This window comes from Leptonychotes weddellii, chromosome 3 (genome assembly GCF_054177405.1).
Source record: "Leptonychotes weddellii isolate Sample4059 chromosome 3, ASM5417740v2, whole genome shotgun sequence".
Classification (NCBI taxonomy): domain Eukaryota; kingdom Metazoa; phylum Chordata; class Mammalia; order Carnivora; family Phocidae; genus Leptonychotes; species Leptonychotes weddellii.
The window spans coordinates 40,489,140-40,554,543 of NC_138371.1; the positions used below are offsets into that span (position 1 = coordinate 40,489,140).

Here is a 65,404-nt window from a genome sequence, read left to right on the forward strand (position 1 = left end):
GTATTTTTTATAATTTCTGTGAAATTCTTAACTATCCATTGTTGTAATAGAAATTTTTAAGACTATTATAGATTCATGTGAAATCTTAACAAATAACTCAGCAAGATCCCATGTACCTTTACCCAGTTTCCACTAATGGCAACATCTCGCAAAACTATAGTTTGATATCAAAACCAGTATACAGACATTGATACAATCCACCAATCTTACTCGGATTTCCCCAGTTTTACTTGTACTTATTTGTGTATTTATTTCTACACAATTCTATCACATGTATAAGTTTGTGTGTTCACCATCACAGTTAAGATACAGAATAGTTTCTTTATAAGAATCCTTTGTGTTGTTCTTTTATAACCACTCCCACCTCACTCCTCTCATCTCTAACTCCTAGTGATCAATAATCTTTTCTTGGGGCACCTGGGTGGCTCAGTCGTTAAGTGTCTGCCTTCGGCTCAGGTCAATGATCCCAGGGTCCTGGGATCGAGCCCCACATCAGGCTCCCTGCTCGGCAGGAAGCCTGCTTCTTCCTCTCCCACTCCCTCTGCTTGTGTTCCCTCTTGCTGTGTCTCTGTCAAATAAATAAAATCTTAAAAAAAAAAAAATCTGTTCTCCATTTCTAAGATTTTGTCTTTTGAAAGAGTTCTATAAATGAAATCGAACAGTATGTAACATTTTGGGACTATTTCCCCCCACTCCCCTCAGGGTAATTCCTTGGAGATTTAACGAAGTTGTTGCATGTATCAATAATTCCTTTTTATTACTGAGTAGTATTCTATGGATATACCAAAGTTTGTTTAACCATTCTCCCACTGAAGGACATCTGGGGTGTTTCCAAAACAGTGTATAATGGGTTTATACCACTGTATTATAATTGTCCAGGTTTTATTAAAAAAAAAAAAATCCAATATACATAGTGAGGCATCTTACATAGAGCTCTTTTGAAATTTTTTAAATGGCTTTTTATGTAAAGAGTTAAGATGGTTTAGTTTAGTTAATATAGTATAGTTTAGTCATTTTTAAAATGACAAATACATGCTCATTGTAAAAGTTCAAACAATATCAAAATACATAACAAAGTACATTGATTAAAAAGTAAATGTCCACCTTTATCCCCCAGTGCTAACATCTCTCTTCTCTTCTCAGAGGTGAATAATGTTAACAGTTTAAGGTGTATATGTATTGTGGATCTGGTCAGATTTAAAAGTTTTTCAGTTGATTATTTTTCATTTGAGAGGACTCATAGTATCTGCTAGTATTTTCTTTTGTAATATTAGTATTGCTTACATTTCTTCCTTTATAATAATTTTGAAAATGAAAAAATAGGTAGCATCTTTAATTCCTGCTTTTAGTGTTTCTAACTTGAACACATTCATATATTTTAATAGGTTTTTCAGCAGTTTTCATTGTTTATATTAGATTGATAAAATTTTCTATGAAAACACTAATGTTCTTCCATTTGTATGAAAATTCATTATCAAAATACAACAATATAGTTTTAAATATGTCCTAGTTGAGTCTGACACTTTGTTTATAAACACCTTAAAAAGCAAAAAACCTTGGAATAATGAGGTAGATGAAATCTACCTATTGAATTCTGACCTATTGAATATATAAGCTTTAGAGACCATTATATAAAGTAAATATATTTTTTCCTGGAAAAGAATGACATATCTTTTAGTATTAAAACAAACAAACAAACAAGCTGTTCTTTGACTAGTATGCTAGAGACAGTTCCACTTGAATTAAATTTCACCAAGACCAATAAACTAATGTTAAACATACTCCTAACCTCTGAAGCCAGTATGTATGGTAGTGTCTGGCACAGCTGATATGGTCCTTTGGGTAGAGAACATGCTCAAGCTCCCTCCTCTTTTGCCTGGCTCTCCACATTTCCCAGGGAATAATCATTAATTTAATTAGTCATATTCCAAAGCAAACACTGGGCTATGCATGTGTGGAAAGATTGTGGGTGTGGGTCTCTCCCTCCCTTCTCTTCTATAAGGCTGGAATTGGTAGGAGGACCTGATTAGAAGTAGTTGGATTTAGGAACATAGTTTGACAACACCCCCCCTTATGTCTTATGTATTAAACTGCCTCAAACCCAAAGAGGTCAGAATTTGGGCATTTATAAGTATTGGCCAAACACAGTACTGGCCAAAGACTGGGCAAACTCCAGCATCAACTTCTAAAATTTGGTGTAGGTTGGAGTGCAAAGCTGGGCATTATTTGCAATGGAAAATAGAACAGGCATGAATTTTTGATCTAGTTTGGAATTGGAGTTAATCAATAGCCTCTTACTGATTTCAAAATAGGCATCTCTGTAGGCCTGTTATACTTTTATAAAAAATAGTAGGGAATATCAAGTGAGCAGCCACACAGAGGTGGGGATAGGGACCTTAATATCTTGACCTTAATGCCCTCTGGTTAGCCACGTGGTAGGTCTCAGTCAAGAAAACAAAAGCTGTCTGCATCAGTGTATTTCTTTTTAAAAACATAGTCTCTGCCAAAAGTTAACAAGCCTTAGTTAGTGTCCAATTATGCTAATGTATCCTCATCTCTGGAAAAAGCAAGAATCTTCTCTTTCAAAGGAAAGCATCTCTCTTCTGCTTTACCATAAGATTGGATCCTAGCAATCACTGGATTAACAGATTAGAAATAAAAGTGTGTGTGATGGGAGGCAGGGAGGGGTAAGGGAACTCTACAGCTCTTTTTTTCTTTCAGCTCACTCCACCTCTTTGCTCTTCCTGAGTTTATTCATTTATTTTAAGTGGCTGACTAAGACATATATTATACTCCAGTTTATCTGAGAACTCTAGCTCTATATTTGGAGTTTCAGATACAAGATAATCTAATAATGAGATGGATTTGGATTTTTCCACTCGCAGTTGTCTCTTATATGTATACTATTCCTCAGGAACCTTACAAGGATGGTTAGTTTACCCAAAGCAAGATTTAGGCACCTGGGTCTCTTGAGCTAATACCTAACAGCAGGTGTTCAATAAATAGTAATTATTAGTTAATGATCAAACATATAGTATGTACCAAAGATAGAAATTAATATAAGATCAGTTTGGAATGGGTTCTGCCAAGGCAAGTTGAGCTCTGACTAAATAAAAAACATACTTGCATTCTTTTTTCTTTTTCATTCTTTTTGATGCCTATAGGCAGAAGTGGCTCAGTAGTATTTTCGTGTGAAAAGAATGTGAAAAAAAATCTATGCAAATGTTACATTAAAATTCTTTTCATTTTATGAAGGGACCATTGAATATAATAAGTAATGATACCACAAATATTTCTGGGTATGTATTTTTTCAGTTCAAATGAATATAACATTATCTACTCTCTCCAATAAAGAAATTATAAATGGATTTTTAAGCTAATGAATCATGAAATATTTTTGTTGAGTTATAAGTGAACCAAATGGTCATATTTATTTTAACACCTGGAAGAAGTCAGGATGTGCACAGCTGGCTGTTAGCTTGTCACACATTCCTAAGTTTACAATTACTACTAGTGTTCTCAAAGTCCACTGACAAACAGTTGCAGGTGGCCAAGATGTTTTTGTGTAGAAACAGCTTTACTCAGCAAAATCTAATAATGTATCAATAATAGCATTTACTTTGGAAACTATCAGTATTTAAGAATGGCAATTTTCAAATATTTTCTTAAAATTATTTAAAGCATGCTTGGGACTGCTAATGATAAATTTATAAATATTGCTCAAATTTTTTAAAAAATTCAGTAAATAAAAGAACATTTAAGAATACTGTCAAAGGAAAAAAAAAGAATACTGTCAAAGAAAAAGTTAACTTGTTAAATAAAGTCTATTCGATCTATTTCTTACAGTGGAAATAGCCACATCCTTATACTATAAAGGGTTATCTATATAATTCATTTTCTAGAGCATTATTTCTACATGAAATGCAACTAGTATTCCAGAAGAGGGGAATAAATATCATTTTATAGAAGGATCATTTTCAGGTTTTTAGATGATATTCAAAAGCTAAATTTCTATATTAATTTAAATTGTTTTTTTTAATTTAAATTGTTTCATATAATTATTTTTAAATTTCCATTAAATATTGATAGGAAATATTTACAAAGTGTATAACATGTAAAGAATCACAAAAACAAATATTTACATACCATCTCTCAGTTTAAGAAAATAACATTACCATTGTAGTTCTTTGTGCCTTTTCCTGAACTCATTTCCCTCCCCTTTGCCCCTCTGAGGCAAACACTTTCCTGAATTTTGTCTATTTCATTTTCTTGCTTTTCTTTAGGTGGTACCACATAAGGTTGCCTCCCTAATCAACTATTGTTTACTTTTGAATATTCTAAACCTTATGTAAATGAAATAATACAGTAAGTATTCTTTGACACTTATTTTGTTCAACACTGTATTCCTTAGATTCATCCAAGTTATTGCAGGAAGCTGTAATTCATGCATTTTTATTGCTATATATAATTACATCATATAAAAGTACTGCACAGCATCCATTCTGTTATTGATGGACATTTGGCATGTTCCCAGTTTTTGCTATTACCTAGTGTTACTAACAACGATTTTGCACAACTCTCTTGGTTCACATATCCAAGAGTTTCTAATGTATATGTATATAGAGATATATACACACACACACATATTTATAAATGTCAAATTTATATGTAATATACACATTATTTTATCATTATATCAAATTATTCTCTAATTTGGTTTTTACCAATTCATCCTTTCACCAGCAGTAAGTATTCCAGCCATTCTATATCCTTGTAAATACTTGATATTCTCAGACTTTAAATTTAAGCCAATATGGTAAGTTTATTAGCAGTATCTATCTGTGGTTTCAATTTGCAATTCTTCAATTACCAATGAGGTTGAGAAATTTTTTAATTGCTTAACAGTCATACTGATAACCTCTTATGAAGTGCTTCTCCAAGTCTCTTGTTCATTTTCCTTTGGAGTTGCTTGTCTTTTCCTCAACTGAACAGGGAAGAGTTATTTATTCATTCTAAACATTAATCCTTTGTCAATTATATGTTGCAAATACCATTTCTCAATGGCTTGTCTTTTTACTTTTTGTGTCTTTTGATCAACAGTTCCTAATTTTAATGTAGAAATATTTAACCATCTTTTCCTTGTTCAAAACCATTTTCATGCTGTTATCACATATGAAAAAGTCTACTTCAGAAGCTAAAAACCTGTACTATAGAAATTGAAAAAATGTCATAGTTGTTCTATCATCTACTTTAAAAATTAAACAACAGATATTCATATGAAAAATTGTGATTCAGACAAAGGGCTAGTTGATTGTTTTTTCTGGGTTTGGTGGCAGTTGATATATTAACAAATTATTTGCTGATAAATCTGGAGCTACAAAAAACACACACACACAGGTTTCTAAAAAGTTTTCTATAACATCACTTAACTCAGTAAAATACTGGTAAGTATTGGTTGTAAGGGACACTTTTGTTAACACCTGAATTAATAATGGAGATGATGCCATTTATTTACCAAAAGGGATATATATGTATAAGCATAGAAAGTTCTATGTATTGGGAGTTTAGGTGGGTGAAAAGAGGGATTTGTTTTTATTTTTCACATCCAATCTTTCTGTAGTATCTGAACATTATAACATAAGCATGAATTACCTTTATAATGAAAAACATGTCTGATATTCTTCAAGCTGAATTTAAATTTATTGTAAAAATATTAAAGTAAAAATGGTATGAAATTTATGATCTTATTATAGTGTAACAGAGAGTAATTTTGTCATGTTTGTATGTAAGATTTGAGTCTTCTAACAGCTCTTAAAAGTATACTAAGAAAAATAAGTTAAAAATGCTGAAATGTTATCAGTTGAAAATATACCATTATTTTAAAGAATTTTTTGAAAGATCTCTAGATAGACTGTGGATCCTATTATTTCCAAAATATAGAGGCAGAATATATCAGCACTAGAAGTCATTTGTGAACATAACTTATATCCAAACTTAGAAAAACATAAAAATTATAATTTTTGGCAAGAAAACAAAGCAAATGGCTAACAGTGATATTCAGATATCTATCTGGTATTAAGTTAGAGCTATGTTAATTTTCTGAGTTACCTTAATTTTTAAGATACTTGCACTGGATTAAGTTTTTAAAATACCCTCAGTGAGAAAACTGAATGGGAAGAAATCAGAGAGGGAGACAAACTATGAGAGACTCTGGACTCTGAGAAACAAACTGAGGGTTACAGAAGGGAGGAGGGTGGGGGCACATGGTACCTGGGTAATGGGTATTAAGGAGGGTGCGTGCTGTGATGAGCACTGGGTGTTATACACAACTAATGAATTGTCGAACACTACATCAAAAACTAATGATGTACTGTATGTTGGCTAACTGAACATGATAAAAAAAAAATTAAAAAAAAAAAGACCCTCAGTGGATTGATTCAGCAAAGATATGAACTCTTTTAAAGCTTCTCTTCTGGGTGCCTGGTTGGCTCAGTCAGTTAAGCGTCTGCCTTTGGTTCAGGTCATGATCCCAGAAACCCAGGATCGAGTCCCATGTTAGACTCCCTGCTCTGCAGGGAGTCTGCTTCTCCCTCTGCCCCTCCCCTCACTTGTTCTCTCAATCTCTTGAGCTCTCTCTCTCAAATAAATAAGTAAAATCTTTTTTAAAAAAAATTTAAAGTTTCTCTTTCTGTTTCTGATAAATATTGTGTTCTTAAATCACATCCCAATAAGAATTTGCTAGCTGAATAAGTTAAAGAGAAAGCTTCTAGAGGCCAGAAATACGTAATTCATACACCAGTAATAAATATACCCAGAAAAGTAGAACTGCATCATCTAATTCTGATCAAGGATGCAGAGATCATTTTTGCTGATAATGTTTGAATATTAGAAAAGTCACTGATGGTCAACAGAACTGCAATATTCTAAATCAATTTATATGAGATATGCCAACAGATGTCTGCAAAAAAATAATAATTAAGTAAACTGAATTAGTCACTATGATAAAAATGATGCAAAGGTGTGTTATTTGTAACAGAGTTAAAACAATACTTATTTAATATTCAAATACAATGTAATTTAATGTTTATATATTTCTAAGGTTTCTCACATAAATACAGCAACAAACCAGGAGAGAAGTTTGGTCAAACCATGTTACCGATGTTTTAATTTGCAAAATAAAATTTGATGAAGTAGGTGTACCTCTTAGCAGCTCATACCAAGAAGGTAAGGAAAAAAGGACTTGGCAGAATATTCCTTTTGCTTCCAGAAATACCTGACCTGAACTATGTCTCTTCTCTTTCTCTTGCCTTCCCCCTAACCTTGATCCCCAACTTGATGATTTCACTACTATATCTTTACCCAACCTCTCTGTCTCAACATACATTGCTATCTTTTTCAACCATCACCTTGAATTTCTAACCCTCCAACAATGTTTTCATTTTGGTAATGCACTTGTGTGCTTCATTCATTCGTTCAACATCACAAACAATATACAAACAAAAGGTGTAGCGTAGTAGTTAAGAGCTGGACTCTGAACCCAAATGCTTGTTTGTATCTTGGTTCTGCCAGTTATTTATTAGCCATTAGACCTTTGGGAAAGTCACCTAACTTCTGTACATGTTTCCTTATCTGTAAAAATGAGGGTGTCAACAATACCTATCTCATAGGTCATTATGAGGAATGAATGAATCAATATTATGTAGAAGTCTTATAAAGTGTAGTAAGAATTATATAAATGTCAGTTGCTTTTATCAATATTATTGTTGTTATTTGAGCACTTACGTGCCAAGCATTCTATTACATATTCAGATTATATTAGTAAACTAGATAGACAAGACTCTTGGGAAAGTCTTTTCAGGTGCAAACTGTCCCCCCATTTCCCTATCTCAGAGTCATAACCAGGACAGAAAGTCTGTGGCTAGGGATGCCGTCACATTGGTAGGCACCAAAAATGTGAAGCCATCAAGAAAAGATACAATTCCTAGGACTGGCATAGATAACAAAGCCACCTGACCACTTATTTCTCATTTCTGTTGCTATTATTACATTCTTGTCCTCTGTTTTGACATTAATTCTAGCTCATGTTTTCTTCCTTTCCATCACTACAGTCTACCATTTATTTTCAAGGCAAAAGTTCTTAAAAAGATACATGCCTGTAATTATCCTATAGCTGCACATCCTAAGTAAGTGGAAATATCCTTCCTCAAAATGATCATAAAAATAACTGTAATGGGCTGGTTTTAGATATTAAAATGTTGCTCTTCCCATTGTCTATTGTTAACCTTCACTTACCCATTTCTTCTCATTTATAAATTTTGCCCTCAGGAAATAGAGCAGATAAAAAAAAGAGCTGATTTCTTGGCTTAGAATTTTAAAATAGAATCTTCATAGTATGGTTTTATTTCTAAGATCTAAGTACTCACTCAAGGAGAAATATTGTTTTGTTTCAATTCCCAATGGCATCTGACTTGGAAGATCAGAAGCTCAAGCTCTGAGGACATATCATTGACCACCTTAGCGCAGGGGAAGAAACAGGAGGCCAGCCTAAGCCCCTTTCTTGTTTTAAGCAAATGTTATATTAAAAACTAAGATAAGATGATTCTCTAACCTTAGACTTTTAGGCCTCGGAAGGGCATTTGGGGAAATATTTTGGGACAGTGAAATAAATATAAGTCATAGCTATTTGGCTTACCTACAGATGTTACTTCCTTACTGTGTGGTTTTGGCTTTCAAAGTACTTAAAGCATTTACCAAAGGATTAAAGAGTTAAATGTAAAAATGAAACCATAAAAGAACTAGCAAAAATATAAACCAATACTTAAATAATCTTGGGGTGAAAAAGATGTTTCTAAGTTTAACACTGAAAGTATACTAAAAATTTTTTTTTATCTTTTTCACTGAATAAAAATTTAAAATTCATATGACAGTAAAAATATCATAAATTAAAATTGTTGCAGTACTTTGTTATGCATATGCTATATATATGTTAACATGCTATATATGTTTTATATGGAAGAACATTTAAACTAAAAAATAAAGGCCTTAACAGAAAAAGTCAAAGAGCAATATAAGGCAATTCATAATTAAAATGACACTATAAATTTAATATATTAACTTGTAAAGACATGCTCCTCGCATGTTTCTTGGAGTGGGTTATGTGTGTGTATGTGTGTGTATAAAATAAATATGTATGTGAATACATAAAAAATAAGTAGAGCCCATAAAAGTACAGACTCATATTCATAGTGGGTATTGCTGGGGAGTAGAACTACATGTACTTTTTATTTTGTTCTCTGTATTAAAGTTTCTTTTTTGGGGGGGTGGGTGGAGTACATGTTACTGTAGCAATAAGAAAAAAACTCACTTTAAAGAATTAAATGTACAAAACTAAACTTCAAAGGAAGATAGAGATGTACAGAAAGCCCTATGTCCTCTGAGCTGTAGCAGAGACAAAATAATTCTTCTTCTGATATGAATCTCATTTTCTGAATGTGTGAAAACTAAGACTTGGTAAAAAAATATTTTGTAAATTGTGAATTAATTTCTTCCTCTATTAACTTTCAGGATTTCATTTGCTGATATACGGTGAAGTCAAGAATGCTAAGCATTTTTAATTTTCCCAACTTACAGCAATTAATATTAACAAATTGATATTTATATACTGCTACAATGTATTTACCACCATGGTAAGTTCCACTGGAGGTAAACAAGGGTACTTATTATATGTTAAATATTTAATAATCCAAGCTTTGCACCAAGTCAGTCTGGCATGACCCAACAAATAATGATGATTTGGTAAACTTCCTGAGTCAAGAATCTCAGCAACATAAACATTGTTTCAAATTTCCTTGGTAAACTTCTTAGTCAAGAATCTCAGCAACAGGGCGCCTGGGTGGCTCAGTTGGTTAAGCGACTGCCTTCGGCTCAGGTCGTGATCCTGGAGTCCCTGGATCGAGTCCCGCATCGGGCTCCCTGCTCGGCAGGGAGTCTGCTTCTCCCTCTGCCCCTCCCCCCTCTCATGTGCTCTCTCTCATTCTCTCTCTCTGAAATAAATAAAATCTTAAAATAAAATAAAATAAAATAAAAAGAATCTCAGCAACATAAACTCACTGTTTCAAATTTTCATGTAACGTGCTATCTTCAATAAAGATAATACTATTGGTCCACCATCAACAAAATATACACTTTTGAATAACGGTAAAAGATTTATTCTTCACACAAATTTGAAAACTCTGGTTAGAATCAGAAATCAACAATGAGCTAACTTAATTTATATAGGGTTAAATCTGTAATAGTCATTTAATAATGATGATGCTATACAACTAACATTTTTTGAGTGCTTAATACTTTCCAGGTACCAAGCTAAGCACTTAATCATTATCACTATTTAACTTCTTGAAAACTTTAGGCTCAGACATTATGCAACTTGCCCAAGGTCACATAGCTAATATGGGGATTCCAACCTACTGCTGTCTGGCTAGTAAGTGCCACATTGCGTCTTCATTAAATATTTTATACATTTAGCTACTAAGCAAATACTAGACTAAATGGCAATGATTTAAGCACTAGTAAAATAGTTTAAAATCATATACTTGTAAAAAATTATGTGAATATTTAATAATCCATGCTTGAAAACTATACAGAGCCAACAAAGTGCAAAAAATACAGACAATAGTCACACATCAAGCCAAAGCATATAAAAATGGATAGGATGAAACTTAAGCGATCAAACTAATCTTTTTTTCTGTTACTAGTTCTTCATATATATAGCAAAACAAAAATTCAACTGTTAGATCTAATAATTGGTGCATCGTTAAATTTGTTAACTTTGGGGAACAAAAGAAAATAATTTCTCATTCCTAGGTACTTTTGTTATGCTTGATCACTTAATCCTTAACTAATCAGAAATTTCATGAGATTAGGTATCATTCCTCCATTTTTAGAAAAAGAAAATAAACTGGGGTTCAGAAAGTCTGAACAATTCATATATAACTGATAAATGACAAAGTTATTTGCTTCAAGGTCTAAATGACCCCAAAGTTGCACTAGGCATAGGCTAATGCCAATGTAGGAAAGCACAATTAGTAATAATGAGCTGTACTTTAAAGTAATGTTTATGTGTGTTGATCACAGATTACTACACTTATATAACTAAATTAGAGATCAAGCTAGCTTTCTGGCATGAAATGCAAGACTCAGGCATGAAAACATTTGCAAAAGTGTATAAATCATTTGCCTTTTTTTTTTTTAATTCTCTACTTGAAGATTTAAGAAAGAAATAACTCCTTGATCAAAATACATGCACCCATTTTCCATGACTAAAAATCTAGTAATATAAGATAAATTCAGATTATTTCAGAATTTTGGACTGAAAAGATTTTAAAAGCTAAAAGGAAAAACAGGATGTTTAAGATAAATATCTGAAAACAGACATTTTAGCTTCTACTTTTTTGCATCACAACATTCAATACTCCAACAAAGCCAACATTTTCAGGTTGTTAAATCAAAATCCTCTCTCTTAAATACTTCTTTTAAGAAGTAGGAATTTAGAAACACATCACAGTGAACTATCTTGGAAGGTTCATAGCACCTACAATCGTTTCATATAAAATCAGAAATAGAAGCATTTTTTTTAACACTACATTTATGCTATTTTTATGCTACATATTATATTCTCACCATCCTTTAAAGTTCCTACTTCATAGAATCATAGATTTTAAAGTTATTTAAGACCACCTAGTTCAATAACTTCATTTTCATAAAGGAGGAAATTAAGATCCAGAGATATCTGACTAATTTCTCCATGACTGTTTTGTTGTGAATTAGTGCTGGAGTAGGGAATGAACCCTAGATTTCCTGATATAGAGTCCAAAACTTACTACATTACACCACCATACCACCTTCATTTCTATTTTGGATAGTGTCAAGTAGTAACTATAGCATATTTAAATCCTGGGTCCCCAAGCAAACATTTCAGAAGTCCCCACTCTTCTATTGAGGAAGTTAAACATAATCTTAAAGTGGATGAGTACTTAATATTTATTCTAAATGTATACTGGTCAGGTACAACTTCTGAATAAACAGTCTCCTGATAAAAGGGGTGCAGATTATTAGTGGCCCCACCTACAATGTAAAGTACTCTTAGAGAATACTTAAAACAGTAATGACATATTTGGATACTTGTTTACAATTTACAATGTCATTTCACATATTATCTTAGCCAAAGACTCTCAACTGTTTGTTTTTAAAAATCTATATTATTGAAATATAACTTAAATACCATAAACCAAAGCAAAACCCATTTAAAGTGTTTGGTTTGAGGTTTTTTGGTTGTAGTTTTTGACTTAAGACAACAAAGATTTAGTAGCAGTGTATGTGAATAGGTATTTGGGAGTGCTTAGTTGGATGCTTCTGGCTCCAACTCTCTTATAAAGTTGCAATTAGGTTGTCAGCCATGGTATAGAGTAACCTGAAGGTTTGAATGGGGCTGGGCATATGCTTCTATGATGACTCACTTACTTGGCTCTTGGAAATAGGTCTTAGGTCTTCTAACCACACTGACCTCTTCACTGGGCTGCTTGAATATCCTCACAATATGTCAGCTGGATTCCCCAAGTTCAATGAGTTCTGAAAAACATACACCTGCATAACCACTTATAATCAAGACACAGAACATTTCTTTCATCCAAATAGTTCTTTCAGGAACCTCACCTCACTTGTGCCCCCAGAAGAGGTGTTTTTGTTGTTGTTGTTGTTGTTTGCATTACTTCATGAAACCTGTTGCAGTCATAGACATATATCCATATACTGGGTTACCATATAAACTTATTTCTTGCTATGCAGTTCGTAACTCTGCATTAGAGGGATGAAAGACCTTCAATATGCATATGAGGAAAGGCAGAATGGAAGGTTAATCTTCCCAACAAACTTGCTCTAATGTAAGCTGCTTAGAAATGGTAACATTCTCCAGTTTTAAAATTTTTCTTCATCACTTTGTTGACCTGGAATTCCTGCTCCTGTTCAAGATGCTGTTCTAGTTTGGCTTTCTTCTGTTGCAAATGCATCAGTTTTCTGGAAAGCTCATTAGTGAGGAACTCTTCTTCCTTCTTGTAATTTACAACAAGGGTATCCTTGCAGAAAGAGAAACTTGGCTTTCTATTACTGTTGATAAGTTTGTATTTTCTAGAACTTCATGTAAATGGAATCACAGAATATAACTTTTGTGTAGGGCCTCTTTCACTCTACATGTTTTTGAGTTTCATTCCTGTTGTATGTATTGCTAGATCATTCCTTTTTATTGCTGAATAGTGTTTTGTTGCATGGAAATACCACAAAAATTATTATTAAACTTTGAATTTTACCAATAAAAGATTATTGGACTTTTGTCTTGCTATGTGAAAACCTACATAATACCCTTATTGTGCAAAGTCTAAAATATTTGCTACCTAGACCCTTAAAGAAAAAGTTTGCGGACCTCAAACTAGCTGAATGGTCATGAGCTGAGAGCTTGATAGAAATGCAGAATCATCAACAATACCCTAGAACTATTGAATTAGAAACTGGATTTTAGGGACGCCTGGGTGGCTCAGTCGGTTTAAGCGTCTGCCTTCGGCCCGGGTCATGATCCCAGGGTCCTGGGATGGAGTCCCACATCGGGCTGCTTGCTCAGCAGGGAGCCTGCTTTTCCCGCTCTCTCCCTCTGCTTGTGCTCTGTCAAATAAATAAAATCTTAAAAAAAAAAAAAAAAAGAAACTGGATTTTAGCAAGATCTCCAGATAATTCATATGTATATCAAAGTCTGAGAAGCCCTGTTTTCTTTTTCTTACAATTCTAACAAGAAACAACATATATTGTATATGTAAAAGTGTATGAGCCCGTGCATGTGTGCATGTATGCATTGATAAGCCTAGAATCATTCATATCTATGACTTTCAGAAAATTATTACTGGTATCTAAAATAAACTCATAAAAAACAAAATATGGAGGTATATGCAGGTTGAAAAGTCTTATTTTAAAATTTTTTAGATATAAACTGTTCATTATTTTACAATCTTAAGAGTATAAAATAATTTTAAAAATTCCTTGTTAGAGCAATTTCCAAAAGAACAAATGTAGCACAAATAAAAACCGTTCTGTCTTCTGTACAAGGATGTACCAGTGATTAGTAGAGATTAACAGATGATCATCTTCATGCATGTGATCAACAAGACCAAAAGGTCAACAGGGTTTTAGTTTACCATATGCTGCAAAATTCATGCTGCAAACCTACTTGGCATGTGCTTTCATTATACATCCTTCTTAATCAACAAATTAGAAGTTAGAGAACAAATCATTCACTTACATTCCTATTAACATTTGTTTAGTAAGTACAGGAATATGAAGATTTTTCTCTTCTTTATGTAAAATAGCATGATAAAGATATTTTCAAAACCAGAGAGAACTAATTTATATGTAATTATTTTAAATATGCTATAAGCAGTAAAAAATGACATTTTATTACTAAACTCAGATTTACAGTTTGTAATCATCTCATATAACCAACAGCTGTAACTTTTTGGGTTTCTTAGTTAACATTTGAAACTAAATTATATTTATGTAACTACCATTTTAGATAAAGAGTTTCATACTTTCACTGATTTAATTCTATCAAATCTAAGTTACTATTTGAGACTCAATAAAATTCTGCAAAATAAAGAAAACTTTAAATTTCTATTACATATTTATTTCATTAATGCTAGCCAGAAAATAGCAATTTCTCCTTTTCAAACAATCTTTTCCAGAATTTCTTGATTCACTTTGTATCTTTTTGCACACATGTTAGTTCTAAATATATATCTGAACTCTAAATGACTTCTGTTCATATTAATAGTCCATAACAAGCTATTAAATCTTCCTTACAACAAGCAACAATATGCCAAAACACTTGCTCTGTATTTTGGTACTTTCATGAAAAGAACCTATAATTCCCCAAAAAGTAATTATAAAACAACCATTCCTTCATTAACATATAATTGTGTTCTTCATTCATATAACAAAATTCAGCAATAATCAGAAACTGTCAAAGGAATAATTCAAAGGCCAGGAGTTTTGGGGGTTTATTTCATCTCACTTGAAAATGTATATGTATTATGCTTAAAACAAGATTATTTGGTCTCTTTAAGTCCTTCAGTTATTAACTTCAGTTAGTCCCACTTTAGAATGTGAAAGTTGTTTCCATGTTATTGTTAAAATCTTATCAGAAAACAAGTTAACACAAAAGTACATCTTTTTGTTTCTGTTTGGCACTCTACTCATATTTATCTCTCATTCTTCAGATAAAGTTGAATTTGTGATATATAAAATAAATTATATACTATAATACCTAGTTTATAAACAAGAACTTATTAATGGTAAAAAAATATAATAAAAAGAAGGGTTACATTTAAAACTGTGTGCTTCTCTGAGAAATACAAAAATAAGATGAGAAAGATTATGTAAAGAGAAATACAAGCAAAAGTATAAAAAAGGCAGCTAAAATGAAATTCTAGATTTAAATATAGGTGTTTGGAGGACACATAGATTATAATGTAATAAGCCCTGATTTTAAAAAGTCATGTTTTTCACTCTGAAAAATACCCTTTCATATTTGTAAAGTAATACATGGAGAAAAATAGAAATCATTAATGATGCATGAGTCAGAACATTAGTTTAGAGTAAAAGCCAATTACAATTATGGAATCTGCATCTGTTCATTACAACTTTGTCAGTTTTCCAGAATATGAGTCTAGGCAGTTTTTACAAATGACGTAAATGGAAATGTGTTTAGAAACGGCTAAACAATTTGTGCAACATGTAAAAAATGTGATGTTACAGCTAAAAAGGAATTCACTCTTCTTCACATTACTATTTATATAGACTCCTCTTGGTTCTATTTCTATGGACTTTTTTCTTACTCTGTACAATTTTGCCATTAAGAGACTGACTCAACATTCCATGAATGTTTAAAATTTTGACTACTTTTTCTAATAGAATATAAAACATCTCCCACCAAGGTGTATAGAATGGTTTACAAAGAATCTAAATGACTTTGAAATTTTGCATTAAATTGTCTGACGAGTGTGTGATAAATGTTTAGATGAATAATCTTCCTAAAGCCATCTGTAATACATGGGCTCAGCTTTTTGGAAAATCAATGGACTCCATAAGACATGTCATTTAGCTGAAAAGAGGCTGTGTGGATTAGTATCAAAGAAAACATATTTTAGGCATATCAAGTGGACCAAAAATGACAGCATGATACAAAAAAAAATAATAATAACAAAGGAATTATTGTAAAGAAAGTTAAGCAGAACTTTAGAGGATCAGATAAGCATTTCCTGAAGTGTGTTCTATGACACCACAGTCTCTAACAAACAGAAAATGGGTTTTATCATTAAATAAGCTTCAAAGATACTAAGTATTCTCCTTCCTCTAAGAGAGTCACAGTGTACAATAATAGTGTATGAAAGACTCTGTGAGCAAAGTGCTGGAAAAAATATCAACCTGATTTTTGTGTATGGAATTCCCATCCCTTTTTGAAAATTTCAACACACATATTTTCCCACAGAAGACAATTTGGGAATGTTTTAATAGATAATTATAGATATTTAGGCAGCAAAGTGTTAAAAGTAAAAATGGCCCACATATGCAAAACTGTTAAGTTAAAAAATTATCTGAAGGAATTTAAGATAAAAAAAAACCCAGCAGCGAGTTGAACCCTTCTTTCAGCCATTATTCATTCATTCAACAAATATTTAGAGAACACTAACTTAAGTGCAAAACATAATGCTAGGCACTGGGTATAGTTTCAACTTTCTAAGAAGTTGCTCCCACCTCACCTTCATATTTCCCCCCAAAAGACTAGGAATCTTTTTGAGTGATACTTGAATAAACTGCCAATTTCAACTCTAATGGAATGATAACCTTGTTTCACAAGGACTGATATTAGTAAAGGTATTTAACAATCAGGAAAATAACCAAATGCTAGGATATGCAAAAATAAGTGGGACTACAACAGTCTAAAAAAGCTTCTGCACAGCAAAAGAAATCATCAAAATGATGGGAGAAAATATTTTCAAATCAAATATCTGCTAAGGGGTTAATATCCAAAATATATAAAGAACTTACACAACTCAATGACAAAAAACAATCCAATTAAAAAATGGACAGAGTATCTGAACAGATATTTTTTCAAAGAAGACATACAGATGTTCACATATACATGAAAAGATGCTCAACATCATTAATCATCAGAGAAATGCATATCAAAACCACAATGAGATATCACCTCACACCTGTTAGAATGGCTATTACCAAAAAAACAAGAAATAACAAGTATTGGAGAGGATGTAGAAAAAAGAGAACCCTCTTGCACTGTTGGTGGGAATATGAATTGGTACAACCACTATGGAAAACGGTATGGAAGCTCCTCAAAAAATTAAAAATGTAACTACCATGTGATCCAACAATTCGGTATTTACCCAAAGAAAATGAAAACACTAACTTAAAAAGATATGTTCACTAACACGTTACTTATAAGAGTCAAGATACGGAAGTAACCTAAGTATCTATTGATGGATGAATGGATATGGAAATTGTGGTATATGTGCATACACACACACACACACACACACAACCAGAATATTATTCAGCCATAAAAGAGAATGAAATCTTGCCATTTGCAACAATGTAGATGGACCTGAAGGGCATTATACTAAGTGAAATAAGTCAGACAGACAAATACTATATGATCTCTCCTATATATGGAGTCCAATATGTACAGAGAACAGACTCTGCTGACTGGCAGAGTCAGGGGGTGGAGGATGGGAGAAATGGGTGAAGTGTCTTTTTTGCTTGAGTTTAAATAAACTGAATAGTAATAATAAAATTCCAGGGCGAGGGCATTTCTTTTAAACAAAAGAATCTGAAGTTACATCACTTCTGCTCACATTCCATTGGTGAAATCTTTGTGTCACATAACCATGACTTTGCCACAAGGGAGACTGGGAAATGTAGTCCCAGGCCAGGCAACCATATCTTAGCTATGGCTCTCTTGTTATGAAGGAAGGGAGAATACAATTTAGTGACTGTGCCTCCTCAATATCTATATATATCTATAAACAAAAAAGACAAATTATCTGTTCCCTCCCTACCCAATATCCAATGGTGGTACGGGAATAGGATAACCATAACGAAACTCCTATTTGGAAAAAGGAAGAATTAGAAACACTAACAGTCACTGATCCATGTCATTTGTTAAGCCCACTGAGCAGGTAATCCAAAGACTCCTACCTCTGACAGTAGATTAAATTCCTTGACTAGACTGACTACCCTAATTTTGCTGATGGGGAGAATTCCCATGACCACTATCCTCTAGGGGCCTGTCTTTGCTCTCTGGGAGGTTCTTCTTTGTCTATTATTCCCCATGATCACATATAAAGAGGAAGTTGGGGAAATATTCTTCTTGGGAGCTGTATCATTTTCATAACCTGGTTCTTGCTGCTGCAGGTTTTTCCAAACATTATCATCCTTTGTGTCACTTAGATGGTTTCTAATGTTGCACTGGTTAATGTTCAACTATCGTCTCTGGGATTTCCCCAACCATTGGCACTCACTATGTAAGTTCTGATGCTGGCACTTCTTGATCCTACCAGAATTTAAACCTCCACTAATACCAAATTTAGGCCTTGCTGCTCTGGGCTTTTTACAAATAGATTTTTTTTTTTTTTCATTTCAATGGCAAGTAATAGTATTATATTTTGAAATCTTTTTTAATGGCAACGGAACTTAACATATGTAGTATCAACAATGCATATAATGGAATGCCTGGGTGGCTTAGTCGGTTAAGCATCTGCCTTTGGCTCAGGTCATGATCCCAGGGTCCTGGGATTGAGCCCCACATTGGGCTCCTTGCTCAGCTGAGGAGAGCCTGCTTCTCCCTCTCCCCCTCCTTGTGCATGCTCTTTCTGACAAATAAGTAAATCTTAAAAGAAAAAACAACATATAACCCAACCAAACTGATGGCAATATGAATTACTTTGGCTAAATTCCGGCATGTTTCAACAATTACAAATACATCAGAACAGATGCTTGACAAACAGGGACTGTAATTCACTATCTATTGTAAGATACTCTTGATTTCCAGAATATTAAAATGGTAAAAAAAAGCGTATCTTAGAATTGATGATTTGAAGGGTATCTCCATGTTCACTGCAGCATTATTTACAATAGCTAAGACACGGAAACAACCTAAACATCCCATCAACAAATGAATGGATAAAGAAGATGTATGTGTGTGTGTGTATATATGTGTGTATATATATGTATATATATATATGACATATATATATTTAACAGAATAATATTCAGCCATAAAAAAGAGGGAAATCCTGCCATTTTTGACAACAATGAATGGAAGTTGAGGGCATCATGTTAAGTGAAATAAGTCAGAAAAAGACAAATACTGCATGATTTCATTTATATGTGGAATCTAAACAAACAAAAATCCCCAAAAACCCAAACTCAGGAGATCAGATTTGTGGTTAGCAGGGGGTGGAAGCAGGGGACGTAGGGGAATTAGATGAAGGTGGGGGTTAAAAGGTACAAACTAAGATAGATACATACAGGGAATGTACAACATTACTATAGTTGATACTGCTGCATAGTATATTTGAAAGTTGCTAAGACAATAGACTCCAAGAGTTCTCATCACAAGGAAAAAATATTTTTTCTTTTCTTTTTTTGCATCTATACAAGATGATGGATGTTAACTAAACTTTTTGGGGTAATAATTTCACAATATATAGAAGTCATTATGCTGCACACCTTAGTGCTGTATGTCAATTACATCTCAATAAAACTTAAAAAGAATTGATAAGAAAAGGAAATAATTGTTAATTATATGAAAACTCTTCTCAAAACTGAAGGGTGAATAAATCAGTGAATGTTTGCCCAAGTTAAACAGTAACAGAGCATCTTAGTGAAAACATCTTGCTCTCAATAATGGGTTTAAGATAGAAGACAATCCAAAGATGAGATACAGGCAATCATATGATGAATAATATCTGAATTTAATAGTATAATGGCAAGTCAGATATTTTAAATAGGCTAAAGATATTCAGCAGATAAAGAATGCCTAATCTATATGACTTTTATCAATACAGCAAAAACAATCCCATTTTTATTAGCTGACATACTCTATGAATATAAATCAGCCTGAAGGGCTCCCTCTCACTGGTCAAACCTGGGATAATTTGAGCATCAAATAACTAATGATGGCAATGGATTTTAACCACAGAATGAAAGAATCCATGAGTCCCTAACAATAGAAATAAATTAAAAAGAAGGGAAAGTTCTTCTTAAAATAGAATTCCAATTAGTAACTGTGATAGATTTGATAGAATTAGAAAAAAAAAATCACAATTTGTCATGAAATAAAGAGAAAGACTAAGGAATTACCTCAGAGTGGAGGAGACTAACAAAGACATGATAACTAAATGCAATAAGGGATCCTGGACCAAAGTAAGAGCAATAAGATATTTAGCAAAATTTGGAACAACTCTTTTTCTTTTGCTTTAGGCATCAGTGGAACAACTGGCACGATTAGAATCTCTAGACCATTACTGTCTAATAAAACTTTATGTGATGATTAAAATGGTCTATATCCATGCTTTCCAATACAACAGCCACTGAACTGCTAAATGCTTGAAATATTAAGTACTGTGACTGAGGAACTAAATTTCTAATTAATTTAAGTAGCCACATGTGGCTAGTGGTTGTCATATTGGACAGCACAGGTATATAGATTAGACAATGATACTATATCAATATTAATTTACTGATTTTGGTAATTGTATTGAGTCTGTCATACTGTCCTTCATTTTAGGAAATACATAGAGAAATTTTTAGAGGTTAAGGGACATTATGTGTGCAGCTTAAATACTTCAAGAAGTTTCAGAGAAACGTGAGAGAGAACTAAATCAAATGTGGTAAAATGTTAATATTTGGAGTATTTGGGTAAAGGGTATAGAATTCATTGTATTATTTTTGCAACTTTTTGTAAGTCTAACATTACTTCAAATTAAAAGTTAAAAAGAGAAAAGAATAAAATAACCGTATAAAACCAATGTTATTCTCAGAACTTATCATACATATAAAATTATTGAGTTCCTATTCATCTCTGTATTTTTCACTTATTTTTGAAATTTAAGTATTCAGCTAATTTGATTTTCATTAAAAAAAAAAACCAAACTCCTCCAACACTCTAAAACTAAATATTCACTCTCGGCCCCCAGTGTGTGTGTTTAGTTATTCTAAACTTTTATAGTTAGCAGAGAAGGAAAGAGAAGAAAGCTCAGGTTTTGGGCTGAGTATTGAATGTTAAAAGCAGCAAAGGTATTTAAAAGTTAAGGTCATTCAGAAGAGCACAAATTACATTTTGAGCATCTGAGGATGTGGAACATATATAGTCATCCCTACAGAGTAAAATGGAGAGGCCTGCAAAGAGTAAGATTTAGTGGGTTCATTCTTGGGAAGATAATCAAGAAAAAATGGCTATATGTCTCACCTATATGTGATCAATCATATGTCAATGACAAATAATGCAAAAGTTGCTAATGGAAAAATCTGGAAAATAAGCAAGAAAAGTTATCTAATTTTAAGTAAGATTTCTTTTTTCCCTACATACTACTTAATCCAGTATAATCAAGTTTTCACCATTACTTCATTAAAACTATTCTCAGCAAGATCATTTATGTACTTTTCACTAAATCCATGGTTCTTAATATCTGGATAATGTTTGATAATACAGACTATGTCTTTTTTCTTGAAACATTCTTTTCTCCTGACTTTAACGATATATATTTTCTTGATTTTCTTATCTCTCTACATCCTGCTTCCAATATCCTTTGCATGCTCCTCTTCCTTCACTGTTTTCTTAACTATTGATATTTCTCCAGATTCTGTTCTAGACCATCATCTTTTCTCATTATACACACTGTCCCTGGGTAATTTCATCCCATATTCCTGGCTTAGAAAACTATATACTGCACATTTAGGAATGAATTCAAAGAGCATCCTGTCCTAAACCATTCCAAAGGTCCATGCCCATAGATGGACTCATGAGCATATCCAGTTGAATGTCCTTCAGGAACCTATAACTCAACATATCAAAAACTAAACTTATTACCTCGGACTCCTACGGCTACTGCCTCCCCATAAACTGTTCTTCCTTCACTCCTGCTCTTTAAAAATGGCACCATCATTTATTTGCTCATGATAGACCTGGGAGTTATTTTTTATTTTTCCCTCTCCATTACTTCTACTTAAAGGATCATCAAGTTTTGTACATTCCACCATTTAGAGCAGATTCTCATTATCTGCAGTCGTTATGCTCTACTCAAAGTATAAAGTAAATGCTATTGATTTAGGATCTTTCTTTTTTATAATGTAGCATTTATAGCTCCCAGTAGTTTCTAATACTTAAGAAAATGAAAGCCAAAGCAGCAGCAAGGCCTGAACTAAACAGAGTTTTTAAGTATAAAACCTATGTCTAGTTGCGATTTTTGGCTATGATTACTTATACATGAGACAAACTGGAATCAGCTAAACTAGGAGCCTAAGATCTAATTTTTTTTTAAAAAGTCACATACAGCACTTATAAAAGTGTCTATTTAACCCCTAAAGAAAATAATGGGCTCCCAAAAATGCAACAGCAGGAAGTGGTTCTTAAGTTTCACATTCCACAAGAGAGCATATTCTTTAATGTACACTTTAAATATAGCTATAAACAAGAACCTTCTAACAGAAAAGCCAGGGATCACAGAAGACAATGGAAAAAAAGATTCCTACCAACAAACAGAACTGGGGAGAGATGAGGAGATAGGTGATGTTATACTGCATGTGGGAAGTAGTTATGGTTATTTGGGTGGTCTTTTAGTTATCTATTTAAGTGTAATAAATTACCACAAATTTAGCAACTTAAAACAATGTACATTTATTATCTCACAGTTTCTGAGGACAAGGAGTCCAAACATTGCTTAGGTGTGTCCCTTGCAAGGCTACAATCCACATGTTGGCTAGGCCTGGGTTCTCATCTGAAGGCAGCAATTCCTTAAGATTATAGTCCTGAGCATTATATACCACAGAAAACATCACAGAAAAGCTGTGGGCATACCCCCACCCCAAAGCCTGATAGATTTCCACTATGACCAGGTTATAACAAAGCAACCCTCAAACTCTGCAGAGCTGGAGTGAAAGAAGACCAATAGAGAACCAGGACTTTCATCCCCACTGGCTAATGAAAGGCCCTACTCCTGGGATGTCAGTGGAGGCCTTGTGAGGAGATGGAAATTGCACACCTACCCAGCTGTCGTGAGAAGCTCCTCTCCACAATCCCCCTTGGGAACCAGGAGAGGACAATTGGGAAACCTAACATTTCTATCTCCACATGGCAGTAATGAGGCTCCTTCTCCTGCTGGACAGGAGTCAGAGAAAACCAGCTAAAGTAATAGGTTTAAATAATATTTGGAGTCTCATACTGTAATTCTGGACAAAATAAAAATGAGGTTTTGACTGAAAGTTACTCATCATACAAAGAACCAGGAAGATCTTAAACTGAATGAAGAAGACATTCAACAGATGTCAAAGCCCAGATAACAGAGATGTTAGAATTCTCTGACAAAGATTTTGAAGTGGCCATCCCTTCTTCAGGGAGCAACTAAGAACACACTTTAAACAAATAAAAATTAGAAAACTCAGCAAAGAAATAAAAGATATAAATAACTAAATGGAAATTTTAGAAATAAAAAATAAATAACCTGACTAAAAAACTCAATGGATAGGATCAACAGCAGAATGAAGGAATCAGAGGAAATAATTAGTATACCAGAAGCTACAACAACATAAATTTCACAGTAACAGACAATGGAAAATAGGCTTAAAAAATGAACAGAACATAGTGAACCTGTGTACCTATAACAAAATATTTAACACTCATGTCATCAGAGTCCTGAAAGAAGAGGAGAAAGAGCGTGGGGCTGAAAAAGTACTCAAACAAATAAAGGCTAAAAACTCCCCAAATCTGGAAAAGACATAAATTTACAGATTCAAGAAAGTAAGCCCCCCAAGCATAAACCCAAATAAGTTTGTACCAATACGTATTATAGTCAGACTTCTGAAACTAATGACAAAGAAAAAAATTTGAAAGCAGCAAGAAACAATCTGGATGACAGATTTTTCATCAGAAACCACAGAAGCTAAAAGGAAGAGGGATAACATTTTCAAGAGCTAAAAGAAAAGAGCTGTTAACCCAGAATCCTATATCCATTAAAATTCCATCAGGAATGACAGATTAATCAAGACATTCCTTGATGAAGAAAAACTACAGAACTTGTTACCAGCAGACACAGTGTATAAAAAAGCTATAGGAAATCCTCTAAACAGAAAAGGAATAATAAAAGAAGAAAAAAATATGGGTAAATACAGTACACTTTACTTGAGTTTTCTAAATTATATTTGAAAATATAATTTAAAATTATATTTAAAGTAAAAATTATGTTAACTACTATGTCCCTAAATGTATGTAGAGCAATACTTAACGCAATTATATTATAAATGGGAAAAGATAAAAGAACATCAAGGGAAGCAAGGTTTCTACACTTGGACTGGTAAAATGACAACAGCAATAGACAATAAGGGGTGTGTGTGTGTGTATTTATATATAGTAATACCTGGAGCAACCTCTAAAAAAGCTATACAGAGATATTCAGATACACTAAAGATAAATCAAAATTCTAAAAAATGTTCAACTGACCCATAGAAAAGTGGAAAAAATAAAACAAAAATGAAAAAATACATTAAACAGAAAAAAAGAGGCAGACTTAAGTCCAATATAGTCACAATTACATTAAATGTAAATGGTCTTGCTACACTAATTAAAAGACAGAGACTGGCAGAGTGGATGAAAAACATGACCCAAGTATATGCTGTCTACAAGAAATTCAACTTCAAAAATAATAATATAATCAGGTTGAAAATAAAGGGATAGAAAAAGATGTATCATGCAAACACAGATCAAGAGAAAGCAGGTGTGGCTGTATTTAGTAGACTTCAGAAAATTACTAAATACAGACAGTAACATTATATGATGATAAAAAGTCAGTCCATTAAGAGAATATAGCAATCTGAAATGTGTACACACCAAAGAGCAGAGCTGCAATATTTGAGATAAAAACTGGTAGAACTAAAAGAGGAAATAGACAATCCACAATTACAGCTGGAGACTTCAATACCACTCTCTCAACAACTGACAGAACTAGACAGAAAATCAGGAAGGATGCAATATCTGAACAACACAGCAACAAACAGGATCTAATAAACATTTATAGAATACTCCATTCCTAACAGCACAATACACACTCTATTCAAATGCCCACAGAACATATACCAAGATAGACCATATCTTGCGCTGTAAAACAAACCTCAAAAAATTTAAAAGAATTGAAATATAATAGAGTATGTTCTCTGACCACTATGGAGTCTAACTAGAAATCAAATATCAGAAGGATAATGGGAATATTTTCAAACACCTAGAAATTTTGTCAAAGATGAAGTCTCAACATAAATTTTAAAAAATATACTGAATTGAATGAAGTAAGAATGAAACATATCAAAATATGCATGACTCAGATAAAACAGAACAAAAAATTATACCCATTAAGTATATTCATATGAAAAGTCTCTTATCAATAATCTGTTCTCACCTCAAGATCCCAGAAAAAGATCAAAATAAATCCAAAGCAAGTAGAAGGAAGGATATAATAAACATAAGAGAAAAAAAATCAAAGATATTAAAAGCTGAAAAACCTATAGAGAAAAATAAAAGAAATTACAAGTTGGCTCTTCAGAAAGATCAAGAAAACTGACCTCTCACAAAAGTGACAAAGTAAAAAACAGGCAAGACACATATTACCAATATCAAAAATGAAATACTGAGACCATAATAGACTTGCAGGCATCAAAAGGATAATAAGAAAATATTTCAAAGAACCCTGCACACATAATATGATATCTTGGATAAAATGGTGCAATGTCTCAAAAAACACAAACTACCATAACTCATCCATTATGAAACAGATAATATCCAACATAATTATAATTACCTTAGATTGAATAACCCATCATCTAAAAAAACTCCCAATGTACTAAATCTTCAGGCCCAGGAGTCTACCAAATGTTTAAAGAAGAACTGACAGAAATTCTGCAATCTTTTCCACAAAACAGAAGAGGAGGGAACACTTTGCAATTCATTTTATGAAGTTAGTAATACCCTGACTCCAAAACAAAAAACAGTATATAAAAAGAAAACTACAGACCAATACCCCTCAAAGTATAGATGCAAACATCCTTAACAAAATATTAACAAATAGAATTCATCAGTATACAAAAAGGTTTTTTCACTATGATCAATGGGGTTTATTCCAGGGATACAAGGCTGGTTCAATATTTGAAAATCAATGTATGCCTTCACTATTAACAAGATAAAGAAAAATCACATGATCATAATGATCAATGCATAAAAACATTTGACAGAATTCAACACCTCTTTCATAATTTTAAAAAACAACTCAGAAACTGAGAATAGAGGGAGCTTCTTTAACTTGACAGGGTATCTACAAAAACCTACAGCCAACATTATAGTTAATGGTAAAACTGAAGGGAGAAACTTAGAAAGAAATCCCAAGATAGGGAACCAGTAAATGGAAGTCCTCTCTAAACTACTTCTATTTAACATGATGCTGGAAGTTATAGCCAGGAGAATGGTAGAAAAAAGAAATGCACAGAAACTGAAAAGAAAGAAAACTGTTCCTATTTGCAGATAACATGATTCTCTACATAGAAAATTCCAAGGAGGGATGCCTGGGTGGCTCATTTAGTTAAGCATCTGCCTTTGGCTCAGGTCATGGTCCCAGGGTCCTGGGATGGAGTCCCATGTTGGGCTCCTTGCTCAGCGGCGAACCTGCTTCTCCCTCTGCCTGCCGCTCCCCCTGCTTGTTCTCTCTCACTCTGACAAATAAATAAATAAAATCTTTAAAAAAAGAAAGAAAATCCCAAGGAATCCATAAAACACTCCTAGAACTAATGAGTTCAGCAAGGTTGCAGGATACAAGATAAACATATACTAGCAATGACCACATAGACACAAAATGTGAAAATACAATACCGTTTATAACCATTCAAAAAAATGAATTACTTAGGTATAAATCTAACAAGACCTATAGTACTTGGATGCTGGAAAGTACAAAATAGTGATAAAAGAGATAAAAATCCTAAATAAATGGAGAAATATACTGTATTCATGGATTAGAAACTCAATATAGTTAAGATTTCAACAGTCTCCACATTGATATTCGAACTTCATTCAATTCCTATCAAAATCACAGCAAGAATTTTTGTAGATATAGGTGAGAATATTCTAAAATTTATATGAAGGATAAAGAAGCTAGAAAATCTAAAACAGGGGCGCCTGGGTGGCTCAGTTGGTTAAGCGACTGCCTTCGGCTCAGGTCATGATCCTGGAGTCCCGGGATCGAGTCCCGCATCAGGCTCCCTGCTCGGCTCTCCTCCCTCTCATGCTCTCTGTCTCTCATTCTCTCTCTCTCAAATAAATAAAATCTTTAAAAAAAAAAAAAGAAAGAAAATCTAAAACAATTTTGAAAAAAAAACAAAGTGACAGGAATAGAGCCCATTTTTAAGGCATGGCATAGATGTAGCAATCAAGACTTCATGATGTTAGTATAGGGATACACACATAGATCAATGGAACACAGATAAGAATCAAGAAACACACCTATAGAAATGTGGCTAACTGATTTTTGACTAAAGTACAAAAACAATTCAATGAAGCAAAGATAGCTCTTTCAACAATGGTACTGGACCAATTTGGTGTCCATTATCTCCCCTTGACTCCCACCAAAAAAGAATCTACCAAAGACTTAAGTGTAAAATATAAAACTTCAGTACCAATGAAAAAAACAGATTTTACATTGTTTTGGAAACAACCCAGATGTCCTTCAATGGGTGAATGGTTAAACACAGTGGCACATCCATACTATGGAATAAAACTAGTCAGCCATAAAAAATAAAAAACTACTGATACATTCAACAACTCTCTGGATGAATCTCTAGAGAGTTATGCTGAGTGGGAAAAAAAAAAAGCCATTCCCAAATGGTTACATACTGTATGATTCCATTTATATAACATTCTTAAATTACAAAACTATAGAAATGGAGAACACATTAGTTGTTGTCAGGGTTAAGGGAAAGCAGTGGGAAAGGAAGCAGATGTGGCTTTGTAAGGTTAACACAAGGGATCTCTGTAGTGCTGGAAATGTTCTGTATCTTGACTGTTTCAACATCAATGTCCTAGCTGGGATACCGCACTATATAGTTTTGCAATATGCCATCATTAAGGGGAACTGGGTAAAGGGTACATCGTCTGTAGTAGTATTACTACTTAAAATTGCATGTAAATCTTCAATTATCTTCAAAAAAGTCTTCAAAAAGATGGAAAAAAAGACTACAAAATACTTCTGCCTAAGAAATCTCTATATTATATAAAATGATAATATTGTTTATCTTATATTCTTTGTGTTGGGTAATTAATTTTGATGGAGACACAAATAAATAATTTGAATAAAACAGCAATGTTGAATATAGCATAGTGGATTAAATTTAGCAAAATATGTAATATCTTTATTCATTTAAAATGGATAACATGAAATATGACATTTCAAACTCTTGTATGCAAAAAGATATGTCTATTTTTCTCCGATATTTCAGACAACTTTCATGCAAGAACATTTTGCCCCTAAAAAACCACCTTATAATGGGCTTCTACTATATTAAGTTTCTTCTAGCAATACCTCATAACGTTGTTGATCCTAGTTAATCTTATAAGCATTCTCATCAGTGTCAGGGGAAACTACACTGAAGTAACCATCTGTTAGAGATGGAAATCTTAAAGCTCTCTACAAAAATAATTAGCTGGACACTTTTAGACTTCTAGAGCTTTTTTTAAAATAAAATGCATACGAACATCATTTGCTAGCTGTGATCTTGACCAATTTATTTAATACCTCTGAGACTCCCATTTCTTCGTATATAAAATTGCATACTTCCTACAGCAAATGACAAAATAAACTACAAGTATGGAAGTAGTAATGATATCTGGCAGTGAACAGTCATTTAATAAATTTCAATAATAACTGATACTTCTAGGTTAAGGCATAAATAATATAACATAGGTATAAATTACATCATGCTGCTCTTTAAAATCTCTGAACCAAAGAAAGTTTCCTCTTTGGGAAGGGGAACAGATTGCTGGAGTGGTCTCCATAAAGCAGCACAAATAGAGTAAAATCATAAGGGGGGATTTCAAAATCTTTTCTAGTGTAGACTATGTCACAATACCTGTGACACCTCTGATGATGCTGAAGAACACTGACACAGTTATGTGGTGAGATAACAAGAACTGAAACTCTTCATCTTTCTCTGCATGTTTTAGTTGTGTTCTTTATTTAGGCAAAAAGACTAAATGAGGTAATTGTCACTTGGGATGCACACAGTGGCTTCAAAAGAAGGACACAAAGTTCACTTTGCACATAATTTCTCTTCTATATAATGTTAGTATTAGATGCTAAAGGAAGGTAAAATGCAAAGTTGTTAAGAACAGGTGGCTTGGGGTGCGCGTGGGTGGCTCAGTCAGTTAAGAATCTGCCTTGGGTTCAGGTCATGATCTCAGAGTCCTGGGATCGAGCCCCTGGACTCTCTTCTCATCGGGGAGTCTGCTTCTCCCTCTCCCTCTGCCCTTCCCCCTGCTCGTACTCTCTCTCTCCCTCAAATAAATAAATAAATAAAATCTTAAAAAAAAATAAGAACTTGAGGGTGAAAATGCCTGGGTTTAAATTCACACTTCCCAGCTGTAGACCTTGGTCCATTTACATTCCATCTCTAAAGCTGAACTTCCTCATCTACAAAAAGGGGCAAGAACATTATAATACATGTAAAGTTCTTTGCATAAATCCTTTCAGATATTAAGAGCACAATAAATGCTAGCTATTAATAACAATAATCTTACCTAATACAGTTGCTCAAGTATAAAAGTGATAATTATTGACATAGCATATAAAATATCTTTTCTGACAAGGTGAGATGTAAGGATTAAAACATAATTAAACTGCAAAAGGGCCACTAGAACTGAAATAATTCGCAGGGTGATTTTGCCTGAATGTGTTCATTATTCTAAGAAAATATTATGCACTCTGCTCCATAAATATTTGATGAAAGAACCATAATTTCCTTTTTAGCTCATTGATGGCACTTTTCAAGCATAAAATTAAAATTGTTACATTTAATAATCTTCATATTCATGAACAAATATATTTTTTAAAATACTTTTAAAAATTATTTATGCCAATTAGAATATGTTTAATAAATTAGTCAATTCAGAGAAACAATAGTTTTATAAACATGTGAATCTGTCTCCTTAACAGTCAAATAAATTATCTTTAGAAATCAAATTGTAATATACAAACTACATTAATGAACACTTTAAGATTAGAAATTAGATCTCATTTGGGCCTGGGAAGGGGAAATTAACTAAGAAATTCTATAATTGTAAGTAACAGCTGCACAGTCAATATTTAATCACTATATTGTGAGACAGTTCAGTAGTGGAAGACAGGATTAACATATTGCTTTAAAACATTCCATTACTTTCTGCATCTGTTTACTGATAATAAAAGACACAGCTGTTCTAAACGAAACACACTGACAGGTGTAAAGTGCCAATTTGGCATTTTACATAAAAGTTACTCCTCATTTCCTTTTGGAATACTCTAAAATTATACTCTAAGCACAGCTACCAATAACTTAAAGAATTTTTTATACTAACTTGGATTATTCTAGTCATTGAGGAAAAGATACGCTTCTTTCTCCATGAATTCAGGATTATTTTTAAACAGTATACATCCTGAACTAATTATAATTACCCCAGATGTTTTCCATAAAAATGGTCACACATTTGAACAGGGTTTCTTTAGCAACTGTTCTATATCAAATTTACTGCAAAGAGCATCAAAATTATGAAGTAACACTGTATCAGATTTGTTATGTTTAAACTACAAATGATGATGAAGCCTGAGCTTATAATTTATTTTGACAAGTATCCCAGCTAATCTGTAGCTGTATGTATTTAATCCAAGGCTGCCACAAGGAAATTCAATATTTTTATAATAAATTCTCAATAATCATTCACCTAAAGCAAGTCAAAGTAACCAAAATTTGTGAATTCCATAAATATAACTATATAGTTTTGGCTTTTTATGTTTGCTTGTTTTTAAAACATAATATACCACAATCAACTTAAAATATCCCAGGTAAAAGAACTCCATTCTAGTAATTTAATAAACGTGGATAACTACTTTTTAAATTTTATAAAATACATTATGAGACAATTACAAAATCAATGTCAATGAAAATATTAATGTATTGGTGATAAGAAAGAACACTGAAATATTTTAATTTGGCCATTATATTTACTTTAATATATAAAACTTGGAGAGGAAACATTAAGGTAGAATATCAAAGGAGTCCAAAGCGTTCCAGTCTCTTTCTTTTCCTAAAATAAAGACAATTCGTCAAATTAGCTTTAGAAAAAGAGGTTCACTAACATTTAAAAATACTTAGAGTCCTTGAGAATATGTCTATATTTTGAGATATACCACCTGAGGAAAAACACATAAAATATACACATTTTAATTATTTAAGATTATATAAAGCATTTAGATCTTCCCCCCAGTAGTTCCTTTTCCTTGTTAGCTCAGGTACAAATTCAAATAAAATACAGCTTTACAGTAAAGTGTCCTCAGCCAGGTCATTTAGTTACAACAGCTTTTCTGGTCCTTCTGGAAACATGTTATTATCAATGAAAACTCTATTAGTTTGCTGCTTAAGCTTTGAAAAGAAACACAGGAAGCAAATTTTTACAACAAAAGAATAAAGAAAAACACCAATTTTACTGTGGGATCCTAATCAAGCTTAACTCAGCCTATAATGTGGTAAAATTATGTTACCTAGAAACAACCCATGGGATTTATTGATTTGTAAAATAAGTCAAAGTATATAGTCAGTAATCTAAATATGATAATGAAATCTGTGAGTTGTTTATGTAGATTTCATGAGGCTCTCAGTCTTTCTAAATTTAATTACTACATGCAATGATTTATCCAAGCTATCTTAATCTTTATCATATTTATCAAGAAAGGGGCTTTTTACTTGGAATTGCATGGAAGTACACGCTGTGGTGTATCAACTAAAAAAGTTCAATGCATTTTAAATTCCTTTTCCATACAAGATTATACTTAATTGTTTAATTTTTACTGTAACTGGATATACATACCTTGTAGTAATTACATATTTATTTTACATTCTTTTGTGTTCATAAGGAAAGGTGGACCACCAATTTGTATTATTAAAAGAAACAGCTGAGGTAGATATAAAAGAAAAACTAGGAGTAGAAAGAAAAATAGAGCCTCCCTTAGAAAACTGAGATTTTAAAACCCTTGCTAGAGCAGTTAATTCCATTAATTCAGGGAAAAATAAGGCAAAATGGCAACCTAGAGACAAAATGACTTGTCAATTCATTAAAGATAGTAGGAATGACAGTTTAATGTCTTAAAAAGAATTAGTCTTCAAAGGAATTACAGGATGAGTGTTTCTAACAATGAAAAACTACTGAATTTTAAAAACGCACATTGTATAAATGTAGTCAAATTTCTATATTAAACTCTTGACTCTTCTTCTAGTATATATAAGTACGGTTAGAATCATGAGATACTGGCATAGGGTTTTACATTACACAGCAACTGAGTAGCCACTGTGCTTCATCTAACAGTCAAGTAATGAGTTACAGCTGTGGTTTGAAATATTTTAGGATGGTAAGAAATCAATAAATTCTCTAAATCTCTTTCATAATTCAGTAATCTTACTGCATGTATCTCCTAGATCAATCTTAAAAACCAATATATTTCCTCCAAAACTAGTAACAAATACATAATTGAACCCTATGTTCAAATGGGTTTTAATAAGATGGTATGTTAAGACTAGCAAAGCTCAGCTTCTTTGTTCTATAAAATTTCATTTAAAAATCTTTAAATATTGATTCTAATTCCTACAACCATGATGTAGCTATCCATCTGGTAAATTCTGAGGACATTAATTATTAAGTCTAACTAGTGTGCTTTCCTTCCACCTTCTACTATGCAATTTTTCTTCAGATGAAGTAAAATTCTTCTTCCCATTCAGTTTTTCAAAAATTCAAATAAAAGTTTGCATCAGTATGTAAATCCATGTAGAGTAAATACAGAGGAGACTTCATTTAGAAAGGGTATATTAGAAGCTTAACTTAAATCCATGGAATAAATTCTGCCTTTCCTTTGCTTGAGATGTGAACAGTGCTTAAAAAGGAAAGAGACTGAAACATGTATAGTTTATATCAGATTACCTCCAATCTCTAGTGAAAAAAGTAAGTTATAAAATTGTTTATAAATACCTTTTATAAATACCTTTTAAAAAGTTACATGTTACATATCACCATTTTGTAAGCCCAAAACAAAAGCTGTGTCTTTGTTTTCACTGAAAACTTAAATAGCTTTATTGCTACCATATTAGCAATTTAGTTTCTGATTTCAATACTGATTAACTTAAATACTGGTTAACAGTAAAGGAAATTTGATTATGCTTCAATTGTTACAACTGAATAAAACAAGACACTCATAAATATAATAGACTACAAATGCATATTAATCCATACTACTAATGCATATTAATTAAGCATAGAAAACTATTTTAAGAGGTGAATTTTAAAGAACTGGAATTTCATTGTTAAGTGTATAGTATCAGAGTAGGTCAAACTACTACTACTACCTGTTAAAAATCAAAAGGGATTTTCAAATTGTTCTATGATTGTGTGTGGTTTGAATATTTCCAGGTTTTAAAAAATCAATTAAAAATACAAACTCAGATCTTATATATGACATGTTTACACAAACTGGAAGATCATCAATGTATTAGTTTGGGTGTCAATGGAGAAAGATCAGGAGAGAGATTGAGAGAGATTGGGAGAGAGAACAGACATAGACCTTGGAGTAAACTTTTTTGTTTGGTCATTTCTGCATACATTCCAAATTCGTATGATAGTACAATTTAGGAAAGTATAGTTTGGTATGTAGCTGCTGGCTTAAATTCAGATTGGCCAGCCCAGGTCCACTTTCAGGAGAGTATTCAGATGAGTATAACACTACTGTGAATCAAGGCTTTTGTGATATGAAGAAGCCAAAACAAAAAACAATAAAAAATACACTGCAACCAGTGCTGATATAAGGCTGCAACTGTTACCTTTAACTTTGTTAAATTAGTTCCTAAAAACACTCTCTTGTTCTCAGACATTTTTATATAAAAAGTAGGTATTATAAATTAACATGACTTTTATGCAAACAGTGCTTTTAATATTTGTTCTAAAGTCATTAAAATATCTTTCATTTGTATATTAATTTACTTAGCAAAATTTCATAATTCAAAGGTAAATGTCCTATCCATTACAAATGATAAATTCTTAAACAAACAGAATTTGGATCATAGAGCTAAATTCAGAATATGTCCATTTTCAGAATAATATATTCATAGGGGGCTGATTCAAGCATAGAGCTAAAGCAAAACATATTTATTCTATACATTGAACCTGTGTTATAGAGACCATTTTTATACTTGAAAAAACACCTTTAACACAATTCTAAAAGCAAAATTTTTGTAACTATCACTACTGAAATCAGTAGTTATTCATAAAGCATTTGAGGTACATAGAAAACAGTAATAACCATTAATATCAATAATTTTTTTGTTCATAAATATTATAGCTTACCATGTCGGTATTGACTTCTTTGCCTAAGAATAAAAGATAATTCAGATATCAAATGATATTAAGTATTGTCAGATAATAGGTTCAATTTTAAAAACTGAAAGAAAAACATCAATATTTACACAAGCAATCTAAGCTGTTCCTATGGTAGCTACCATTACTGAACACCTACTACATGTGCTAAGTACTGTGAATATAACTCTACATGGATTATTTGTAACCTTTAAATCATCTCTACAAGACTGGCATTTTCCAAATTTTATAAATAAGATGACCATGTGATTTACTAATAAAATTGGTACATTTCTGAGAATAAAGGCAGAAGACATTATTAATAATTATGCTAGGAGGACAGGTATAAATCATGACTATTCTAGGAAAACGACAATACATGGCCACCTTACCAATGAGGAAACTGCCTCAGATAGACTAATTCAAAATGTATTCAACTAACATTTATTGAACAAATTTTGCACTATATATTAGTTAATGGGGATGGCACTCTGATTTTGCAGAACAGGTAACTGTCATATTTGCTTTCAAAGCTTTATCTCTTACTACTATATATACTACCTATGACTCATAAATAATCTAAATCTCTAAAGCTTTATGTTTTTAAAAACTTTTTCACATTCATATACCCTTTTATTTTAAAGGTATACTTATATATTTCCTATCCATTTCAACCATTAACTCCTATACTTAAAAAATGCTCGTAGAAGTTTGATATGCATTTTTATTTTCTACTAGTTTTGTTCTAGTTTGACATTATATATACAAAATTTAATACACCTCTAACTTACTTTGAAACATATTATGAGATAGGATTCTAAGTTTTTTTGGTCCAAATTAATAATGTAATGCGTGAATATGGTTCTGAATAATCCATTACCTGACCAATGATTTATAGCACTTGCTTTTTCACTCTCACAGGTTAAATCTGAGTCACTAATTTCATTCCACTGATCTCTGCTTAATCCCTTGTTATTAATATACTATCTTATTTACTGAAACTATATAATTATTACTTGGCCCCACCACTCCTTCTCTACTTGCTATTGTTGCCTGTTTATTTTTGCAGATTCAAGTTTGAATCAAGATAATTAAATTCCAAGAAAAAAACAAAAATTGAGAAAAAAGAATTCAGAGAGAAAAAGACAGTATGAGAACCAATGGTAAACACAGAAACTGCTAAGATTTTGGTTAACAACTGACATAACAATTCTATGTTTTGTGTTAAAATACTGAAACAAATTCTAGGTAATTTTAACAAGAAATTGCCTTGGGAGCTCTATGGGTAAAGTTAAATTTGTCTTATTCAGGGGTAGAGAGATGCTAACTAATTTTGTTAAAAAATATTAACAGTCAAGGATATATTTTAGGAGGACTTTCCAAGATGGTGGAGTAGGAGACCTTAGTTCTGTCTGGTCCAAGGAATTCAGCTAGATAGCTATCAGATCAGTCTGAACACATATGAACTCAACTGGATATCTAAGAAAAGAATTGCTGCAATTCTACAAATAGAAAAGCGATCACTTTCTGCAAGGTAGGATGTGCAGAGAAGTGAATCCGAGGTGATATATTGGAAGATAACTGCGGGGGCAGGGAATAAGCCGGCTACTGGAAAATGATATAGCAGTGGAGTGCAAAATCAAAACTTTTAGAAGTCTGCTCCAGTGAGGGACATCCCTGCCTGAAAGGCACTCATGTGGCAAAGGAGGGTGGAATACTAAGTGGGACAGTGTGGTCACAGGATTCCGGGGGTCACAGAAAGAATGGGGGTGGCGAAGTGTGGCAGAGTTCCCAGGCATCAGAGTGGGGAAGCCAGCTGCAATCATTGAGCCCAGGAGTGGGCTTTCAGCTTGGTGCTCCCATAAAGTGCAAACCATAGAACAGCTGGGCAACTACTCTCCAAGCAGGGGCAAGAAGCCCTTAACCTACAAAATTATATATATATATATAAGTTTTTCTATCTTTACAATTTTGGGTTGTAGTTTCCTCTAACAAACAGACCAAAATACACCCAGAATCTAGTGTATTGCTCTGTTCTCTTCACCTGTCTGATTATATTCTCTCTTTTTAAAGTCTTTTTTGATTTTCATCTTTACAGTTACATTCTATCTTTTTATTGTATTTAATTTTATTTTTGTACACATATAAGTTTTTCTTTCTTTACAATCTTGGGATATAGTTTCTAGCGAAATGACCAAAATACACACAGTATCCAGTATATTACTTTGTTCACCTAATTATATCCCCCCCCCTTTTTTTTTTTCAGTTTTGGGTCTCTTCTGATTTGTTTAGTGTATATTTCTCTAGGGTCGTTGTTGCTATTTTAGTATTTTGTTCTCACGTTCATCTATTCCACTCTGGAAGAATGACAAGACAGAAAATCTCACCTCAAAAAAGAGGACAAAAGGCAGTACTGACTGCCAGGGACCTAATCAGTATGGATATAAGTAAGATGTCAGAACTAGAGATCAAAATACCAGTTATAAAGATACTAGCTGGGCTTGAAAAAAAGCATAGAGGACACTAGAGAATCCCATTCTGAAGAAATAAAAGAACTAAAATCTAATCAGATCAAAATAAAAAGGCTAATAATGAGATGCAATAAAAAACAGAGGCTCTGCTAAGATAAATAAGGCAGAAGAGAGAAATAGTGATATAGAAGACAAAATGATGGAGAATAAAGAAGCTGAGAAAAAGAGAGATAAAAACTACTGGATCACGAGGGCAGTATTTGAGAGATATGTGATACCATAAAATGTAACAATATTAGAATAATTGGGATCCCAGAAGATGAGGAGAGGAGCAGAAGGTATATTGGAACAAATTATAATGGAAAACTTCCCTAATCTGGGGAAGGAAAACAGGCATTATAGTCCAGGAGTCACAGAGAACCTCCCTCAAAATCAATAAAAATAGGTCAACAGCTCAACATATAATGGTGAAACTTGCAAATCTCAGAGACAAAGAGAAAATCCTGAAAGCAGCTTGGGGCAAGAAGCCCTTAACCTACAAGGGTAGAAACATTAGACTGGCAGCAGATCTATTGACAGAGACCTGGCAGGCCAGGAAAGAATGACATAATACATTCAGGGTGTTAAATGAGAAAAATATGCAGCCAAGAATACTTTATTCAGCAAGGGCATCATTCAAAATAGGACAAATGGAAAACTTCCAGGACAAACAGAAACTAAAAGAATTTGTGATCACTAAACCAGCCCTTCAAAAAATATTAAAAGGGATCCTTTAAGTGAAGAGCCCAAAAGTGGCACAGACCAGAAAGGAACAGAGACAATACATAGAAACATTGACTTTACAGGTAATACAATGGCACTAAATTTGTATCTTTCAATAGTTACTCTGAATGTAATTGGGCTAAATGACCCAATCAAAAGACAAAGGGTACCAGATTGGATAAAAAAGTGAGACCCATCAATATGCTGTCTGCAAGAGACTCATTTTAGGCCCCAAGACACCTCCAGATTTAACGTGAGGGGCTGGAAAACCATTTATCATGCTAAGGGACATCAAAAGAAATCTGGGGTAGCAATCCTTACACCAGACAAAGTAGATTTTAAACCAAAGACTGTAGTAAGGGAATAAAAGGAACACTATATCATACTGAAAGGGTCTATCCAAAAAGAAGATCTAACAATTATAAATATTTATGCTCCTAACTTGGGAGCAGCCAATTATATAAACCAATTAACAAAATTACAGAAACACATTGATTATAATACATTAATAGGTGACGTTAACATCCCACTCACAGCAATGGGCAGATCATCTAAGCAAAAGATTAACAAGGAAACAAGGGCTTTGAATGACACATTGGACCAAATGGACTTCACAGATATATACAGAGAATTCCATCCTAAAGCAACAGAATACACATTCTTCTAGAGTGCATATGGAACATTCTCTAGAATAGATCACATACTGGGTCACAAATCAGGTCTTAACCAGACTGGGATTATTCCCTGCATATTTTCAGACCACAGTGCTTTGAAACATTAACTCAATCATAAGAGGAAATTCGGAAGGAACTCAAATACATGGAGGCTAAAGAGCATCCTAATAAAGAATGAATGGGTCAGTCAGGAAATTAAAGCATTTTAAAAATTCATGGAAACAAATGAAAATGAAAACACAACTGTTCAAAACCTTTGGGATACAGCAAAGGTGGTCCTAAAAGGGAAGTACTTAGCAATACAAGCCTTTCTCAAGAAATAGAAAGCTCTCAAATACACAAGCTCACCTTATACCTAAAAGAGCTGGCGAAAGAAGAGCAAATGAAGTCTAACCCAGCAGGAGAAGAGAAATAATAAATATTAGAGCAGAGATCAATGAAATAGAAACCAAAAGAACAGTAGAACAGAACAATGAAACTAGGAGCTGGTTCTTTGAAATAATTAATTAAGATTGATTAACCCCTAGTCTGACTTATCAAAAAGAAAAGAGAAAGGACCCAAATAAATAAAATCATGAAAGAGGAGAGATCACAACCAACACCAAAGAAATACAAACAATTATAAGAACATATTATGAGCAACTATATGCCAACAAATTAGGCAATCTGGAAGAAATGGATGCATTCCCAGAGAGTTATAAACTACCAAAACTGAACCAGGAAGAAATAGAAAACCTGAACAGACCCATGACTAGCAAGGAAATTGAAGCAGTAATCAAATATCTCCCAAAAAACAAGAGTTCAGGGCTGGATGGCTTCCCAGGGGAATTTAAAGAATTAATACCTATTCTTCTGAAGCTTTTTCAAAAAATAGAAATGGAAGGAAATTTTCCAAACTCTTTCTGTGAGGCCAGCATTACCTTGATCCCAAAACCAGACCCCACCAAAAAGGAGAATTACAAACCAATATTCCTGATGAACATGGATGGAAAAATTGTCAACAAGATACTAGCCAAAAGGATCCAAACAGTACATTAAAAGAATTACTGAGCATGAACAAGTGGGATTTATTCCTGGGCTGTAAGGGTGGTTCCATATCTGCAAATCAAATACAAAATACACTACATTAATAAAAGAAAGGACAAGAACCATATGATCCTCTCAATAGATGCAGAAAAAGCATTTGACAAAGTACAGCATCCTTTCTTGATTAAAACTCTTCACAGTTTAGGGATAGAGGAAACATACCTCAATAACATAACAACCATCTCTGAAACGCCCACAGCGAATATCATCCTCAAAGGGGAAAAACTGAGAGCTTTTCCTCTAAGGTCAGGAACATGGCAGGGATGTCCACTATCATCACTGCTATTCCACATAGTACTAGAAGTCCTAGCCTCAGCAATCAGACAACAAAAAGAAATAAAAAGCATCCAAATCAGCAAAGAAGAAGTCAAACTCTCACTCTCTGCAGATGATGATACTCTATGTGGAAAACCCAAAAGACTCTACCCCCAAATTGTTAGAACTCACAACACAGGAATTTAGCAATGTGGCAGGATATAAAATCAATGCACAGAAATCAGTTGCATTTCTATACACTTAACGAGACAGAAGAAAACAAAATTAAGGAGTTGATCCCATTTACAATTGTGCCCCAAACCATAAGATACCTAGGAATAAACCTAACCAAAGAAGCAAAGGATCTGTACTGAGAAAACTGTAGAACACTCATGAAAGAAACTGAGGAAGACACAAAGAAATGGAAAAATGTTCCATGCTCATAGATTAGAAGAACAAATATTGTTAAAATGTCCATGCTACCTAGAGCAATCTATACACTCAATACAATCCCTTCGAAAATACCATCAACTTTTTTCACAGAGCTGGAACAAATAATCCTAAAATTTGTATAGAAACAGAAAATACCCCAAATAGCCAAAGGAATGTTGCAAAAGAAAACCAAAGCTGGTGGCATCACAATTCTGGACGTCAAGCTGTATTACCCATTAGCTAACAATATCATATTGTCAAGGAGATGAACAAAACTATATCCCCAATTCTGTTAAAGGACTGGAGGTAGAGAGAAGACATGCTGCCATATGGTTTCAATCTTCTATACAAAACAGGCTGACAATTTAAATCTAGGGTGGTACAGACTCTCTTCTAAAATATTATTTTCCCTTCTCTCCCCATCAAAACACTGATCACCCATATTTAATACAAAGATCTCCCAGCCTCACTGGGTTTCCAAAATCCTGGTAGCCAGGATTACCCTTTAAGAAGGAAATTGAAATATTCTTCCCTTGGGAATAGGACCAGCCCAAAGAAAATATCTGAAATCTGGCCTGGTTCCCCAAAGAAGCAGTCCTCAGATAACCATTTAAGGAAGCCTTCAATAAACAAGCCCTACCCAACTATCTATTTAACGTCTCTTATTCTTAGTGTAAATAGGCAGTCAAGGATCAGAAGACATCTGAGGAAAGCAACTAACATAAAAGACTGAACTGAAAAATTGAAAGAGCAACTTGGAAGGAACAAAGGGATATGAAACCTTCAAAAGAACTCACATTGCCTACTGAGAAAGAAGCACACTCATATATTATTAATGGAAGTGCAAAATGGTACAACCCCTATTGATAAGAGTTTGGCTATATCTAACAAAATTTTAAATCTATTTATCCTTTGACCCAGAGTTCCTATTTCAAGGATCCATCCTGAATATACATCTCTACCAGTAAGAAACAACATATTCACAGTTATTCATTGAGGCATCATTTATAATAACAAAGACCAGAACAACACACATAACCATATTAGGGTACTAGTTGAATAAACTGTAAAATATCCATATAATATTATGCAGCCATAAAAAAGAGTGAGGAAGCTCTCTATGTACTGATTTGGAATGATCTCCAAGATACACTGTTAAATGAAAAAAAAAAAACAAGATGCAACAACACAAGCTATCTCAAGAAACAAGAAAAAGCTCAAATAAACAACCTAATCTTATACCTAACAGAGCTAGAAAAACAAACAAAAAACAAACAAACAGAGCCCAGAGCTAGTAGAAGGAAGGAAATAATATTAGAACAGAAATAAATAAAACTGGGGTCCCTGGGTGGCTCAGTTGGTTAAGTGTTGACTTGTGATTTTGGTTCAGGTCATGATCTCATGGGTTGTGAGATCAAGCTCCACGGTGGCAGGCTCCACGCCCAGTGGGGAGTCTGCTTGAGAGTCTCTCCCTTTGCCCCCGCCTTGCATGTGCATGCTTTCTCTCTAAAATAAATAAATAAATACTTTTTAAAAAAAGAAATAAATGAAACAAGACTAAAAAAATAGAAAAGATCAATGAAACCAGAAGTTGGTTCTTTCAAAAGACAAAATTGATAAACCTTTAGCCTGACTCATCAAGAAAAAAGAAAGAGAACTCAAATAAAGAAAATCAGAAATGAAGGAGAAGTAACAACAGACACCACAGAAATAAAGGATTGTAAGAGAATACTACAGAAAATTGCCAACAAATTGGACAATCTGAAATAAATGGATGAATTCCTAGAAACAGAGAATCTTCCAAAACTGAAACAGGAAGAAATAGGAAATTTGAACAGATTTAATACAAGAAATGAAATTGAATTGGTAAAAAACAAAAACAAAAACAAAAACAAAACCTCTACACAAACAAAAATCCAGGACCAGATGGCTTCACAGGTGAATTCCACTAAAGAGTTAATACCTACTCTTCTCAAACTATTCCAAAAATATAGGAGGAAGAAAAACTTCCAAATTCATTCTACAAGGCCAGCATTACCTTAATACCAAGACCAGATAAAGTGAATATGAAAAACGAACACTACAGGCTGATATCTCTGATGAACATAGATGCAAAAATCCCCAACAAAATACTAGCAAACTAAATTCAACAATACATTAAAAAAAATCATTCACCATAATCAAATTAGATTTATTCCAGGGATGCAAAGGTGGTTCAATATTCACAAATCAATAAATGTGATATGTCACATTAAAGGAAAGGATAAAAACCATATGATCATCTAAATAGATGCAGAAAAAACATTTGACAAAATACAATATCCATTCATGATAAAAACCCTCAATAAAGTGGGTTTAGAGGGAACATACCTCAACATAATAAAGGTCATATATGAAAAACCCACAGCTAACATCATACTCAATGGGGAAAAACTGAAAGCATTTCCTCTAAGATCAAAAACAAAATATGAATGTCCACTCTCACAACTTTTATTCAACTTAGTACTGGAAGTTGTAGCTGCAGCAATCACAAGAAAAAGAAATGAAAAGAATCCATATTGATAGTGAATAAATAAAACAGTTATTATTTGCAGATGACATGATATTATACATAGAAAATCCTAACGACCATCAAGAAACTATTAGAACTAATCAATGAATTCAATAAATTCACAGGATACAAAATTAATATACAGAATTTTGTTGCATTTCTATACACTAATAATGAAGTAGCAGAAAGAGAAATTAAGAAAACAATCCCATCTGCAACTGCACCAAAAAGAAAAAAATATCTAGGAGTAACTTAACCAAGCCAGGACTTTGAAAACTATAACACATTAATGAAAGAAATTAGAGATGACACAAATTGAACAATAATCGACACTCATAGATTGGAAGAATATTGTTAAAATGTTCACACTACCCAAAGCAATCTATAGTCAATGCAATGCCCATCAAAATACCAACATTTTTCACGGAATTAGTACAAATAACACTAATATTTGTATGGAACCACAAAAGACCCTGAATACCCAAAGCAATCTTGAGAAAGAGCAAAACTGAAGGTATCACAATCCCAGATTTCAAGATATACTACAAAGCTGTAGTAATCAAAACAATATAGTACTGTAATAAAAACAGACACATAGATCAAAGGAACAGAATAGAGAGCCCAGAAATAAATACATAAATATATGGTCAATATTAGTCTATGACAAAGGAGGCAAGAATACACAATGGAGAAAAGGCAATCTCTTCAATAAATGGTGTTGGGAAAACTGGACAGCTACATACAAAAGAATGAAACCGGACCATTTTCTTAAACCACACAGGGAAATAAACTCAAAATGGATCTAAATGTGAGACCTGAAGCCATAAAACTCCTAGAAGAAAACACAAGCATTAGTAGTCTCTTCGACATAGGCCTTTGCAACATTTTCTAGATATGTCTCCTCAGGCAAGGGAAACAAGAGCAAGAATAAACTATTGGGACTACACCAAAATGAAAAGCTTTTGCATAGCAAAAGAAACTATCAACAAATGAAAAGGCAATTTACTAAATGGGAGAAGATACTTACAAATGATATATCTGATAAAAGGTTAATATCAAAAAATACAAAGAACTTTTATAACTTAATATCAAAAATACAAATAATCCAATTGAAATGGGCAGAGGACCTAAATAGATATTTTTCCAAAGAAGACATACAGATGGCCAATAGACACATGAAAAGATGCTCAATATCACTAATCATCAGGGAAATGCAAATCAGGACCACAATGACATTATTACCTTATACCTGTCAGAATGACTTGAATCAAAAAGACAAGCAGTAAGTGTTGGTGAGGAACCCTTGTATGCCATCAGTGGGAATGTAAATTGGTGGAGCCACTGTAGAAAACAGTATGGAGGTTCCTCAAAAAATTAAAAATTGAAGTACCATATAATCTAGTAATTCCACTATTAAGTATTTACCCAAAGAAAACAAAAAGACTAATTCAAAAAGAAATATACATCCCTATGTTTACTGTAGCATTATTTACAATAGCCAAGGACGCAAGCAACCCAAGTATCCACTGATAGATGAATGGATAATGAAGATGTGGTATACACACACACACACACACACACACACACACACTGGAATATTACTCAGCCATAAAAAAATGAGATCTTACTATTTATGACAATGTGGATGAACCTAGAGAGTATTATACTAGGTGAAATAAGTAAAATAAAGACAGACAAATACCATATGATTTTACTTATATGAGGAATCTAAAAAACAAAACAAATGGACAAAAAACCAAACAAATAACAACAAAAACACTCTTTTAAAGACAGAGAACAAACTAGTGGTTGCCAGAGGGGAGCTGGGTAGGGGGATGGGTGAAATGGATAAAGGGGATTAAGAGGTATGAACTTCCAGTTATAAGTCATGGAGACGAAAAATACAGCATACAAAATATAGTCAAAATTATTATAATAACATCGTATTGGTAACAGCTGATAACTACCCTTACCATGGTAAGCAATGAATTATTGAGTCAATAAGTTGTACAATGGGGTATCTGGGTGGTTCCAGTCAGTTAAGTGTCTCACTCTTGATCTCAGTTCAGGTCTTTAGATCAGGGTCATGAGTTCAAGCCCCACATTTGGCTCCACACTGGGCATATATTTTATGTTAATTATACTTCAATAAAAAAAAGCAAGGTACAGAACAGTGAATAAAACATGCTACCTTTTATCTCAGAGAATAGAGATAAATTACATATATGTATCTATACTGAACGTATAGATGCCTTCGGCTCAGGTCATGATCCTAGGGTCCTGGGATTGAGTCCCTCATCGGGCTCCCTGCTTGGCAGGAGGCCTGCTTCTCCCTCTTCCACTCCCCCCGCTTGTGTTTCTGCTCTTGCTATCTCTCTCTCTGTCAAATAAATAAATAAAATCTTTAAAAAAATTAAATACAAGTAAACCCTGAAAATGAAAACAAACTGAAGCAAAAAAACAAATCAAAACAAAAAAAAACCATAACCTATATTACAAAACCATTAGTAAGAGGCTTATCAAACATTCTTAGAATACGGACTTCGAGATATAGCTAAAACATGTGAAAAAAAATCTTAAATTTCCATCAGTACTTTCACAGTTAGCAATTAACTTTGCTATCGAATTTTAAAAGCTGTTTTACATATATTGTAAAATAAAATAAAATAACATTTTAATGTCATAAGAACCCAGATTGTTAGGATAAGAAAAACAATTTTAAGTATAAAAACAAAGCAGAAAAGGAAAAAACCTGAAATATTTTAGTTGAGTTAGAAATATATATTTGAATTCAGTTTTTTAAAAAATGGCATGTGTGGTGCATGTATATGTGTGTGTGTATCTCCATCCATCCTAGCTGCAGGCACTGAGAAAGCCCAGGATTATTAATACCATCCCAAGAAAGAGTGAGTACACCTAAAATACCTGCCATTGATTTCTATATGCTATTCTGACAAAAAGGAGCCAGGAAAAATGGCTGATTTTCAGGGACAAGGAAAGTACAAGATGAGCCTGGGGCATCATATAAGTGAAAAGACAGTGATATGCTCAAAGACTATAAAAGGATAAGTCAAAAGGACACAAAATCAGCTTGAAAGAACTCTTAATGGACAGATTTGGAACAATTTTAGTGTTAAAAGAGTATATGTAGTTGACTGTAAGATACTGAATTAATAAACATTCAAGAATCCATAGTAACAGTCAAAAGGAAAGGAAAAAAAATCTTTTGCCACCATAGGCGAGGACTATCACATCACTTACACAGTGAAAATTGGTAAATGTTCAAGAATTAGACATTCAACCTTTTTTTTACTCTAGTTGATGAGGGAGAGCTCTACTTCATAGAAGAAACAAGTGAGCTCATAAATATAAAAAGAACAATCCAATTAGAAATTGCCATTCTGTAACCGCCAGTGTAATAACTGACTTAGGAATATTTGCACAATTAGCAGGGCACCTGGGTGGCTCAGTTGGTTGAGCGTCAGGCTCCTGATGTTGGATCAGGCCGTGATCTCAAGGTCGTGGGATCGAGCCCCAGGTTGGACTCTGAACTCAGTCCAAGTCTTACTTGAAATTCTCTCTCACACTCCCTCTGCCCCTCCCCCCACTCATGGGCTCTCTCTAAAAATAAATAAATAAATAAATAAGTAAGTAAGTAAGTAAATAAATTCTTAAAAAAAAAAAGGGAATATTTGCACAATACCAAAGTATGTTCCCACAGATTACTTGCTAATTGCAAAGGGAAAGCACATCTTTACAATGAAGAGGTCAAGTAGTCACCACCTTCACCAAATGATCAAACTTAGCATCATGGATAGTGGAACAACCTGATATTACACCCTTCCATTATTATGTAAGATGAAATACCCAGTTATCACCTATGAAGTATTCTTGCCAAAATGATTTAACCTGAATCTAAATACAAATTGAGTTTAGAAATACAAAGCATAGCACAAGTAAAAAAACCAAGAGAAAACAATCAGACAAATCCTTCTTCAAGACAACTTTCTTGGTCTCTTCAAAAGGACAGAGCTATTTAAAAAAATGAGAGAAGTGTTCAATATGAAATGAGACTAATAGATACAACAGCCAAATGCAATGATTAAATCTGGTTGTATTTGAATTTTATTTATTTTTAAAAGATATATTCATCTATTTGAGAGAGAGCATGTATGATCAGAGACAGGGGCAGAGGGAGAGAATCTTCAAGCAGACTCCCTGCTGAGCATGGAGCCGGATGTAGGACTTGTTCCCATGACCCATGAGATCATGACCTGAGCCGAAATAAAAAACCAGATGCTCAACCGACTGAGCCACCCAGGTACCCCTGTATTTGAATTAAAAAAAAAAACAAAAAAACAGCTCTAGAAGATATTTTTGGACTGGGAAAATCTGAGTATGGATGGATATTGGGTGATTTAAGGGATTAAAAATTTCTTACATATGATACTTGTTGGGGTTAATTAGAGCAATAAGTCATCCATAATACCTGGCTTGTTAAAATGTAACACAGAGGCCATTGGGGGCAATGGAAGGTTTCAGAGAAGGGTGTGGGTCTTTGGAATGCCAAGGCCTGCTGATCACTTTGCTGTGGGAATGCTGCAGGGAGTTGCCTTCCCTGAAGCTTTCTTAGCCCAAACAGCCGCCCTGTGATCTAAGAGATGTATGCATTGTCCCTTAGGCTATGTTTAGCAGATTAGCATATCATATCTTTCCCATAAACAGATCGTCCTAGTTCCAGTAAGACCTCTTGTCACACATCACGTGCTTGAGAAACAGTGATAAGGCTTTGTGATTATCCTGAAGGACCAATAAAAGCAGAGAGCAAAGAAGGGGTAAGGATCTTTGTCTCTGAGCATTGACCCCCTTGCCTTCTCCTCTCTTTCACAGAAAAGTCTGCAGTAATCTTTCATCCGTCAGTACAGGATTGGTGGCCATTCCCAGCAGACACTAGTTTTATTTTTGAAGAAGAATATTTCTATGAAATGCATTCTTTCAGGAGATATATCCTGAAGTACTTAGAGGTCAAATGTCATGATGATTACATCTTTCAAATAGTTCAGAAAAAAATACAAATGTGAATAAATATGGCAAATGTTAACTGTAAATCTAGAAGGTGAGTATGGGTAATCACAGTACTGTTCTTTCAGCTTTTCTGTATGTTTAAAAATGTTCATAATAAATTATTTGAAAAAATACAGAATATGAGCAGTTGATATTAATGGATTAGCACAAATGTTTTTAAAAGTTGGAAAATGAAGTTGAGGAAATTTAGAAAATAGAGCATAAAGGCAAAGAGATAGAAATTATTCATATATATGTATATATATATACATGTATATGTAGGTGTGTGCATATCTATCTATATATACATAAATCTAAGAAGAGTTTCATAAAACAAATTTAAGAGAACACACACAGGAAGAAACCAACTAAAAAATAACACAAGAAAATATCTCAGAACTAAAGAACATAAATTTAAAATTAAAAAGGCTCATGGAGTGCTCAGCACAGTGATAAAATCAAATCCTCACCAAGACACATTATCATGAAATTCCAGAATAGTTAGGATAAAAAGGTCCTACAAGTTTCAAGAGAGAATGAACTAGTCAGATTAAAACAAAAAAAAATCAAATGGCTTTATACAGCACTACCAGAAGCTAAGACAAAAAAGAGTAGTGCCTTTAAAGTTCTCTAAGAAATTTCTTCCACACTAGAATTTTATATCCTGCTGAGTATAAGCAATCAGATATAAGTGATTTCAGGCACTCGAGGTCTCCAAAACTCGAATTCTCATGTACCATTTCTTTTTTTAAAAAAAAGATTTTATTTATTTATTTGAGAGAAAGAGTGAAAGAGAGCATGAGAGGGGAGAGGGCCAGAGGGAGAAGCAGACTCCCCGCTGAGCAGGAAGCCCGATGTGGGGACTTGATCCCGGACTCCAGGATCATAACCTGAGCCGAAGGCAGTCGCTTAACCAACTGAGCCACCCTGGTGCCCCTTCATGTACCATTTCTCAAGAAAGTACTGGAGCATGTGCCTCACTAAAATAAGGTAAAAAACAGAAAAGAGAGACACTGGTATTCAGGAGACTGGATTCAACTCAAGAGAGATGTAAAATGAATCCCCAGATGATGGTAGATCCCTGTATGGCTGTGTATGAGGCAGGAGAATGACCAATTCAGAGTAGAGCAGGTCAGAAGCCTCCAGTGAAGTCACTTTAAGAAAACAAAAATGATAGACTACATAATGTGTGTAAATGTACGCAGATGCAATTTAGACAACTGGGCAGGTTTTGTGGATAAGCGAATGACAGATGTAAAACCCCCAAAGGAAAAAACCACATAGAGAATATATTCATATTTGATCTTGGAATACGAAAAGGTTCTTTACAAAAACCTGTTATTCATTAAAGTTAAATTCTACAAGTAATAATATTTGCTCTATATAGCAAAAAAAAAAAAAAAACTATAGAAAAGTATACGGGAGAAAATTAAACCCACCTAAAATTCTATTACTTAGAGAAAATACTCATTCATTAAACAAATAATTATTCAACGCTTACTCTATGTCCTGCCCTATTTTAGTATCTGGGATTCAGCAATGACTAAAATAAATTCTTGTTTTCATAAAGTTTACATTTTAGTGAGTAGAGACAAACAAACCATTAAACATAGATTAGGTCAGTGGTAAAAAGGAAAAAAAGTAGGATAAGTAGGACAGAGTAATAAATAAAAAGGGAGGGATGGGCTACGTTTTATAGAGTGACTAGGGAAGTCATTGCTGATAAAAGAATATTCCAGAAGAAAGTTTAGTGGAGTCAATAAACAATGTAAATACCTGGAGAAAGAGCATTCTAGGGAAAAAAAGAAAAAGCAACTGGAAAGACCCTGAGAAGAAGATCATGACTGACACTTTAAAGGAACATCCAAGGAGCCAGTGTGGCTAGAGGAATGAAACATGGAATCAGATATAGAATGTTAAAACCAGAGAGAAATGGAAGTTGGGGGATGGGAGGCATTCATAATGTAAAACTTTGTAGGGCATAGTAAGGACTCTGGATTTTACTCTGACAAAGCCGTTGGAAATTATACATAGAGAAATGAATTAATTGGTGTAGTTAAAGGATTGCTCTGGCTCCTATGTGGAGAAGAGATTATAAGGAAGCAAAACTGGAATTAAGAGATCAGTTAATCAGTTTTGTTTTTTTTTAAAAATAATTCCAGTTAGCTAACATACAGTGTTACATTAGTTTCAGGTATACAAGTAATTCAACAATTCCATATATCACCCAGTGCTCATCACAACAAGTGCACTCCTTAATCCCCATCAACTATTTAAACCCATCCTCATGGCCTCCTGCCCTCTGGTAACCATCAGAGGTTACCATAATTAAGAGTCTGTTTCTTGTCTTTTTTTCCCTTTGCTTGTTTTTTTCTTAAATTCCACATGAGTGAAATCATATGGTATTTGTCTTTCTTTGACTGACTTATTTTGCCTAGCATTATACTCTCTAGCTCCATCCATGTCTTTGCAAATGGAAAGATTTCATTCTTCTTTAAGGCTGAGTAATATTCCATTGTATATACACACCACTTCTTTAGCCGTTCATCAACTGATGGATACCTGGGCTGCTTCCTTATCTTGGCTATTGTAAATAATAATGCTATAAACATAGGGGTGCATGTATCCCTTTGAATTAGTGTTTTTGTATTCTTTGGGTAAATACCTAGTAGTGGAATTATTGGATTATATGGTATTTCTATTTTTTGAGGAACCACCATACTATTTTCCACAGTGGCTGCACCAGTTTGCATTCCCAAACAGTGTGGGAATGTTCCTTTTTCTCCATATCCTTACCAACACCTATTGTTTCTTGTGTTGATTTCAGCCATTCTGACAAGTGTCAGGTGAAATCTCATGGTTGTTTTTACATTTCCCTGATGGTAAGTGATGATGAATATCTTTTCATTTGTCAGTTGGCCATCTGTATGTCTTCTTTGGAGAGTGTCTATTAATGTATTCTGCCCATTTTTTATGGGATTATTGGGGGTTTTTTGGTGTTGGGTCATATAAGTTCTTTATATATTTTGGATACTAACTTCTTATAGGATATGTCTTCTCCCATACAGTAGGTTCTCTTTTAGGTTTGTTGTTTCCTTTGCTGTGCAGAAAGATTTTTACTGTGTTGTAGTCTAAACAGTTTATTTTTGCTTTTGTTTCCCTTGCCTCAGGAGACATACCTAGAAAGATGTTGTTATAGCTGATGTCAGACAAATTACAGCCTGTTTCTAGGACTTTTACGGTTTCAGGTCTCACATTTAGGTCCTTAATCCACTGTAAGTTTATTTTTGTGTGTGGTGTAACAAAATGGTCCAGTTTCATTCTTTTGCATGTAGCTGTCCAGTTTTCCCAACACCATTTGTTGGAGACTGTCTTTTTCCCATTGGATAGTCTTGCCTCCTTGTCAAAGATTAATTGACCATGTAATCATGGGTTTCTTTCTGGGCTTCATATTCTGTTCCATTAACCTATGTGACTATTTTTGTGCAATTACCATTTTGATTACTACAGCTTTGTAATATAACCTGAAGTCCAGAATTGTGATTGCCTCCAGCTTTGCTTTTCTTTTTCAAGATTGTTTTGGCTATTCGGGGAGTTCTGTGGTTCCATACAAATTTTAGAATTGTTTGTTCTAGTTCTGTGAAAAATGCCGTTGGTATTTTGATAGGGATTGTATTAAATGTGTGCATTGCTTTGGGTATAGAATAGACATTTTAACAATATTTGTTCTTCCAATCCATGAGCATGGAATGTCTTTCCATTTCTTTGTGCCATCTTCAGTTTCTTTCATCAATGCTTTATAGTCTTCAATTGGTTAGGTTTATTCCTAGGTATCTTATTATTTTTGGTGCAACTATAAATGTGATTGTTTTCTTAATTTCTCTTTCTGCTGCTTCATTATTGGTGCATAGAAACGTAACAGATGGGGCACCTGGGTGGCTCAGTCAACTGAGTGTCTGACTCTTGGCTTTGGCTCAGGTCATGATCTCAGGGTTGTGAGACTGAGCCCAGTGTTGAGTCTGCTTGAGATTCTTTCCCCCTCTGCTCCTGCCCTTGTCCATGCTCTAAAAATAAATAAATAGAAATCTTAAGAGAAAATGCAACAGATTTCTATACATTGATTTTGTATCCTGTGACTTTACTGAATTTGTTTTTCAGCTCTAGTAGTTTTTTTTGGTGGTCTTTTGGTTTTCTATATATAGTATTATGTCATCTGCATAGTTAAAATTTTACTTCTTCTTTAACAACCTGGATGGCTTTTATTTCTTTTTGTTGTCTGATTGCTGTGGCTAGGACTTCTAGTACTATGTTGAATAAAAGTGGTGAGAATGGACATCCTTATCTTGTTCCTGACATTAGGGGAAAAGCTGTTTTTCCCCATTAAGGATGATGTTAGCAGTAAGTTTTTCATATATGGCCTTATATTGAGGTATATTTCCTCTAAACCTACTTTATTGAGGGTTTTTATCATGAATGGATGTTGTACTTTGTCAAATGCATCTACTGAAATGATCATATGGTTCTTATCCTTTCTCTTATTGATGTGATGTATCACACGGATTGATTTGAGAATACTGAACCACCCTTACCACCCCGGAATAAATCCCATTTGATCCTGGTGAATGATTTTTTTAATGTATCATTGGATCTGGTTTGCTAGCATTTTGTTGAGGATTTTTACATCAATATTCATCAGGGATACTGGCCTGTAGTTTTTTTGTGTGTGTGTAGTGTCTTTATCTGGTTTGGTATCAGGTAATGCTGGCCTCAAAGAATGAATTTGGAAGTTATCTTCCCTTTTCTATTTTTTTTTCAATAGCTTGAGAAGAATAAATATTAACTCTTCCTTAAATGTTTGGTAGAATTTGCCCATGAAGTCATCTGGTGCTGGACTTTACGTGTGTTGGGAGTTTTTCAGTACTGATTCATTTTCTTTGCTGGTTATGTCTGTTCAAATTTTCTATTTTTGCCTGTTTCAGTTTTTCATAGTTTATATGTTTCTAGAAATTTATCCATTTCTTCTAGGTTGTCCAGTTTGTTGGCATATAGTTTTTCATAATATTCTCTTATATTTGTTATTTAGGCATTATTTCCCCTCTCTCATTTGTGATTTTATTTATTTGGGTCCTTTCTCTTCTTTTCTTGATAAGTCTGGGTAGAACTGACCAATTTTATTGAATTTTTCAAAGAATCAGCCAGTGGTTTCATTGATCTGTTCTATTGTTTTTGTAGTTTCTATGTCATTTATTTCTGCTCTAATCTTTATTATTTCCTTCCTCCTGCTGGTTTGGGTTCTGTTTTTTTCTTTTCCTGGCTCCTTTAGGTGGAAGGTTAGGTTGTTTGAGATTTTTCTTGCTTTTAGGTTTATATTGATATAAACTTCCCTCTTAGAACCACTTTTGCTGCATCCCAGTGGTTTTGGCCCATTGTGTTTTCATTTTCATTTGTTTCCATGTACTTTTTTTTCCTGGTTGACCCATTCACTGTTTAGTAGAATATTATTTAACCTCCATGTATTTGAGGTCTTCCCATATTTTGGTTGTAGTTGACTTCTAGTTTCAGTGTTGTGGTCAGAAAAGATGTGTGATATGACTTCGAACTTCTTGAATTTGTTGAGGCTTGTTTTGTGGGCTAATATGAGATCTATTCTGGAGAATATTCCATGTACACTTGGAAAATAATGTAAATTCTGCTGTTTTAGGATGGAATGTTCTGAATCTATTTGTTAAATCCATCTGTTCCTGTATGTCATTCAAAGCCATTCTTTCCTTGTTGATTTTCTGTTTAGACGATCTCTCCATTGATGTAAGTGGGGTGTTAAAATCCCCTACAATTATTGCATTATTATCGATTAGTTCCTTTATATTTGTTATTATTTTTTGTATTTGGGTGCTCTTATAGGAAGCTTTTTTAATAACCTTGGTGAAAGATCACAGCAGCTCTTAAGACTTTAGTGTAATTCCTTCTAGTCTTTTCCTGTGCATTTTTAGTGTATGTATAATTAATGTAATTGGGATTAAAATATGTGTACAGTTCAGTACCATGCTTATATGTAAAGTTAAAATCTTTCATGTAATTTAAAATTCTCATAAAAGATAACAATTCTGTATCTAACAAATATTTTTCTTGGTTTCTTATATTCTTAAATTTATTTAAGTGTTAAATGATATATAGAAACTCTGAATAAAAAATTTGAGAAAATTATAACAATTGAAATAATCAAAAATAAAGAAATGTTTAAATAAATCATCTTTATATGCTGAAATACTGTGCAGCTATTAAAAACAATACCTAAAAATTATTTTTAACATATGAAATAATGCTTATATAATGGAAAGTACAAAAAACAATAAGATTATATATACCAAATATTCTCATCTATATAAAATATATATCTAAAACACTGGAAGGAAATATATACAAATATTATTTCTGGATGGTGAGATTATGGGTATTTTTCTGTTGTATTTTGCATTCTTCAAATTTTCTATAGTGAATTGGAATTAATTTTATGATTTAAAAAAGTTTTATATTGTCAAAAATTAAGAAACACATAGAATTGACAGATATAAATTCAAACGTCTTATATGATACTAATCAGCTGTTTCTCAGATTAAATTCTCTCTTAAATATCCATTTTCTCACTTTGAAAATGAGGATAATAGTTTCATCCTCAAAGAATGACTCTGAAGATTATATATGTGAGTGCTCTCAACTCAGCATAATTCCTAACATATTCAATGCTTGATAAATGTTTAAACAAATAGGAAAATCTGATGGTCTGAGAATTCATATTTCAAGTAAAATGCAAACTCTCTCATGAAGACCTGATTTAAAACAAGTGAAAAATGTCATTTTTTCTTTCACTCTGTTAACTCTTATCTGCAATCCAATTCAAACTGAAGAAAAATAGATCACTCTAAAATTAATATAAAAGGCAAACCAAATTTCTACCTTCCCTCTTTGGGGCATCTGTCTGCCTAAAGTCCTCCCTAATATTGGAAAGAAATTTTCAAATTTTGCTGCAAAAAACTCTCTTCCTAAAGTTGAATGTAAATGCTGAAGAGGAATTATTTAAACACTCATTTGTTCAAGCAGATGCTGACTGAAAAGAGATTAAAGCTCAATTTCCCACAGCTGATGAGAGCTTGGAAATTCATATATGGTACTGACTCAATTTAACAGATAATTATCAACTGATCATAGATTGGGATGGAAACATTTTTAACATAATAAATATGTAAAATTTTTTAAAATTATTTTTTAATTTTTTAAAAAAGATTTTATTTATTTATTTGACAGAGAGAGACACAGCGAGAGAAAGAACACAAGCAGGGGGAGTGGGAGAGGGAGAAGCAGACTTCCCGTGGAGCAGGGATTCCGATGTGGGGCTCGATCCCAGGACCCTGGGATCATGACCTGAGCCGAAGGCAGACACTTAACGACTGAGCCACCCAGGCGCCCCAATATATAAAATTTTAACAGTGGCCAAGGATTCAAGGTAACTGTAGACATTGAAGACAAAAGATAAGAATTTCCTTTCACTAGAGGAATCTAAAATTACCTTATCTGCTATAGATTTTTTCCCATAATGATGAGTTTCAGATTTTGTTATGAGTGGGCAGGCAGGGGAGTTATGAATGTCACTCTTGTGCCAACTCCGTAATCATTGCTATATACTTTACTCATTCAGCCCCTAACTGAGGTAAATGTCATTTTCATGCTTTTAAAATAAAATAATAAAGTTCAAAATATTTCTCTAAGCAGCTTCATACAAATGGAAACCTGAGACACCATGTACTTGCAACTAAACCATTGGCTTTTTAGGAAATACAACTGCAGGTGTCCCTAGCTTCAAAAGACTAAAACTCCAGATTTAGAGGACAAATAAATTATGAAATTACTGCATTACACAGTGTATCTTACTCTTATCAAACACTATCAAATTTTCTTTTAGGTGGAAACTTCACTCCTGAGTTTAAGTATTTATTTGTAAATCTTACTTATTGGTGGTAGAGTTTTAATAACCTCATCCTTCTCTTTTGGATAGAAAAGTGACAGAGATACATAAGTATAGATTTCAGTAGCAATAAATGAAAAAAAAATTTATAGTGCTTTGATGTATATGATCTTGTTTCACCTGAATAATCCGATCAGACTCTTTTCCCCATTTTTAAGTGAGAACCTAAGGTTCAAAGAGGATAAATGACTTTCTGAAGGTCACCAAACTAGGAAGTACCAGAGCCATAATTTGAACACAGGTCTTTTTTCACTCTAAACAGTGTATTTGGTATAAAAAAATCATCTCTTCTTTGCCACATTTTCTCTCAAGGTAGGTTGCATAAATTTAAGGATTAAAGGCCAAAGTACACTGATGTTAATAACTGCACAATCATTTAAAAAACCATTCCTTATTTTCAAATATCTTTTCCCAAAAGCGACTTTAAAAAACAAGTTTTGTCCTCAGCATGGCCAAGATGACTCACTAGGAAATGGTTTTTGCATTTCATATTAAGGAATCCAGTTAGGTAATCTTTTCCCATTCTGTATTAACAACTTTAATATATTCAGAGATGACTAAAAGAAATAAATATTTTATCTTTATAGAAAGTACAATTGTAACCATAATTCTGTAAACAACTCTGTAGAATGTCAACATGGTGAAAGAGAAATGAACCAAGAGTAAAGAGATTTGCCAGGGACAAACCTTGGGTTAGTTACTTAATCATGTTGTACTTCATCTGCAAAACAGTAATGATCTATAGTATTTCTGTGAGAATTACATAAATATGTATATAATGGCAATGTGTAAGGCATCAAGCACTATATAAGACAACAGAATTAACTGATTTGCTCATGTGTTTCCTAATGCAGATAGCTATCATTATTCAATCAAATATATAGTTAAACTTATTTTAAGCTATAGAAGAGTTACTAAAAATTGTACATAAATCAAAGAAAGCAAATTTTGAACACTCTTTTCAACTCCCACCTATTATTTATAAATTAAAAATTTTTACATATTAAGAATGACTATAAAATTCTAAGTTTACTTTCTACAAATCATATATATAACCAGTCTCATTACTTACCATCTGAAGTGTATCTTTACAGGCAATGTGTCATCTCTTTTTCCAATACAGAATAACAATTTGAGTTAATCTAATGTTTACAATGTAAAAGCATTCAAATACTTACTGACTCTAAAGGTGATGAGTGATTAACTATTAACTCTCAAAGAACTAAAATATAATGAATGAGATATACTTAATACAATTAAAAAACTTAATCTTCCTTAAATGATAAACACTTCTCTTCAAGATCTTCCCCTGCTCTAAGAATTTTCATTATGTATATAAATTATTGTACAGTATTTTAATAATAATTCAGCTATCTAAGGCTAGTGGTTAGAAAATTAATTTATAAATGTGTTTTACGTAAGTTAATACATGCAATCATTTTATTTTCCATATTTTTCATATTATTTTAGATTAATTTTATCGGCCTATATAATCTCCTACAATAATTAAAATTAAACCTAGTAACATATTTAGTATTAACGTTTTTATATCTTTCAAGGAAAACTGTGCAATAGAATATATAGTTATATAAGGTTTACAGCTATCTTGCTCAACTTTTGATTTTCCATTTATAAATGCTTCCTCTATAGTTTATACTTCCAATTTTTCTTATACTTGAGATCCTTAAAAAGCCTATTTCACAGTATCTCCTAACACCTATCCTGTGAAACCATACTATTTCCTTCCTTCCTCATCTCCCAATTGTTAGTTTCTTTCTCTTCAGTTTCTCTCATCATCTTCTTAAGAGATAATTAACAAAGAATCCTTTTTATTTAAGGTATTTGAACAAGGAAAAGGAAAGAAAATACATGTTGCCAAGATGTGCAGGAAAACTGAATCTTCCCTTCCCTATTGACTAAATTCAAACAAAAATTTGGGGTCATGAAAAAAAGATAGCAAAAGTTGAACACTGAAGTAGGAGTTTTTCATGGTTGACCAAAAAAGGATAATTCTGATACCTATTACTCATAGATAGTGTTTATGTCCTATACATGTTTACCTTAATAGCATATTTATAAGCACTCATGCAATACTTTTAATAGTGACAGTACATACCAGTTGACATATTGAATCCAAAGCTTTAAGGAAAAAATAAAAAAGAAAAGCTCTATGAGAAATTTCTAACTATGCAACTATCATATAGAAAATATTTCAGATTTTGCATTTTTTAAAAAAGACTTTTTAGAAGAGAAAAGCAGGAATTACCAAGAATTTCCTGGTAATTTTCTGAATTCTTCATTTGTAATTATACCAAACTTCTTAACTCTCATATTAAGCCTCTGAAAATGAATAAAATATTTTATAAGCTTAAGAAACTGTAGTAACATTGGAAATAAAACATAACTAAAGATTACAACATACCTAGTAATAATTCTCAGGAAAAAACAACAGATAAAGTAATTAAGAACAATTTTTAGAACCTCAGATATCCATATAATCTGTGGAGAATAAATAGTAAAGAAAGATAAGATTTTGGGCGCCTGGGTGGCTCAGTCATTAAGCGTCTGCCTTCGGCTCAGGTCATGATCCCAGGGTCCTGGGATCCAGCTGCGCATCGGGCTCCCTGTTCCGCGGGAAGCCTGCTTCTCCCTCCCCCACTCCCCCTGCTTGTGTTCCCTCTCTCACTGTGTCTCTCTCTGTCAAATAAATAAAAATCTTTAAAAAAAAATAAAAAAAAAAAAGAAAGATAAGATTTTAAGAGACAAAGATAAATATAATCTCCTAGGCTTCAAAGAAACATGAAAGATGGAAATTTGCCTTGCCAGATATTAAAATTTCTTATATATCAATAATTATAAAAAGTTTGGTTCTGATCACAAAATAGAATCAACAATGCTAATAACAAAACTTAATAATAATTCATTTATTGGGCATATACTATGAATCAATGTGTTAAGTGGTATATATGTTTTATTTATGTTTACATTTGATTTAATGACTCCTATTTAGCTCTTGCAAAAAATTTATCATCTCCATTTTATAGAAAAAGAAAAGTGCAGAGGTTAAGGGCATAGAGCTAATATACTTGAATGCATAATAGTTTAGCATATGATCAAGGCACCATTTCAAGGTAAACATGAATTATTTATTAAGTTCGAGAGACAACTGGCTAACATTTTAGAAAGAAAAGATAGATATTCATGTCACTTCTCATACCAAATGAATTTCCATAGTTAAAGATTTTCATTAAAAATTTAAAAGGACCAATTTGAGAAACAAGAGAGATGATCATAGGGGAAGGGAGGGAAAAATGAAACAAGATGAAACCAGAGAGGGAGATAAACAATAAGAGACTCTTAATCTCAGGAAACAAACTGAGGGTTGCTGAAGTGGAGGGGGTTGGGAGGGATAGGGTGGCTGGGTGATGGACATTGGGGAGGGTATGTGCTATGGTGAGCGCTGTGAATTGTGTAAGACTGATGAACCACAGACCTGTACCCCTGAAACAAATAATACATTATATGTTAATTAAAAAAAAAAAAACTTAAAAGGACCAAGGGGCGCTTGGGTGGCTCAGTTGGTTAAGTGTCTGACTTCGGCTCAGGTGATGATCTCAAAAGTCCTAGGATCTAGCCCCGCATCCATCAGGCTCCCTGCTCAGAGGGGAATCTGCTTGTCCCTCTCCCTCTGCCCTCCCCCTGCTTGTGTTCTCTCTCTCAAGTAACTAAAATCTTAAAAAAATTTTTTTAAAGTACCAGAAGAAAACAATAACATACATTTATATAATTTTGAATTGTGATTATTTGCATTAGGATACCAAGAAAAAAACCACTAAAAAGGCCTCTAATATATTTGATTACATAAAACCCAAAACATCCATGTGGTAAAATACACTACCACCAAGTTAAATACACATAATAAAAACTGATAATATTTTTTTCAACATACAGAACAAAGTTTTACTCTCTCCAACATAGGAATTGTACAAATAATAAAACTACTGATACTCTAAATAGAAAAAGAAACTGGTAAAAAAACAGAACAGGGCATTCACAAGAGAAGAAACAGAATGCTCAATTAACATATGAAAATATTTTAATCTTCACTAGTAATCAATAAAATGTACACTAAAATAATATCAAAGTATATTGCTTGCCTGATGAGCAAAAATAACTGGTATTGGCAAAGGTGTGGTAAAATCTCCACTGACAATTATTGCTGATGTGAGAGTTAACTACCACCATCTTTTCTGTGGGTAAATGTGGTGACGTGTAAAACATCTTTTTAAAAAAGTTATATTCTTAGATGTAAAAATTTCACATCTTATGAATTTATCCTAAGCAAATAAACAAATAGGCATATATTTTTGTAAAAATGTTTGTGGGCTGCATTGTTTATAATGGAGCGAAATAACTAGAAGCAAACAAAAATCCAACAATTCAATACTGTTTAAGTAAGTTCAAGCAAATCTATACGATATACTAGGCTATGATTAAAATGGTGACACAAATCTATAGATACTGATATGAAAAGATGTTCATGATTACTGATAAGGAAAGCAAGATGTAGACCACCATGTTTAGTACTATCCTAATTTCATGAATACTGTATATGTAGACTAAAAGACTAAAAGACCAGAAATTAGGTCTGGATAGGAATTTAGATAACCTTTTTCCTTGTTTTGAATTTTCCACTTTTTCTAAAATAAATAGCAACCCTTACACAAATAAATTAATTGAAAAAAACAAATAGGAGGTAAAAAGTAGAGAAGCAAATATAGATAATGCTTTTATGATAACAAGTTATAAAGGAGAGAGAATGAAGGTGATAGCCAAGGGGCTAATATATGAATAAAAAAGAGAGGTAGTAGACTCACAGATACCAGGGATGAGAAGGGCAATAGCCAAAGGAAAAAACATACAGCTTGGAAAATAGAAAAAATATTTCAAAATTATTATAGAAACAGGTTTGAATCCATGGTCAAAGACCCCTGAACAAATTATGGATCAAAAAAAAGTGGAAGCAAAAAAACATGTATTATCCCATATTTGACAATACAGTCACCAGTGATCTCAATGAAAATAAGAATGTGGTAGCTTAGGAAACATATGAGTTAATATTTTCCAAGAATCTATATGAAGGACAGCAGTGAACTATAAAACAGAATGATTAAGCTAATACATGTGAAAGTACTTTGTAAACTGCTCAGATTTACAGCAATGATATTACTAATCTTAAAAACTGAGTCAATGAATTTAGCTCAGAATGAAAACTGGCTTACGAAAACTGTTGAGGCAATGTAAGAAGCTTTTTAGCTATTTTTAGAACAAGAAGATGAACCAAAAAGGTGTTTGTTTCAAATGATATGTAACTCTGAGGAAAATGACATAGACAAAATAACACAGATCAGCTTCTACTCTGCTTCCTTTTCCTTGCCATATTAAAAAAAAAAAATTAACTTGGAAAAGGTGTAACAAATATGCAAAACTGACATGGCAGATATGATGTAGATACATTATAGATTCCTACAAATTCTTTGAATTAAAGGTCTCTAAGTAAAACTCAGATCATTCTGACATGAAATATATGTGATAATAAAACACTGGCAGCTCAGCCAGATCTTTAAACCTTCAGAAGCAGGGTTTTATATATACATAAGCACCAGTTTTCGACAAAGAAAAATCAATAAATGCGATCATCTAGAACTAATGTAGCTTTCATGTTCATGGGTACCTGGGCACACTGAATCATGACCTAACTGAGAAGAATATCCAAATTTCTTGGAACACTACATGACTTAGGTCTAAAGGGAAGTCTCCATTCCTTGCAGCTAGAAATAAAGTACTCTAAAGAAGCTAGATAGACATGAAGAAAATGAGGAAAAGCAGCTGAAATCTGTTCTTCCTCTACCAGCAGTTAAAATGTTTCCCAAAAGTAAAAGTACTATATGATGCACATCACTCTGCAGTTAAACAAAGCTAAGGTACGTACCTGACCTCAGTTAGAAAGTGGTCCTCAATACTCCATTCCCATCAGCTCCTATTTTTATTTCCTCCTATCCTGTTTAATCCCATGTCTATCTCATTCTATTAATGATTCTCTCTCTTCTGCACCTTTACCCATTCCTCTCTATGCCTCTTTCCTAATATATAAACATATTTATTTTATTTTTTTTTACAACTTTAAAACAAAAATTCTCACTTGGCTTCATATCCCACTTTGGCTAACACACTCTCTCCTCATTATATTATGCTTTATGTTTACACTCTTCTTTCTTTCTCATGAACTTCTCAACCCACTATAAGATAGCTATTCTTTTTGCTCTACTTAAAGTGCTCTTGCTAAGTTCCCCAATGATCTCTAAACTACTAAAACTAAAGGATATTTTGCAATCCTTGTCTTATTTGACCTCTCTTAAGCATTTAATACTGACTTTCTCCCCTCCTTCCTGAAATTAATCATTTCCCTTGGCTTCTAAGACCACTGCTGCTTATCTCCCCTGCCTCTGCAACATCTCTTTGGCTGCCTCTTCTCAATCTTTTGGGCTGATCCTGTTCCTTAAAATATTAGTACTGGTCAGGATTCCATTCTTATTTTCCAAGTAAATATATAAATATATGCAATTCTAAATTTTCTTCCTCTTTGAATAACTTATCTACACTAGAGACTTCATTTCTATAACTATTACTTCTAGTCTGCATTTTCAGCTCTATTCTCTGTTCCAAGCCCTAAATATTTCAGTGCAGATGTCTCTAGGTGCTTCAGGGGGATAAAACCAAAACAAAAACAGAGGATAACTTTCAAATTAGTAAAAAACAAACAAACAAAAACCTTCCACTGGAACCAGAAGTAAAAACATCCATAATCACAGTGAAAGATTTTAACATTCTCTTTCAGTATTCAATAACAAAGAAACAAAAAAAAGTTCATGCATGTTTGTGTTAACAACACAATTAATGAGCTTGATCTGATCTAATAAAAGTGTGTTAATGTGTGTGTAAATCTGCACTCAACAAATGGATACTCTTCAAGCACATTTACAACAGATTTATTTTATAAAGCTGTAATAATTAAAAACAGTGTATTAACTCTGAGACAAAGAAACCAATGAAACAGAATAGGGAAATAAAAAATCAGTGGAGGAAGGATGCACCTCAATAACAATAAATATCATTAGGATAACTGAAAACTGATAATTTATATGATAAAAAAATGTGAATATATGCAAAATAAATTCTAGATGAATTAAGTTCTTGAGTGTAACAATGTTGAACTTTATCTGAGCCCTGTGTTCCCTGAAAGGAGTGGTAGTTGAAAAATCCCACCACTTTTTGTGTTCCCAGAACTGAGTAACTACAAAAGACTACTCTGCTCTAACGAGCTCTATCTATTCCTAGATATGACCCACTTCTACACTTCCCCAGTGATTATTACTTCCTTGTTTACCTGCCTTTATAAAATTCAAGTCCCCTTCTTTTGAGATGTTCCTAATGATTGCTGTCACTATTGCAATACCCTCAATAAAATCATCTTAATTGTGGGTGCCTCTGACAAGTATGAAAAGCAAAGTGAAAACACTGTTAAAAGAAAATGTGAGAGAAAATCTTGGTAACACTGGGGCAGGTAAGAATTTCTTGACTAAGATGGATAAACTTCAATAACACTGTTCAAGTGAAAAAAAGCTGCAGAAAAAACCTTCATTTATATATTGATATAAAACTTAAAAAATGTATGTGCATGTGTGTGTAATTAAGGATCCAAACCTATGTGATAAAAATTTAAACTATGGACAAAAAGGATACATATCAACTTTAGAATAGTTATTATCTATTGTGAGAGAGGGAGGTGAATAGCATGGGAGAAGGGGAAAGTTTTGTTGGATATACATCTTCTTTTTAAAAATGATTTACAACAAAGTTTCAAATAACTTGGGAATTTTGTTAAAATACAGATTGCGATTCAATAGGATTGGGACTGGCGATGGTGCTGAGATTCTGCATTTCTAATAAACTCCCAGATGCTGTTAATGCTGCTGGGCCATGGACCACACTTTAGATCCTTGAATTTAAAGAAAATATGGCTAAATTTATTAAACCTAGATGGTGAGTATAAAAGAGTCTATTATTTTCTGGTATGTTTGAATTAGTTCATAAATAAATATAAAGTTGAAGAGAATTCCTACCAGCCTCACTGAGGTGCCACCACGCAATAGTAAACCCTCTCTCAACTGTATATACATATAGCTTAAGGCTGTTCTCATTTTGTGATACATACAATATTATTTACAAATATACAAACACATATGAAAATAAGGAAATCACTTGGGATTCTAAAAAAATGTCAGGACAGTAGCATAAATTCTTATTAAATAATTTTACTAATCTAATCAAATTATTAATAAAATCAATAAATTATTAATAATTAATTAGTGGTAAGGTTTTACTTTTTTGTCATTTAGTCCCTAAAAGTTGACAAATTTCTTAGTTAATTTAATCCTAACCTCTTCATCTGTCATTGATGAAATACTCCTGAGGGACACTTTTTGAGGTGTTCTTACACTATAAAAAAATGGAATATAATAGCATTTATTCAGATTAACATTTAGAATATAATAATTCAGATTAATATGTAAAGTAACATAAGTAAAGTAATTCACAAAAAAGAGAAAAAACTCTGCTTCATGAATGGGTATTTTCTGTATTTGAAGAAACGGATTTAGGAAGTTTACATCAATTGATTAAGACAATCATTAAGCATAGAATAAAAGGTCTCTGAAGGCCAGAGCTTTGGTGTGGCTAGTTCTCTGCTATTTCGTCAGCATCTAAAACACTCCTGGTATATAAAAGCCCTTGACAAATAACTGTCAAATAAAAAAATAAATTTCAGGGCGCCTGGGTGGCTCAGTTGGTTAAGCGACTGCCTTCGGCTCAGGTCATGATCCTGGAGTCCCGGGATCGAGTCCCGCATCAGGCTCCCTGCTCGGCGGGGAGTCTGCTTCTCCCTCTGACCCTCCTCCCTCTCATGCTCTCTGTCTCTCATTCTCTCTCTCTCAAATAAATAAATAAAATCTTTAAAAAAAAAAA

At 33.2% G+C, this 65,404-nt stretch overlaps 2 long non-coding RNA genes across 2 annotated transcripts in view; both read right to left on the reverse strand.

Moving 5' to 3' along the window:
- LOC115943914 (uncharacterized) overlaps positions 1-13,945 on the reverse strand; it is a 22,053-nt gene extending 8,108 nt beyond the window's left edge. Inside the window, exons 1-2 of the long non-coding RNA XR_004078490.2 lie at positions 12,712-13,945; positions 12,520-12,627 (exon numbers count right to left, since the gene is read on the reverse strand). This is a non-coding gene — a long non-coding RNA (uncharacterized LOC115943914). The remainder of the gene's footprint in view (positions 1-12,519; positions 12,628-12,711) is intronic.
- A 17,648-nt stretch (positions 13,946-31,593) lies between these two features.
- Positions 31,594-58,893, reverse strand: LOC145720789 (uncharacterized). The gene is made up of 3 exons (XR_014143996.1): positions 58,587-58,893; positions 34,997-35,019; positions 31,594-31,696 (listed from the first exon to the last, which is right to left on the reverse strand). It is a non-coding gene; the product is annotated as an uncharacterized LOC145720789 (long non-coding RNA).
- Between the last annotated feature and the right edge of the window lie 6,511 nt (positions 58,894-65,404).